General features: G+C 38.1%; 4 protein-coding genes across 4 annotated transcripts; 2 read left to right on the forward strand and 2 right to left on the reverse strand.

Moving 5' to 3' along the window:
* Window positions 1-24,354: 24,354 nt before the first annotated feature.
* LOC138896295 (uncharacterized) lies at window positions 24,355-24,984 on the reverse strand. The gene has a single exon (XM_070181093.1). The coding sequence runs from the start codon at window positions 24,982-24,984 to the stop codon at window positions 24,355-24,357; it is 630 nt and encodes a 209-aa protein (XP_070037194.1).
* A 5,190-nt stretch (window positions 24,985-30,174) lies between these two features.
* LOC138896296 (uncharacterized) lies at window positions 30,175-30,966 on the reverse strand. Its single transcript, XM_070181094.1, has 2 exons — window positions 30,556-30,966; window positions 30,175-30,513 (listed from the first exon to the last, which is right to left on the reverse strand). Exons 1-2 carry the CDS (start codon window positions 30,964-30,966, stop codon window positions 30,175-30,177), a joined length of 750 nt encoding a protein of 249 aa, XP_070037195.1.
* Window positions 30,967-53,661: 22,695 nt separating this feature from the next.
* LOC104094080 (probable 2-oxoglutarate-dependent dioxygenase SLC1) lies at window positions 53,662-57,008 on the forward strand. The gene is made up of 4 exons (XM_009599940.4): window positions 53,662-54,073; window positions 54,710-54,957; window positions 55,621-55,966; window positions 56,466-57,008. Exons 1-4 carry the CDS (start codon window positions 53,783-53,785, stop codon window positions 56,715-56,717), a joined length of 1,137 nt encoding a protein of 378 aa, XP_009598235.1. The 5' UTR covers window positions 53,662-53,782; the 3' UTR covers window positions 56,718-57,008.
* Window positions 57,009-64,542: 7,534 nt separating this feature from the next.
* Window positions 64,543-65,226, forward strand: LOC138896297 (uncharacterized). The gene has a single exon (XM_070181095.1). It carries the CDS (start codon window positions 64,543-64,545, stop codon window positions 65,224-65,226), a length of 684 nt encoding a protein of 227 aa, XP_070037196.1.
* The last annotated feature ends 6,863 nt before the right edge of the window (window positions 65,227-72,089 follow it).

Here is a 72,089-nt window from a genome sequence, read left to right on the forward strand (position 1 = left end):
TAACTTTCTAGAGGTGCTTATCAGCGCAAATGCCAATTTTTCTAAGTGTAGATATCTAGTTTCTGCTTCTCCTAAGGTTCGACTTACATAATAAACGAGAAATTGCGTACATTACTCGTCTCGAACTAGGACACCACTTACCGCGATTTTCGATACTACCAAGTACAAGTAAAGTTTCTCATCTGCCTTTGGAGTTTGAAGTAGTGGTGGGCTCGATAGGTATCACTTCAACTCTTCCAATGCCTGTTGGCATTCCGGGGTCCATGCGAAATCATTCTTCTTTTTGAGTAAAGAGAAAAATCTGTGGCTTCAATTCGATGACCTCGAAATAAATCGGCCTAAGGTAGCTATCCGTCCAGTTAGCCTCTGTACGGCTTTTACACTATCCATGACGGCGATGTCTTCGATGGCCTTGATTTTATCGGGGTTGATCTCGATCCCCCGATTCGAAACCATGAAGCCAAGGAACTTGCCCGAACCAACCCCGAAAGCACATTTCTCGGGGTTGAGCTTCATGCTGTATTTCCTTAAAATCTCGAACGTTTCCTGCAAATGAGCTAAATGGTCCTCTACGCGCAGGGACTTAACTAGCATGTCATCAATATAAACCTCCATTGATTTACCTATTTGTTCTTCGAACATTTTATTCACTAGGCATTGGTAAGTAGCTCCTACATTTTTTAGCCCGAAGGGCATTACATTTAACAATATGTTCCATACTTGGTGATAAATGAAGTCTTTTCTTGGTCTTCCGAGTTCAATTGGATTTGATTATACCCGGAATAGGCATCGAGAAAAGTAAAGATCTCGTGGCCGGCCGTGAGATCGATCATGCGATCAATGTTAGGCAGTGGAAAAGAATCTTTGGGGCACGCCTTGTTTAAGTCCTTATAATCTACACACATTCTAAGTTTATCCCTTTTTTAGGGACTACAACTACATTGGCTAACCATTCGGGATATTTCACCTCCCAAAGGGATCCTATTTTGAGAAGTTTAGTTACCTCGTCCTTTATGAATGAGTACTTTACTTCGGACTGGGGTCTTCTCTTTTCTTCACCGGTTTGAATCTAGGGTCCAGACTTAGCCGATGTGTCATTACCTCCGGTGGAATCCATGTCATATCTAAATGGGTCCAAGCAAAACAATTTATGTTATCAACAAGAAATTGAATAAGTTTTTTCCTGAGTTCGAGGGTTAATCCCGTTCCCAGGTATACCTTTCGATCGAGCAGGTACTCGATCAATATAACCTGTTCCAGCTCTTCGACCGTTGATTTGGTGGCGTCAGTATCTTCGGGAACAACAAAAGTTCGAGGAGTTTGAAAATCCTCCTCTTCTTCTTCTATCTCCCGCATCCCCGATTCGGTCGAGGCTAGTGGATGTGATTGCTATTTGACTTCCTGTTTATCTTTGATGCTTGACCTTTCTGAGGTTGATAGTGTCGATATCGGTGTTACCTCATCGACCATGAATATTTCCTTTACAGCATGCTGCTCCCCGTATACTATTTTTACACCGTCCGACACCAGGAATTTCATCATTTGGTGGAGAGTCGAAGGGACTGCCCTCATATTATGGATCCAAGGCCTTACGAGTAGGGCATTATACCTCATGTCACCCACGATTACGTGGAACTTGGTATCTTGAATGGTTCCAACCACGTTCACTGGTAGAATAATCTCCCCTTTAGTTGTTTCACTGGCCATATTAAAGCCGTTTAAGACTCGAGTTGCGGGTATGATTTGATTTTGTAGGCCGAGTTGCTCCACGAACCTCGATCGGATGATATTTACCGAGCTACCTGGATCCACTAAAACATGCTTAACTTGAACTTTATTTAATAAGATAGAAATTTCCAGAGCATCGTTGTGGGGCTGAGAAATGCCTTCTGCTTCTTCGTTGTTGAATGATAAAGTGCATTCGGGCACATAATCTCGGGTTCATTTTTCCCTAGTGATTGATACCTTAGTGCGTTTGAATATGGGTCCCTGTGGAATGTCGACCCCACCGACGATCATATGAATGACATGTTGGGGTTCCTCCTGTTCATTTTTCTTGTTGGCGTCCCTTTATCTGAAATGATTCTTGGCTCGATCGCTGAGTAACTCTCGAAAGTGGCCCTCACTGAATAGACGGGCTACCTCCTCCCTTAATTCCTGTAATCCTCGGCCTTGTGACCATGCGTGCCATGATACTTGCACATCAAATTTGGGTTTCTTTGGGAAGGATCGGTTTGTATGGGTTTGGGCCACCTAGTATCTCTGATCCTTCCGATTGCCGATACAATGCCCGATGCATCTACGCTAAAGTTATATTCCGATAACCGAGGTGCCTTTGTGGGTTCGGAATACTTGTCAAAACCACCTTTGCTAATAAGTCCCCAAGAATTATGTCATCAATCACTTCTTCGATCGTTCCGGGCAGAATTGCATCCTGAACCATTGTTCTTTCGATCTGCGATATATGGTTGATATCGGTCCCTGTTCAACCTTGGCTCCCTGTCGACGTCCCTCTGGTTTTTAACTGTCGACCTATTTGGATATACTGAACCGGAAGGGGCTCCTAATTAGTCATCCTTAACCCTGATCTTCTACTGATATCGATTGTGCACATCTGCCCAAATGATAGCTGGATACTCAATCAAATTTTGTTTTAACTATCGTGATGCTATCGAACTCCATTCGTTCAACCCTTGGGTGAAAGCTTGAACGGCCCAATCATCTATGACCGGTGGAAACTCCATGCGTTCTATTTAAAATCGGGACACGAACTCCCTCAGCATTTAATTATCCCTTTATCTTACCTTGAAAAGGTCTGATTTCCTCGTTGCGACCTTTATGGCCCCGGCGTGTGCCTTTACGAAAGAATCTGCTAACATGGCAAATGAATCGATAGAATTTGGTGGCAGGTTGTGATACCAAATCATTGCTCCCTTCGAAAGGGTCTCTTCGAATTTTTTCAACAGCACGGATTCAATTTCATTATCCTCTAAATTGTTACCCTTGATGGTGCATGTATATGAAGTAACATGCTCGTTGGGATCGGTAGTCTCATTGTATTTGGGTATGTCTGGCAAAAGAAACTTCTTTGGAATAGGCTTCGGAGCCGTACTTGGAGGAAACGGCTTTTGTACAAACTTCTTCGAATCCATCCCTTTCAAGATTGGCGGTGCCCCTGGTATCTGATCAACTCGAGAGTTGTATGTCTCCACCTTTTTATTATTGGCTTCGATTCTCTTCTCCCATGATTCAATTCTTTTGGTGAGCTCCTCAAGCATTTTCAGTACAGCAGGATTAGTCCCCAATTCGTTACCATTCGACCTTTCCGGTACTGGCTCGGTACGACGAGTAATTTCCGGCTCGACCCTATTCAGAGCTCTATGTTGATTTTTGTAACGACCCGGCCGATCGTTTTGAATATTATAGCCCTATTTTCCCATTTACTGCTCAATTTATGCTTTATATTTGTTATGTGACTTGCCGGGGGTAGTTGGTTCGGGTTCGGAAGGAATTCGAAGTAAAATGAGACACTTAGTCTCATAATTGAAAATTTTAAGTTAGAAAAGTGGCAGGATGTGGACTTATGTGTAAACAACCTCGGATTTGAATTTTGATGATTCCAATAGCTCCGTGTGGTGATTTTGGACTTAGGAGCGTGTCCGGAAAATTATTTGGAGGACTGTAGTGGAATTAGGCTTGAAATGCCGAAAGTTAAAATTTTGAAAAGTTTGATCGGGGGGTTGACTTTCTGATATCGGGGTCGGAATCTGATTCTGAAAATTGGAATACCTCCGTTATGTCATTTATGACTTGTGTGCAAAATTTGAGGTCAATCGGATACGATTTGATAGGTTCCGGAGTCATTTGTAGAAACTTGAAATTTCAAAGTTCATTAGGTTTGAATTGGGGTGTAATCCATGTTTTTTGCGTTGTTTGAAGTGATTTAAGGGTTCGACTAAGTTCGTATGGTATTTTAGGACTTGATGGTATGTTTGGTTAAGGTCCCGGGGGGCTTGGGTGAGTTCCGGGGGGTTAACGGATCATTTTTGGCCTTGATGAGATTGCTGATATCTGCTGCTGCATTTTTCTGATTTTCTCTTTCGCGTTCGCAAGTGGGCCATCGTGTTAGCGAAGGGTGTTTTCTGAGTGTGAGGTTTTGTTCTTCGCGTTCGCGAAGGAGAGGATGCAAATGCGAAGGTATGGTCTGTGTGTGCATCGCGAATGCGTGAGTGGTGTCGCGTTCGCGAAGAGGAGTGAGGCTATTGGGGACCCCAGGTCCTTATTCTACGCGTTCGCGAAGTGGTGGTCGCGTTCGCGAAGGTCTGAGCTGGTAAAAGCTTCGTGTTCGCGAAGCCTCGGTCGCGTTTGCGAAGAGTTAAATTATGGGCAGTCGAGGACCTGTCGCGTTCGCGAAGAAGAGAGGTCTGGACAGAAAGTTTAAGTTCAGAAAATGGGACTTCGTTTATTTTTCATTTTTAACGATTTGGAGCTCAGATTGAGGCGATGTTTAGGAGATTTTCAGAGAAAATAATGGGGTAAGTGTTCTTAACTCAATATTGGTTAAATTACCCGAATCCATGGTTGTTTTTATCATTTAATTGGTGAATTAAGTTGAAAACGTTTCAAAATCCTCTTGCGTAAATTTGAGGATTTGAGGGCCGAATTGTTATCAGAATTTAATAATCTTGGTATGGTTAGACTCGTAATGGAATGGGGGTTCCTATTTTGTAACTTTTGTCGAGTTCCGAGATGTGGGCCCCACGAGCAATGTTTGCAGCTAAATTTCGGATTTGTATGGAAAATTAGTATTTTCTTATGCAATGAATTCCAATATATTTTATTGACTGAAATGAATTATTTGTGACTAGATTCGAGGCTTTCAGAGACCAATTCCCTTGGCAAGGGCATAGAGGAATAAAGAATTACGCGGTTTGAGGTAAGTAAAAGTTATAAATCTGGTCCTGAGGGTATGAAACCCCGGATTTTGGTATCATGTGATTATTTTGGAGGTGACGCACATGCTAGGTGACGGGCGTGTGGGAGTGCACCGAGGGGATTGTGACTTGGTTCATCCCGGAAAACTGTAAAGTTGAATAATTTATTATTAGCTATATGCTCTCTATGTGTTGTGGAAATTTGACTGTACGGCATGTTAGAAACCATGTTTAGGCTATATGTTGGTACTGCTGGGACCCACAGAGGTCGTGTACATGTTGAATTATCTGCTAAATTGTTGTTTGGTACTCAGTCACAGTTTACTTATTTATTTTATCTCAGTCTCTATTATTCATTATTGATGCATCATATCATTGTTGTTTGGGCTGATTTCATGATTATTGAGAGCCCGAGAGACTGAAGAGATTTATGACTGAGTGAGGCCGAGGGACTGATTGTGAGATATTGATACTATAGCACGTGAGTTGTCCGTGCAGCACGTGAGTTGGCAGTGCAGATTTTAGCGCTTGGGCTATAGGAGCCCCTCCGGAGTCTGTACATACCCCCAGTGAGCGTGGGTACCCATTAGGGTGAGTGCTGAGGACTGAGAGCCGAGTGGTTGAACTGTTGTGATGAGTTGAGTGATTGTTGCATGAGAGGCTGTACTTGCTTTGCATTTGTTGTTGCACTTGGTTTCTATCTGTCATTGTTGTGAAATCTCTGAAAGATTTTATACCCAGATTACGTGAAATTGAACCGTATAAAACTGATTTGACTTAAACTGCCGGATTTGAAAGCATGTCTATTCTTTGTTGGAATTATTCAAAGTGAACTAAAACATTGTAGCTTGTCATTATCTTCAGTTCCTTAGTTATTATTGTTACTTGTTGAGTTCGTTGTACTCATACTACACCCTACACTTCGTGTGCAGATCCAAGTGTTCCCGGACATAGCGGGTGTTGATTCTTTCGCATAGTTGATTTTTCATAGATTCAGAGGTAGCTGCCATGTTTCGCAGACCTTGCCTCTCCTTCCTTATCTCCTTGTTTATTGTATTTGGTTTCAGACTATTATAGACCGTATTTTCTAGACTTGTATTCATATTAGATACTCATGTACTCAGTGACATCGGGTTTTGGGAGTATTTATATTTGTACTTGTGATATTTCTTCCGCTGAATTTAATCATTATGTTTTCAAATTTAAAAGATATGTGGTTTATTGAGATTGTCAGCTTACCTAGTATTGAGATAGGTGCCATCACGACGGGTTAGGTTTTGGGTCGTGACAAGTTGGTATCAGAGCCTAGGTTACATAGGTCTCGCGAGTCATGAGCAGGTTTAGTAGAGTCTTGCATATCGGTACGGAGTCCTCTGTACTTATCTTCGAGAGGCTGCAGAACCCTTAGGAAAATTTTACTTTCTTGTATTTTGTCGTGCGAAATTGTTGATTCCGAAAACTAAATTTCTGTTATTCTATTCTCTCACAGATGGTGAGAATACGTACTACCAGATCTGACGGTCAGCCACCAGCACCACCAGTTAGGGCCGCGCAAGGCCGGGGCCGTGGTAGAGGTCGAGGTATAGCTCGTACCACGGTTGGACCCGCACCTGTAATACCACCAATTGCTCCAGGTCAGGAGCAGATTCCAGATATAGCTGAGCCGACAGGACCAGCTCAGGCACCAGTTGTGCCCATTGAGATTCCAGGCCTTCAGGAGACTTTGGCCCAGATATTGGCAGCTTGCACTGGTCTTGCTCAGGTGGTTTCGGCTCAGGCCGCACCTGCCACTTCTCAGGACGGGGGAGGTACTCATACCCCTGTTGCCCGTACTCCAGACCAGGTAGTACAGGGACTTCAAATACCGGGGGCGCTACCAACCTAGCTGGCTGTAGCTGCTCAGGCCCTTGTAGTTCCTGCTATGGCAGATGATGAGCAGAGGAGACTTGAGACATTTGAGAGGCTTCGACCTCCACCATCTAGCGGTACTGAGTCAGAGGATGCTCAGGGTTTTCTGGATAGGTGTCAGTTGATGCTTCAGACAGTGGGTATTCTGGAGACTATTGGGGTCTCCTTCATTAATTTTCAGTTTTCTGGGGCTGCCTTCAGATGGTGGGAGGCTTATGAGAGGCGCAGGCCAGTTGGTGCAGTACCACTTACATGGCAGGAATTCTCTGTTCTCTTTTTGGAGAAGTTCGTGCCGTAGTCTAGCAGAGAGGAGTTGCGCAAACAGTTTGAGCAGTTACGTCAGGATGGTATGTCTGTGATGCAGTATGAGATGAGATTTTCTGAGTTGGCTCGTCATGCAGTCTTGTTGGTTCCCATTGATAGGGAGAGGATTAGGAGGTTCATTGATGGCCTCACATATCAGCTGCGGTTACTTATGACTAGGGAGAGGGTGTTTGGTGCTACTTTTGATGAGGTAGTTTACATTGCTCGGCAGATAGAGATGGTTCATAGCCAGGAACGTGGAGAGATGGAGGCTAAGAGGCCTCGGGGTCCAAATGATTACAGCGGTGTTCCTTCAGGGGGTCAGTTTTACCGCGGTAGGGGTCGTTCTTACAAACACGCTCAGACGGGTCATCCAACTCATTGTGGTGCATCAGCTAGCCACAGTTCTTATAGTGCTCACTCAGGCCAGTCTTCATTCAATGCACTACCAGCGCAAAGTTCTCATCATGCCTCGTCCGCTCAGGCTTCTACAGGTAACTCCTCCGGATATCAGGAGCAGCAGTTCCGTCAGAGGAGGGGTTATTTCGAGTGCGGGGAATTTAGTCATTTCAAGAGAGAGTGTCCTAGGCTATTGAGTGGGGCTCCACAGTAGAGTCCTTGACTGACGGCGCCAACACCAGCAGTTCCATCACCTGCCCAGCCAGCTCGGGTGGGTTTCAGGCAGCTAGGGGTCGCCCAAGAGGGGAAGGGCGATCAGGTAGCGGTCAGGCCCGATTCTATGCTTTTCCTGCCAGGCCAGATGCTGTTACTTCAGATACAGTGATCACAGGTATTGTTTTAGTGTGCCACAGGGAGGCTTTTATATTATTTGACCCTGGTTCCACTTATTCATATGTATCATCTTATTTTGCTCATTATCTAGATATGCCCTGTGAGTCCTTAGTTTCACCTGTTAGTGTATCTACACCGGTGGGCGATATTATTACTGTGGACCGTGTGTATCGGTCGTGTGTGGTAACTATTGGGGAACTGGAAACGAGGGTAGATCATTTATTACTCGGTATGGTTGATTTTGATGTAATCCTGGGTATGGATTGGTTGTCTCCATATCATGTTATTCTGGACTGTCATGCAAAAACCATGACATTGACGATGCCGGGGTTGTCGAAGGTTGAATGGAGGGGTTCTCTAGAGTTTATTCCTAGCAGGGTAATTTCTTATTTGAAGGCCCAACGTATGGTTGGAAAGGGATGTTTGTCATATTTGGCCTTTGTGAGAGATGTTAATGCAGATACTCTTATTATTGATTCAGTACCGGTCGTGCGAGACTTTCCTGATGTATTTCCTGCTGACCTGCCGGGTATGCCACCCGACAGGGTTATTGATTTCGGTATTGACTTGGTGCAGGGCACTTAGCCCATTTCTATTCCTCTGTATCGTATGGCACCAACTGAGTTAAAAGAATTGAAAGAGAAACTTCAGGAACTCCTTGAAAAGGGGTTTATTAGGCCTAGTGTGTCACCTTCGGGTGCACCGGTTCTGTTTGTGAAGAAGAAAGATGGTACTATGCAGATGTGCATTGATTATAGGCAGTTGAACAAGGTTACAATCAAGAATAAATATCATTTGCCGCGTATTGATGACTTATTTGACCAGCTTCAGGGAGCGAGGGTGTTCTCCAAAATTGATTTGAGATCAGGGTATCACCAGTTGAAAATTCGGGATTCGGATATTCTAAAGACGGCATTCAGAAGTCGTTATGGCCACTATGAATTTCTTGTGATGTCGTTTGGGCTAACCAATGCCCCAGCAGCATTTATGCATTTGATGAATAGTGTATTCCAGCCATATCTTGGTTTATTTATCGTAGTATTTATTGATGATATTCTAGTGTACTCACGTAGCCAGGAGGAGCATGCACAACACTTGGGTATTGTATTACAGAGGCTGAGAGAGGAGAGACTTTATGCCAAATTCTCTAAGTGTGAGTTCTGGCTTAATTCAGTGGCATTCTTGGTACCTATAGTGTCCAGTGAAGGAATTAAGATGGATCCGAAGAAAATAGAGGCAGTTCATAATTGGCCCAGGCCATCTTCAGTTACTGAGATTCGGAGTTTTCTCGGCTTGGCCGGTTATTATCGTTGCTTTGTGGAGGGTTTCTTGTCTATCGCATCGCCTATGACTAAATTGACCCAGAAAGGTGCTCCGTTCAGGTGGTCGGATGAGTGTGAAGAGAGCTTTCAGAAGCTCAAAACAGCTTTGACTACAGCTCCAGTTTTGGTGTTGCCTACAGGTTCAGAGTCTTATACTGTGTATTGTGACTCGTCGCGTATTGGTCTCGGCGCAGTGCTGATGCAAGACGGTAGGGTGATTGCCTATGCGTCCAGACAGTTAAAGGTACATGAGAAGAATTATCCAGTCCACGATCTTGAGTTAGCCGCTATTGTTCATGCCCTACAAATTTGGCGGCATTACTTGTACAGTATCCAGTGTGAGGTATATACCAACCGTCAGAATCTAAGACATTTATTTAAATAGAAGGATCTTAATTTGCGGCGGCGGAGGTGGTTAGAGTTGCTTAAGGGTTATGACATTACCATTCTCTATCATCCCGGAAAGGCCAATGTGGTGGCCGATGCCTTGAGTCGTAAGGCGGAGAGTTTGGGCAGCTTAGTATACTTACCGGTAGCAGAGAGACCTTTAGCCTTAGATGTTCAGGCCTTGGCTAACCAGTTTGTTAGATTGGATGTTTTCGAGCCGAATCGAGTTTTGGCTTGTGTGGTTTCTCGGTCTTCTTTATACGATCGCATCAGAGAGCGCTAGTATGATGATCCACATCTGCTTGTCCTTAAGGACAAGGTTCAGCACGGTGATGCCAAGGAAGTCACTATTGGAGATGACGGTGTATTACGGATGCAGGGCAGGCTATGTGTGCCTAATGTAGATGGTTTGCGTGAGTTGATTCTCCAGGAAGCTCACAGTTCGCGGTACTCCATTCATCCAGGTGCCTCGAAGATGTATCAGGATTTGAGACAGCACTATTGGTGGAGGCGAATGAAGAAAGATATAATTGGGTTTGTAGCTCGGTGTCTAAATTGTCAACAGGTAAAGTACGAGCATCAGAGACCGGGCAGATTACTACAGAGACTTGAAATTCCAGAGTGGAAATGGGAGTGTATTACCATGGACTTCGTAGTTGGGCTTCCACGGACATTGAGGAAGTTTGATACGGTCTGGGTGATTGTAGATCGGGTAACCAAATCCGCACATTTTATTCCAGTTGGTACTAATTATTCTTCGGAGCGGTTAGCTGAGATTTATATTCGCGAGATTGTTCACCTACACGGTGTGCCATTGTCCATCATTTCAGATCGGGGCACGCAGTTTACATCACAGTTTTGGAGAGCAGTGCAGCAAACATTGGGCACACAAGTTCAGTTGAGTACAGCATTTTACCCTCAGACAGACGGACAATCCGAGCGCACTATTCAAATATTGGAGGATATGCTACGCGCATGTGTCATTGATTTTGGAGGTTCTTGGGATAAATTTCTGCCACTTGCGGAGTTTGCTTACAATAACAGCTACCAGTCGAATATACAAATGGCTCCGTATGAGGCATTATATGGAAGATGGTGTCGATCTTCAGTTGGTTGGTTTGAGCCGGGTGAGGCTAGGCTATTGGGTACTGACTTGGTTCAGGATGCTTTGGAGAAGGTTAAAGTGATTCAGGAGCAGCTTCGCACGGCGTAGTCTAGACAGAAGAGTTATGCCGACAGGAAGGTCCGTGATGTTGCTTACATGGTTGGGGAGAAGGTTCTGCTCAAAATTTCACCAATGAAGGGTGTGATGAGGTTCGGGAAGAAGGGCAAGTTGAGCCCTCGGTATATTGGGCCTTTTGAGATACTTAAGAAAATTGGAGATGTGGCTTATGAACTTGCTTTGGTTCATCCAGTGTTCTATGTATCCATGCTCCAAAAGCATGTCGGGGATCCGTCTCATATTCTGGATTTTAGTATAGTGCAGCTGGATGGTAACTTGACTTATGATGTGGAGCCGGTAACTATTTTAGACCGGCAGGTTCAAAAACTGAGGTCCAAGAACATAGCATTAGTGAAGGTACATTGGAGAGGCCAGCCAGTTGGAGAAGCTACTTGGGAGATTGAGCAGGAGATGCGGAATAAATACCCACACTTATTTAAGACTCCATGTATTATTCTAAACCCGTTCGAGGACGAACGTTTGTTTAAGAGGGGGAGGATGTAACGACCCGGCCGGTCGTTTTGAATATTATAACCTTGTTTTCCCATTTACTGCTCAATTTATGCTTTATATTTGTTATGTGACTTGCCGGGGGTAGTTGGTTTGGGTCCGGAAGGAATTCGGAGTGAAATGAGACACTTAGTCTCATAATTGAAAATTTTAAGTTAGAAAAGTGACCTGATGTTAACTTATGAGTAAACGACCTCGCATTTGAATTTTGATGATTCCAATAGCTCTGTATGGTGATTTTGGACTTAGGAGTGTGTCCGGAAAATTATTTGGAGGTCCGTAGTGAAATTAGGCTTGAAATGCCGAAAGTTAAAATTTTGAAAAGTTTGACCGGGGGGTTGACTTTCTGATATCGGGGTCGAAATCCGATTCTGAAAATTGGAATACCTCCGTTATGTCATTTATGACTTGTGTGCAAAATTTGAGGTCAATCGGATGTGATTTGATAGGTTTCGGAGTCGTTTGTAGAAACTTGAAATTTCAAAGTTCATTAGGTTTGAATTGGGGTGTAATCCATGGTTTTAGCATTCTTTGAGGTGATTTGAGGGTTCGACTAAGTTCGTATGGTATTTTAGGACTTGATGGTATGTTTGGTTGAGGTCCCGGGGGCTCGGGTGAGTTCCGGAGGGTGGTTAACGGATCATTTTTGGCCTTGGTGAGATTGCTGATATCTGCTGCTGCATTTTTCTGATTTTCTCTTTCGCATTCGCGTTCGCGAAGAGTGTTTTCTGAGTGTGAGGTTTTGTTCTTCGCGTTCGCGAAGGGGAGGATGCGAACGCGATGGTATGGTCTATGTGTGCATCGCGAACGCATGAGTGGTGTCGCATTCGCGAGATGGTGGTCGCGTTCGCAAAAATCTAAGCTGGAAAAAGCTTCGCGTTCGCGAAGCCTCGGTCGCGTTCGTGAAGGGTTATATTGTGGGCAGTCGAGTTATGCTTCGCGAACGCGAGGGACCTGTCGCGTTCGCGAAGAAGAGAGGTCTCAACAGAAAGTTTAAGTTCAGAAAATGGGACTTCGTCCCATTTTTCATTTTTAACGATTTAGAGCTCGGATTGAGGAAATATTTGGGAGAATTTCAGAGGAAAAAATGGGGTAAGTGTTCTTAACTCAATATTGGTTAAATTACCCGAATCCATGGTTGTTTTTTATCATTTAATTGGTGAATTAAGTTGGAAAAGTTTGAAAACCCTCTTGGATAAATTTGAGGGCCGAATTGTTATCGGAATTTAGTAATCTTGGTATGGTTAGACTCGTGGTGGAATGGGGGTTCATATTTTGTAACTTTTGTCGAGTTCCGAGACGTGGGCCCCACGGACGATTTTTGGAGCTAAATTTCGGAGTTTTATGGAAAATTAGTATTTTCTTATGGAATTAATTTCAATAAATTTTATTGACTGAAACGAATTATTTATGACTAGATTCGAGTCATGGCAAGGGCGTAGCGGAATAATGAATTACGCGGTTTGAGGTAAGTAACTGTTATAAATCTGGTCCTGAGGGTATGAAACCCCATATTTTGGTATCATATGATTATTTTGAAGGTGACACACATGCTAGGTGACGGGCGTGTGGGCATGCACCAAGGGGATTATGACTTGGTCCGTCCTAGAAAACTGTAAAGTTGAATAATTTATTGTTAGCTATATGCTCTCTATGTGTTGTGAAAATTTGACTGTAAGGCATGTTAGAAATCATGTTTAGGCTATATGTTGGTACTGCTGGGACCCACAGAGGTCGTGTACATGTTGAATTATCTGCTAAATTGTTGTTTGGTACTCAGTCACAGTTTACTTGTTTATTTTATCTCAGTCTCTATTGTTCATTATTGATGCATCATATCATTGTTGTTTGGGCTGATTTCATGATTATTGAGAGCCCGAGAGACTGGAGAGATTTATAACTGAATGAGGCCGAGGGCCTGATTGTGAGATATTAATACTATGGCACGTGAGTTATCTGTGCATCACGTGAGTTGGCCTTGTAGATTATAGCGCTTGGGTTGTAGGAGCCCCTCTGGAGTCTGTACACACCTCTAGTGAGCGCGGGTACCCATTGAGTGTGAGTGTTGAGGGCTGAGAGCCGAGTGGTTGAGCTATTGTGATGAGTTGAGTGATTGTTGCCTGAAAGGCTGTACTTGCTTTGCATTTGTTGTTGTACTTGGTTGCTATCTGTCATTGTTGTGAAATCTCTGAAAGATTTTATATCCAGATTACATGAAATTGAACTGTATAAAACTGATTTGACTTAAACTGCCGGATTTGAAAGCATGTCTATTCTTTGCTGGAATTACTAAAAGTGAACTATAACTGTGTAGCTCGTCATTATCTTCAGTTCCTTAGTTATTATTGTTACTTGATGAGTTGGTTATACTCATACTACACCCTGCACTTCGTGTGCAGATCCAGATGTTTCCGGACTAGCGGTTGTTGATTCTTTCGCACATTTGATTTTTCGGAGATTCAGAGGTAGGTGTCATATTTCACAAACCTTGCCTCTCCTTCCCTATCTCCTTGTTTACTGTATTTGGTCTCAGAGTGTTATAGACCGTATTTTCCAGACTTGTATTCATATTAGATGCTCATGTACTCAGTGACACCGGGTTTTGGGAGTATTTATATTTGTACTTGTGAGATTTCTTCCGCTGAATTTAATCATTATGTTTTCAAATTTAAAAGATATGTGGTTTATTGATATTGTCGGCTTGCCTAGTATTGAGATAGGTGCCATCACGACGGGTTAGGTTTTGGGTCGTGACAATTTTTCAACTGAGCAATAGCGGCTTGCTGAGCCTGAAGCATCTCGAATATCACTTGGAGACTGACTCATTCGTCTCCTCTGACCTGTGTTCCTTGGCCACTAGATCGGCCTTCTCTGCGTACACTCCCATCGAGATCTGCACCTAGGTCCGCATTTAGAGCAACGTGCGAACTGACATCGACTGGGTTGGCAACCGGTACTTCCCCGAGATTAGCCTATGGCATCTCGACTCCTAGAGCGATCACATTTTCGTTTTCATCGTGGAATCTGAGGCCATTGTCACCGTGTGTGGATGCGTTTTGTGAGTTTGACATGTTTTAACCTGAAAGAAAAGACACTCAACAAGAACAAGCGTAAAATAGTGTGTTTTACCAGAATCAGTACTAAACAATCACTATTATCCTTAGCCCCACGGTGGGCGCCAAATTGTTTACCCTAAAATTCGAGTAACAATTAAACTTATTTAGTGATTTTAAGGATACGTGATTTAATCCAATACCAATTGATAAACAAAGAATTGAATAAATAATCTGAATAGTAAAATAAATCAAACCAGTGTTCTAGCAATGCTTTCGACCTCGATTCGAGATGGTCTCGAGGTTGGGTAACAAGAACAGTAAAGAACAGAAAATAAACAATGATGAACAATAATGGATAGTAAGATAAATAGAGAGCAGTGTTTGTATATATTCTTATCAGTCAAAATCTCCCTTAGAAATGAATGGGGTCCCTCTTTATATAGTAGAGGAATCCTAAATAAGGTACAATTCTAATAACGGAAACATATCCCATGATTGGTGTCAATAACCGCTTGATTCGATCTGTTCCAGAATTTCCGCCGAGATCTTCGGTCGGTTGCTAATATCTCGCCATTCCGTTATTATTCTCGGTCTCGATCTTCATCGAGCACTTCGATCTTCATGCTCCATACTCTGCCATTGAGCTCGAGCCTGGTCTATTACGAGCTTACTCTCGAGACAGCTCCTCGTGCCTATGAAATCGGACATGCCGATTTCGATCGTATACAATTAGTACAGGGGAAGAAAACTGAAGTAGGAAATTGTAAGCCAAAAAGAAAAATGGTTAGTACTTTTGAGGTTATGTACTATTATTAGAAAAAATATATTATTTTCTAGGTTTTCCCTTTATTAACGTCAGCATGAAAACTCAAAAAAAATATACGTTTCTTTTCTTTACTTTCTTTTTAAAAATAATTCATTATTTAAAGAGATAAACAGAAAAGAAAAAGGTTAGGGAATCAAACTCAAGTCAAGTGTGCTGGAAGTTTACAATTTTTAGATATAAAAAAAAGAAGAATTAACCCAAATAACCGCTCACGTAATCTCTTAAACTAAAAATGACCGATTGATGTATCATATATGTACAATTCATGTATAATCTATGTAGAGCTTTGTATAATCAATATATAATTTATGTATAGCGGCTAGAAAAGGTAAACAATGAATATGACCGACTATTTATGTAATAACCCTAAAAAAACCATTGCTTGATTTGTGCCTCTGTTTTGGATGACCCAAGCATGGAGGCCTCAGACCATACCAAATGGGCCAGGTACTGGATGTTTTGGGCCTCTTTCAATTGAATATCAATATTATTTGGGCTGTAGAAGAAAAGGTCAAGCCACACGATTTGGACTTCAAAGATACACATATATATATACACACAAATTAATGGGGGAAGTGCACAGTTTAGCCATTAATTAGAGATGTCTTTACTCTTTAACCACTGTTTAAAATATATTTACTCTTTAGCCAGTGCTTAATAAATTTTTATTTGCTCGGACAAAAATACCCCTGTGCTAGACATGGGTGCTGTGTAAATATTAAGGAGATGGTATCCTTAACTTCACGAATGTTGTGTAAATACTAAGGATAAAGTGTCATGTATTTGCATCTTCCGTTGTTAAATTTTAGGATATCATGTCCTTAACTTCATATGTGCAGTGTAAATGTTAAGGACATAATGTCCTTAACTTGTATTTGCACCTTTTGTTGTTAAACTTTAGGACCTCATGTCCTTAACTTCATATGTGCAGTGTAAATGTTGAGGACATTGTGTCCTTAACTTCATGTGTGCAGTGTAAATGTTAAGGATATAGTGTCTTTAACTTTATGAGTGTTGTGTAAATATTAAGGACATGGTTGTCCTTAACTTCATGAATGTTGTATAAATATTAAGGACAAAGTGTTTTGTATTTGCACCTTCCATTGTTAAACTCTAGGATATCATGTCGTTAACTTCATATGTGCAGTATAAATGTTAAGGACATGGCGTCCTTAACTTCATGTGTGCGGTGTAAATTTTAAGGATACCATATCCTTAATACTTACACATCGCTCATGAAGAAAGGGTAAAAATATCTTTTCGTATTAATTTTAATAAAGTAGTGATTATTTTTGCTCAGACTTAAAAATACTGGATAAAAACTAAATACCATGTTAAAAAGTGGCTATCTCAACGCCATTTCTACCAAATTAATGGGATTTTTGTACGTATAAGCGGCCAGATTTTTTAGATAGTATACATAGATTATATATTAATTATACATAATTATATATATATTTTATAAATGAACTATAGTTGGCTATTTATACATATATGTTGGCTATTTTTAGTTTAAATGATTTGATTGGCGGCTATTTAGATTAACTCAAATTTTTGCATAAATGAAAACTTATTAAATCAGAGTGAAAACTTATGATTCGACGTACAACTTTGATTGATGTACCATTTGATTTGCGTATCGTTATAGATCGTGCCCGAGTCATGGTAGCAACCTTAATGTTTCGTAGGGGCGGACCCACATTGGTTCAAGAGGAACCCGTTTCGTAAATATTTTTTACTATTTTTGTATAAAAATTATCTTTTGAAGAAAACAACTGGTACAAAATCAAAGCAGTTGGACCCACTTAACCAAAGTTGTGCCTTGTTCAGATAGTTTAAGCGGGGTCAATTTCTGCAAATGGTCGCGTGTTTGAACCTACTTCAGCATTATTTGGTTTTTTTTTTTTTTTTTTAATTTTTCAAAATGCCAGAGCTTATGTAGCCCTCCTCGTTATCAGCACTTCTTTTTACAATTTGTTTGGATGGTCGTTACATATTTTATTGTTACTTTAAATATCGTGTTTGTTTTGATTATTACTTAAATTTTAATGCATCGTATCGTTAAATTCGTTGTTACGTAACGACGAAATGTGTCACTTTATGTAACGACCTATTTGGTGTGGTTGCGTCATTATTTTGTCTTTTTCTCTCATCTCACCTTTCACTATTATTAAATAATTTTATTTTATCATTTACCCTACCTTTTATATAATAAATTTATCCCGTATCATAATTTTTCTTTATAATATTACAAATTTATTCTTTATATTGCTCGTGCATGATATCACGAAACAACGGCAAATGATACAATCTATCCAAATATTATATTCATCAAACGATATAGTACAATACAATAAAATACAATACGTTATATTATAAAACGATGTGTAACAACCATCCAAACAAGTTGTTAGGCTTCTTTTATTATTTATTTTAGTTTTGTTTCTTTCCATAGTTATGGAACTTTCTATATGAAATTATTAATTTAGCTTAGTTCTTTTTTAACAGCTAGTTCAAGTTAAATTAAAATTAATAAATAAATAGAGTTTAGTATTATAATATAGAATCAAATTTATATTTGTTACAGTAAAATTTGTAAATTATTTCTGAAGTTATAATAACTTATTAAATTGTAAAGGTGAATTATATATATATAGGAAAATTTTCTTTAAGATTTTGTTAGAATCAAAATAAAGAGCATTAGGTAAAGGTATAATAACTTATTAAATTGTAAAGGTGAATTATATATATATATATATATATATATATATATATATATATATATATATATATATATATATATATAGGGAAATTTTCTTTAAGATTTTGTTAGAATCAAAATAAAGAGCATTAGGTAAACCATATTTGTTTGTTAACTCAATATCCTTTTTACTGTCGATTATTTTTAAGAACTTCCGTATATGTCTGAACCCACTTGTATAAAAATTTGGGTCCGCCACTAACTATGTAATAACAACATACTCATAAATATTTATAGACACCATTTGGCTGAATTAAAAGATCGACTCTAGATAAACTACAAGCTTGGCTTCTTCATTTTAGTTTGTTGCTTTTTGTTATACCATTGGCATTGTACTTAGGAAAAAGGGTCAAATATACCCATCTATTTTGATATATTATTCATATTTATCCTCTATTATATTATTGGGTCAAATCTAGTCTCACCGTTAGCAAAGTTTTCAAATTTGTCCTCTAATCTAACGGAAGGCCCCCAAATCCCAAATTTCTTCTATTTACTACAATTTTTTCTCACAAATTACTTATCTCTGTGTGTGCTCTATCAAATAAGAAAATATCCTTGGCAAGTTGATTTCTTATTCCACTTGATTATTTAGAACAGGAAGACTTAACAAACTCGCCACCGTCAGGCATGATAACACTAGTAAATATTTCTTTGAAAGAATGTTCTGAAGTTAGACATAGTTTAAAGAGATCATTTAATTTAAGATTTCTCAAACAATACTAAAGAATCATATGTCACAAATTTCATGCATAAGTACTTGCGCAAGCAAAATTTGCATCAAATAACATGCTAAATCCAAATTCAAAAGGGAATGCATTTACATGGATACCTACAGCCTTGTTATGCCTGTAGTCCATAAAACATAGTAAATACTAGTAACAACTTCATAAACGAATGCATTTCGACCACCTGAAGAATCAAATAAATTTCTTCCAAATTATCTACGGTATTTCACTCATCCTCATTCCGTTGGAGACATACCCATAAACTGTGAATTTTGCATTTCATTTATGGTTTGAGCATAATCAAAGATAAGGGAAATAATTATGATGTAACTCCACACTCCCATTTCTATAATATGGACCTTTTTTCTTCTTTGGTGGATTACACTAAGGAGATGACTGATTTCAGAGAAGAATTGCAGTAAATAGAAGGAATTTGGGGCTTTTTGTTAGGTTAGAGGACAAATTTAAAAACTTTGCTAACGTTGAGGATAGATTTAATCCGATAGTATAACAATGATAAATATGAACCATATATATATTTGGCCCTTTTCTCTAAAGTTTGGGACACATATACCCTACAAAATAAGAACTTTAATGTTTTCTTACTACTTCTGCCCCCTCTTACTTTTCTCGTTCTTATCGTCTTTTTACTTCAATTTATTTTTAATTACGATGACACTGTCCTTTTACATAATTGGTGGTTTTAACGTTTAAGCATCCACCATCACTTTAGAAAAAAGGCATACGCTCAAATATACCAATTTACTGTGAGAAAATATTTAAATATATTTTTTTGCTATATTTTGGGTTCAAATATATTCCTGTCGTAATACTATTGATTTAAATATACCCTTCTTCTATTAAGTTTTTGGAAGGAGGGAGCCGAGAGCCGATCGGAAACAGTCTCTCTACTCTAGGGTAGAGGTAAGGTCTGCGTACACACTACCCTCCCCAAACCCCACTAGTAAAATTATATTGGGTTGTTGTTGTTCTTCTATTAAGTTTATCCAAAGTAGACATTCAATCTTACGTGAGACTGATATTTGATGAGGTGGATGCCACATGGCATGCCACCTCAGCTCCCTTAATCCATATATAAAAGAATAAAATTTGAAATACAATATTTTTTATGGTAGTGGTAATGGTAGTAATAGTGGTGGAGAGGAATGAAATTTTAGTGATTGAAAAAATAAAAGAGATGGGTAAAATGGGTTAGAGGTGCAGAGGTGGCAAGGCATGTGACATCCACCTCATAAATGTCAGTGTCACATATGATTGAATGTCCACTTTGGACAAACTTAACGAAAAAGAGATATATTTGAACCAATAGTATAACGACATAAGTATATATGGACTCAAAGTATAACGAGTAATATATTTAAATATTTTTTGATAGTACAAGGATATATTTGGCCCTTTTCCGTTAAAAAATATTAACTTTCGCACAACAAATGGAAAATGATAATAATATCTGCAGCTAATTTAAAATAGGAAAAAAAAATGTATATAGACAACGGGTTAAACTCTCTTTATTACAGAACACTACCATATATAGCTGGTAGCCATTAATGTCCATTATTACTATAATTTTCAAAATTTCATCATAATCTGGCACATTATGGGGCCAATGTCTAGGCCCTTAGGCAGAGGCAGACGAAAGTTATTAAGTTAGGATTTAAAATTTATGGATTCGATATTTTAGTCTTGTTTAAAGATTTTAAATTAATAATTTATATATATTAAATAATTTTTTTAAAATAAATACAGAATTTGGACTAGAATTACTGGATTCGTCCGAACCCGTAACTTAATCTCTGACTCCACCCGTGGCTTCAGGTGCTATTCTCTTGACTCCTGTTATCTTCGAAGATTAATTATTCTTAATATTATTAATTTTAATAAGTTGGAAAAAGTAACAAATTCATAGTGGATGAACTAATCTTTATAATTAACTTAAAGCAGTCCTATAAAAGAAAATAAAGAAGTAAATTAACCTAATATATTCTTAATTATTATTCTAACTGTAGCCGTCTAATCAAATAGATATTTAAATGTAAATGATTAAGTCTAACACTTGCTTTGATCTAAACTAAAGTTTGTTTGCCAGTTGCCATGCAATAAGGTGGTTTGACGTCGATGGATGTTTTTATGATGACGTTTAATAAAATAGAATTAAAATTAAATTAAATTAAATTGCAGTGAGATCCTCCTTTTTGGCATTTTATGAGAACGAATCGAATGTGCAATTTCTGAAATTTCCCTAATAAAGTTGTCCATAACAAAGCAACAAACACTCTCAACATTTAGCAATGATAAAGAAAAAAAGAAAACAATTGTAGGGTCCATATTTTTCTTTACCAAAAGGAATTCCTGAATATTTGTTTAGTTTTATCTTATGATCTCTGCTCTTTTATTATCATCTTATCTTTTAAAAAAAAAAGCAAAGAAACATTGAAACCTTATAAACATCATCTCAAGTGAAGTAGAAATTTAACGAATTATTAAATTAGTTAAGAAAAAATGATACGAAATAGATTAAGTAAAGAAGATGCCAATTGAAACTGCTTTAATATATATGTAGTAAACTTAATTTTATATTTTGTGTTCGATACCTATTTGGGGCCGACTAACTCGGATTTGTGCCAAAGGTCGCACTTTGGCACAAATGGATTCATTAAAGAAAATGATTGACAGAATGACACTTAAGATTATATGAATTTAAGTTATATACATTGATCATAGAGTGAATTTTTACATATTATTAATGTAATTTAGCATGTTATTATAATATGTTACTTACTATTTAATCTATGTTACTAATCAATCTCTATTAAACAGAGTTGTGAAATCTCAAAATGCTTCTTCAAAGGAAGCATCATTAGTTGGCAAACTTGCCTTGCTATGAAGTGAATAGGAAATATTCGAAATGGTAAATGCATCTCTTGATATGAATCAACAACTTGGTATAAAGAGTACAATAGTTAGTACTGAGCCTCCGCAAGTTTTAAAAATGACAATAATTTCACAAAATATTGATCTCTTCTTTAACTACAATTTCTTCCTCAAGTATTCATAAATAAAAAGTGTTTTAATTTGTACCATCTTAAAAAGAAAAGTGATGTTTTATACGTCAATACCACACAAGAGGGGTAATTTGTGTGGTGTCTAATTTTTCGCGTGCACAGATTATAGAAGGACATAGTTCTTCTATGTATTCCAACTACTACTGTTGCGGAATAATAAGTACAGAAAATAAAGAACACAGAGATTTTTACGTGAAAAATACCTGGTTCAAAAGGTGAAAAAACCACGACCTACTTCTCAGTAGGATTTTTCCAAAACTCTTTACTAAACCAGTGAGCCAAAACAGCATTTACAAAAACTCTTTTGTAAACCTAGGATTACCTCTAACCCTTTGTAGCAAACTAGCCTCTAGCTATTTGCGACAAACTTCAAGTTAACTCTAACTTGAAACACAACGTACCTATTATAGACACTTCTAGATAAAGCTAAAAAGGCACAAGTTAAAACCACCTACTACAAATAACTATACTAAAAGACAACAGTTGGAACTGGTTCTTCTAGCTGGTTCAAGTAGCGTCAGATTCGCACACTCAAATATCACTCGAACTGCTTGCAAAATTGCCTCGCTATTTTGCTCTCAACTCTTGCTTAACTTCTGCTTTTGTACGTCACTGTACAATAAGAACATTCTGCAATATATAGGAGTTAGCATATAAAGAATTAACTAGAATCCTAATGCTACTATTCCTTGGTGGAAGAGTTCTAGTTAAACTCAACTCCTAAATCCTTCCTTATCTTAGATACTATTCTTACTGAATAAGGAGTCCTTCTCCTTATCGTTTTTGCAATCTTTTCGATCGGGAGATATCTCATTCTACCAGAATACGCTTATCTCCTGCATGTGCACCTCACGTGCCTTGACTCTGCCAGTGATGGACCTAGTTCATATCTGAGTTCCTTTGTCAATCTTCAAAACTATTCTTTTTCTTGGGCCAACAAATTCTCCCTTTTTAATGATGACAAACTTTGTGTGCCCATAAGCTTAGGCTTGTTTCAACTTAATCCAACATTGAAATATATTAGAGTATTAAGCACTTATCATAAAGAACCAGGGTCATTTAGGTTATAAATATCACTTGTTCAGAGCATATCTTCCCCCTTTTGGCATCATCGAAAAGTTGCAAAAAGATGTGTGAGTCCCAAATTTTATAAAAATTACTCATGGCCACTATGGGACCTGCAAATGCATTCATGGATCAATCATCAGCAATCAACTAAGAATTCAAACTATCAAAGAAATAGAGACAGTGCATAAGAACAAAAGCAGCAAATTTCATTGATAGAAAGTACGGTTCTTCCACAATCCACAAAATGAAACAAAAACATTTAAAGCATGAGCAACAAAAAAAAGTCCCAAATCTGGGTCACTGAATTTCTAGGCAGGCTAGGAAACTAAGGCTTGGAAAAACTAGGGGCTTGGGTTTTCGGCTTGGAGAAGATTCAATATATCGTGAAGAATTCCCTCATTCTTCTCCCTTTCCTTTGTAAGCTCAACTCTAAGAACATCCCTCTCAGATTCAACCTCAACCAAACGAGTCTTCAGCCTTGCTATCTCAGCATCATTTGCCCCACTCTCTTATACTATGGCTCTGACCTTGCTGTTTACAGGTGTCCTTTTCGATGAACCAGGTTCATTGGGGACGGCATGGATCTCATAATCACAAGCAAGAAGAGTATTGATCCCAAAATGGTCTTTGCTTGTGGCCATCTCCACCTTCTTCAATAGCACCTTATAATGAGCAAGAACATAAGTGAGGATGAAACCATAAGGAATGGCATGGGCTTTGGAGCCATTGACAACTCTGTCTAAAAGTTGAATGATGAACCCATGCCAGTTTATCTGCCTCCCACTGTCCATACACTTCATCAAGGCCAAGTCCATGTAATTAGCAATATGCCTCCTTTCCTGCCTTGGCAACACGCACTTGTTGATGAATTCAAAGATCACTTTGTTGGGTGGCTTCATTTTTCTCTTATAGACTGCCTTGGGCTCACTCTCTTCTTCATTATCACAAAATTTCCTTGTGATAGCCAGGGCAGTTGGAAGAGAATCTAGGCTGGGCCAGTTCTGCCTAGTATAGTCATCATAGCCTTCAGAGGGTATGCCAAGGATTTCACCCAGTTCTTTAGAATCAAAAGAGATTTGGACCCCTTTCACTAGGCTGGTGACTCTGCCTTCCTTGACCTCAGCATTGGCCATGAATTTTACAACCTCATTCCTAGCCAGTATCCCATCCAACTGAAGTATCATGTTCTTCCACCCCTATATCTCAAGCTTTTCCAGCAGCAAAATCATTCCTTCTTATTCCAAGTCCTTCAACAATCTCCCCTTCAGAATTGTTCTTTTACCAAACTTTGTCAGATTGTCCTTCTCACCATCAGACACATCCTCCTCTTCACCACTCCAATCATCTTCTTTAGTAATTTTCACTTACTTGGCTTTTACAGCAGACTTAGTTCGCTTAGCCAAGATAGAGGGTTCAACAGACTTAGAAACAGATGAAGACTTCTTTGAGGAAGTCTAGGATTTCTTTGACTTAGGGGTCTGAACCTCTACCTCTGCCACTTTTTCACTTTGATGGACCAGGTCCATCTCATCCAACTCAACATCCTCAACAGGCTCAACCACTTTTTCTTTCCCTTTATCCACTCTTTTCTTTTTACTCTCCTCTAAAGCTCTCTGCAACTCCTCCTCACTCTGCTTTAGCTTGCTCCTTGTAGTTCTTCCTCTTGGAAGAGGAATACCAGAGGTCTCAGAAGGAGCAACTTTCCGTTTCTTGTTGTCTCTTGCTGTCCCATAGGTTGTAGCTTTAGGAGTTCTTTTCTTCTTGGGTTGGTAACTGTTACTTAACTTTTTCAAGAGATCAGCTAGGGTTTCCTCAGCAGATGAACCAGGTTCGTTTGCTTTCTTTCCAAGATTTACTAGCCCTTCAACGGCTTCTCCTGATCCACTTCCCCCTATGTGCCTGCCACCTTCTTCCTCCTTCTCTGGCTCAGCTCCACAAATAGCCATTCTAACAGATTTAGAAGTGGGTGAAGAGTCAACCACTTCTTTCCCTTTTCCCCTCTCTTCACTCCGTACTCCCTCTCTCTCTTTTTCTTTTTCAATTTTATTTTTACCACCTCTCCTTCTTGTCTCAGGCATTTCCATATCTATCACAGACCCAACCAGGATGAACCTAGTTTTTAAATTTTTAGCGATATCAGAAATAACCTCAGATGAAGGTTTTGGGATAGAAGTTACCTGTTCAGAATCGGAAGACCCAGTTTCTTCCCCCTCAGTCGCTGATTTAAAGGAATCACTCAAATTTTGTGAGTTTTGGGTTTGGCTTGCTTAAAGCTGGGCATTTAATTTTTGAGATAAAGCACCGTTGGCCACTATTTTTCTAGAAAGCATTTTGACTCTCCTTTTTCTAGGTTGGGGGGTAGAACTAGGTTGAGGGTTTGTAGAGGAAGAGGAAGGAGTAGGGGGTGGAGGAGTACCGGGGTTTTTCCAGGGGTTAGACATTTTGGTTATGGTTTTGTGATGAAGGAAAAATCTTGGATTGAATTCGAAGGCAAGGAGACAAGAAAGGGTTTCGACGGTTTTTCAGAAATAATGAAGAATTTGCAGAGTTGATGATGAGGGATTTAAATGAGAAGTGTAATTAATACAAAATGGCAGCTTTTTGTGGTCAATTAGAAGTCTAATCACTCTGCAATTTTTAGTTTGGAATGACGGTTACAGCTTCCCTAGAATCTAGGTGTTTTAATTTGGTGAGGATTCTTTAGTTGAAACGGAACTGGTTCAAATCTTTATTGGATAGGCTTTGGAAGATTTTGGACTTGGGTAGAGTTCTGCTCATGATTTAAATATTAGTATTTCAAAATGTGCAGAGTGTAGAACACATACCTCATTATTCAGATGAACCAGCACTGATGAACCAGGTTCTTCATGAAGAATCCTCTCATCTATGTCTCAATTTGCAAAAATAGAGAAAGTTTTATTAGAGACCAGTGATTCATATTAAAACATGGCATAGGAGTATACTATTTATAGTATGAGACTGAGCAATAATTAATCTGGTTATTTATACAAATTCCAGATTTTTCTAACCAAAATTTTGTTTTTCATTTTTTTTCCCTTTTTTTTTCATGTACAATCTGAACTGGTTCACTTAGGTGATCTTAATCATCCCTAATTCTAACATGTTCCTTTCAAAGTGCTCTAATACTTAGTGCTTTGGTAAAGATATCAGTAATCTATTTATCAGTAGCATAAAACTCTACAGTGATCAATCCATTCTCATAACTATCCCTTAAAAAATGATGTCTAACATCTATGTTCTTTGTTCTTTTATGATAAACGGGGTTCTTTGTCATACTAATAGAACTAGTGTTATCACAAAAGATAGGGATACATCCAACATCGATTCGAAAATCTCTCAATTGTTGTTTAATCCATAATAGTTGAGCACAACATGAGGCTGCAGCCACATACTCAGCCTCAGCAGTAGATGAGGCCACAGAATTCTGCTTTTTAGTGGCCCAAGTCACAAGGCATGAGCCAAGAAAGTGTGCCATACCTGAGGTGCTCTTTCTATCCCCAAGAAAACCTGCATAATCAGCATCAGCATATCCCACAAGATTGAAATTACTACCTTTTGGATACCAAAGACAAAGATCAGTGGTGACTTTTAGATATCTCAAAATTCTTTTGACAGCAGTCAAGTGAGACTCCTTCGGATTTGCCTGAAATCTTGCACAAAGGCCTACACTGAAAAGAATGTCAGGTCTACTAGCAGTGAGATACAACAATGAGCCAATCATTTCCCCTATACAACTTCTGATCAACAGATGAACCAGGTTCATCCATATCCAACTTTGTAGCTGTTGCAATAGGAGTGTCAATTTCTTTGGAATCTTCTATTTTAAACCTTTTAAGCAACTCTTTTACATACTTCTGCTGATGGATCATAGTTCCATTTGAATTTTGTTTAATTTGTAAGCCTAAAATGAAATTAAGCTCACCCATAATGCTCATTTCAAATTCACTCCCCATTAGTTTAGCAAAATCTTTACTTAACTTATCAGTAGTTGCTCCAAAGATTATATCATCAACATATATATGAACTACCAAGATATATTTACCTTTTTCTTTCAAGAACAAAGTATTATCAATTTTACCTCTCTTGTAGTCATGCTCAAGCAAGAACTTTGATAATCTTTCATACCATGCTCCTGGCGCCTGTTTGAGCCCATAAAGTGCTTTGTCAAGTTTGTACACATGATCAGGACTCTCCTTGCTTTCAAACCCTGGAGGTTGCTTGACAAACACTTCTTCCTTTATATAGCCATTGAGGAAGGCACTCTAGACATCCATCTGGTGGAGGGTGAATTCCATATAAGCAGCAAAGGCTATAAGGAGTCTTATTGCTTCCAATCTTGCAACTGGAGCAAAGGTTTCATCATAGTCTATGCCCTCTTCCTGGATATATCCTTGAACCACTAATCTTGCCTTGTTCCTTGTAACGGTTTCATCTTCATCAAGTTTATTTCTGAAGACCCATTTTGTGCCAATTACTGATCTGTCCAAGGGTCTTGGTACCAGATGCCAAACTTGACTCCTTTCAAATTGGTTAAGTTCATCTTGCATTGTATTGGATTTACCCAGTCTGCATCCTGCAAAGCCTCAGCAACATTTTTAGGTTCAATAAGAGATAAGAAAGCATCAAAAGCACAAAGATTCTTTAATGAAGATCTGGTTTTGATTCCAGAGGTTGGATCAGTAATTATGTTCTCAATGGGATGAGAGCTTTGATAATTGTAAGGTTTCACAACCAACTGGTTTCCCCTTGATATTCCTTCAATGTTTTGTTGCTGTGGAATAGGTTCAGGTACCGGTTCCACTGAAGTTTGAGAATTATTTTGTTCTATTCCCCCTGTCATGTTGCCGAGGATAGATGAACCTGTTCCATCACCTGTTCCTTCCTTCAGAGATGCTTCAGTCTGGGCTGTGGTTTCATTTAAGTGTTTAACCAGCCCAATTGCTTCATCATCATGTTCCTGTCTCTCAGAAAGAATGTTAGTTTCATCAAAAACCACATGTACACTTTCTTCAACACACATAGATATTTTGTTATAAACTTTATAAGCTTTACTATGTGAAGAATATCCCAAGAATACTCCCTCATCACTTCTGGGATCAAATTTACCTAGGGAGTCCTTACCATTGTTGTGCACAAAGCATTTGCATCCAAATTCCCTAAGATGGGATATGTTTGGTTTTCTCCCTTTAATTAACTCATAGGGAGTCTTCTCTACTAGAGGTCTTGTCATGCACCTATTTATGATATAGCATACAGTATTTAAAGCTTTTGCCCAGAAGCTATGGGGAAGCTTACTATAAAGAAGCATAGTCCTAGCCATATCTTCAAGAGTCCTATTCTTTCTTTCAACTACTCCATTTTGTTGTGGAGTTCTAGGGGCAGAAAAATTATGATCTATACCATGCACATCACAAAATTCAGCAAATTTAGCATTTTTAAATTCATTACCATGAGCAGACCTAAATGATGCAAGTTGATTTCCTAATTATTTTTGAGTTTTTCTAACAAAGGAAGTGAACATGTCAAATATTTCATATTTAGATGTTAAAAACAATGTCCAGGTAAACCTAGAATAATCATCAACAAGCACCATCACATATCTCTTACCACCTCTACTTAATATTTTTATTGGACCACAGAGATCCATATGAACCAGTTCCATCGTTCTGGTGGTACTTACCACTTTCTTTCATTTAAAAGAGGATCTTACCTGCTTCCCCCTTGCACAAGCCTCACAAACTTTGTGTTCCTTGAAATTAATATTAGGCAGTCCTATCACCAAGTCCTTGGAGACTAATTTGTTGAGTTGACTTAGACTGCATGTCCAAGCCTCTTATTCCAAAGAAGGGGATCACTATCCAGCACACTTAAGAAAGTTAGTTCATTCTCTGAGAGTGTGGACAGATCTATAATATATATATATATATATATATATATATATATATATATATATATATATATATATATATACTATTTACTCTTTTACCCTGCAAAATAATCTTGTCAGTGATAAGATTTATCATAAAACATTTAGTAGAGGTCAATGCTACCAAGTTACCTCTATCATACAATTGTGACACACTGATTAGGCTATACTGCAAGCCGTCTATCAAGTAGACATTCTCAATGGAATGAGAGTCATCCTTACCTACATTACCAACCCCAATGATTTCACCTTTCTTTCCATTTCCAAAGGAGACATTTCCTCATTTTAGGTCCTCAAGTGAAAGGAACTGGTCCTTGCTTCCTGTCATATTCTTTGAGCAGCCACTGTCCATATACCATATATGGATGTTCCCCTTCACTTGAACCTACAAAAGGAAATCAGGGGTTAGCCTTAGGAACCCAAACTAGTTTGGGTCCCTTTCTATAAGAAAAAGGATGAATTAAATTCTTTTTAGCCCAACTTGGTAACAATTCTTCCCTTGAATAAAATTTTTGTTCTTTTTATTGGCCCTTTCTTTTGCGTTACATTCACTTTTATAGTGACCAGTCTTACCACAGTGAGTACAAATATTGTTCTCAGGAAGAGTGAGGTACTTGCTTTTAGGATCCCACTTAGGTAGCTGATTCCCAAAGCCAAGTCGTCTTCTATTGCTACTATGATGTTCCTGTAGCCATGACAAAGCATCGGAGGACTTGTTCCATTTATTATTTCTGTCTAGTTCATGCTTGACCTTGCCTAGATCCTCCTTTAGCACTCTTACCTGCTCATCCTTCCTATATAACTCATCTTTCAGTTTGCCTACATTTTCTTCTAAAGTGAGTTGTGTGCGATCAACTATCTTCTTACTGGTTCCTAGTTTCAGTTTTAGATTTTCAGATTTTAACTCAAGAGCATTTGCTTCAAATGTATGAACTTGGTTCTTCAGAGCAGTATTTTCACTCACAGTCTCACTAACTCTGAGTTCCAGGTTCTTACACTTTGCTTTTAAAATCACACAATCCATAGACAACTGTTCTTTTTCTTTATTTATTACCTCAGATTCATCAATGAAATCTAGCAATAATTTAGAGAGTTTTTCTTTAGACAAAAACTTAATCTTGTCTTTGAGATGAATTATATTTACCTCAGATTCCTCATGAGATTCCCCATCTGATTCTCCAATTTTCATAAGTGCTTGTTCATCTCCATCTTCATCATCTGATTCCTCATCTGAACTTTCTCCCAAAGCAGCAACCATAGCCTTTGTTGATCCTTTGTTCTTCTTGGGATGAACTTGTTCCTTCTTCCTGTTCCCTCGTTCAGATCTTTACTTCTTCCATTCAATTTCCCATTGAGGGCAGTTCTTGATGTGATGATCTGTCTTCCCACACTTGTAGCAGCCCTCATTGGTCGTTTTTTCAGGAACCCTTGCTTTGTTGTAATTTCCACCTCTTGAAGAACCTTTTCCTCTCATAAGGTATTTCTTGAAGTCCTTGGTGATCATAGCCATTTCATCTTCCTCCAGATTAGCACCTTCAGTGATTCTGAGTGCCAGGCTCCTTTCCTTCTTGGGCACATCCATCTTCATGGTTTGCCTTCTAAGTTCATAAGCAGTGAGATTTCCAATTAGCTCATCCAACCTAAGAGTGGCAATATTTTTTGATTCCTAAATAGCAGTGATTTTGCTTTCTCAAGAAACTGGTAGAACCCTAGTCAGAATCTTCTCAACTTTGTCTTCTTCAAGAAGAGTCCTTCCAAGAGACTTTAGTTCATTAGTCAGTGTGGTGAACCTTGTATACATCTCTTGGATAGTCTCTCCTTCCTTCATAGAAAAATTCTCATATTGAGAATATAGTAAAGTACCTCTGGACCTCTTCACCTGAGCAGTTCCTTCATAAGCCACTTTCAAGGTGTCCCAAATTTCCTTAGCAGTAGTACAACTTTGAATTCTGCTATACTCGTCTGGACCAAGTCCACACACAAGCCATTTCTTGGCCTTATCATTCTTCTCCCATTTTCTCAAGTCGTCAGCAGTGCAGTCAGCTCTTGTTTTTGACACCTCTTCTCCTTCGGCATTTATTTTCATGTAGCCAATGGACCATCTGTGACAATGTCCCATAACTCATAGTCTTTTCCTATGATGTGGTCTCTCATTCTGTTTTTTCACCAGGAGTAGTACCAGTTTCCAAGTGGTGCACTCATCTTGATCTTATCCTAAGGTGTTAGCCTCTTCAAGGATAACCTTCTCTGATACCAATTGATGTTTTATACGTCAATACCACACAAGAAGGGGGTTGCTTTATGAGGTGTCCAATTTTTCGCGTACACAGATTATAGAAGGACCTGGTTCTTCTATGTGTTCCAACTACTACTGTTGCGGAATAATAAGTACAGAAAATAAAGAATACAGAGATTTTTACGTGGAAAATACCTGGCTCAAAAGGTGAAAAAATCACGACCTACTTCCCAGTAGGATTTTCCCAAAACTCTTTACTAAATTATTGAGCCAAAACAGCATTTACAAAAACTCTTTTGTAAACCTAGGATTACCTCTAACCCTTTGTAGCAAACTAGCCTCTAGCAATTTGCGATAAATTTCAAGTTAACTCTAACTTGAAACACAACGTACCTATTACAGACGCTTCTAGAGAAAGCTAAAAAGGTACAAGTTAAAATCACCTACTATAAATAACTAGACTAAAAGACAACAGTTGGAACTGGTTCTTCTAGCTGGTTCAAGTAGCGTCAATTCGCACACTCAAATATCACTCGAACTGCTTGCAAAGTTGCCTCGCTATTTTGCTCTCAACTCTTGCTTAACTTCTGCTTTTGCGCGTCACTGTACAATAAGAACATTCTGCAATCTATAGGAGTTAGCAGATAAAGAATTTACTAGAATTCTAATGCTACTCTTCCTTGGTGGAAGAGTTCTAGTTAAACTCAACTCCTAAATCCTTCCTTATCTTAGATACCGTTCTTACTGAATAAGGAGTCCTTCTCCTTATCGTTTTTGCAATCTTTTCGATCAGGAGATATCTCATTCTACCAGAATACGCTTATCTCTTGCATGTGCACCTCACGTGCCTTGACTCTGCCGGTGTCTATGTCTGCCAGTTATGGACCTGGTTCATATTTGACTTCCTTTGTCAATCTTCAAAACTATTCTCTTTCTTGGGCAAACAAGAAGCGACCGTTCTTTTAGGAGATGCGGTGGGATTGACGGAATTCCTCCGCTCTTAATCATAAGTTTGGTTCAAGCTTTGAAAAATAATTTTTTTTTTAATAAAGAGCGTTTTTTCATCCTTAAATAGATCCTACATAGCGTAAATCTAAATTAATCATACCACTGGATTTCGAACCACAAACGATTAAAACAATAAACATATTCGAACAGACGTGATATTACATATACAAAAGAAGTCCACCGGGGGCCGGGGGGGTAAGACAATCAAAATGTCCTTTACTGCAAGAAATAAAACAAATTAAGCTATAAAAACTAGCCTTTGACATTTTCATTTTCATCTGTTTCTATATTCGCTGTGTATTTGGGGTCCCCTTTTAAACTTAGAAAAAACACAGATGCCAATTGAGAAAAGACATAAAATATTATGTATGCAACTCACATAGAAATATAAACTAAGGCATAAGGTGACATGATCCAAAATCATGCAATGAATCAAGAACAAAGGACAAGACAAAACATGACATTGGAGCAACGTCTTAGTGTAAGGATTGTTCTTCACCAGCTTGGCACAACCCTAACCACACATGCATCATCACTTTTTATTAATTTGAAAAGATGGTTGGATTGACTTTTTCTTTTTAGGGTTCTTTTAAAATATTAATTCGTAGGTCACTCGTGCCTTGTAAAATTATATAAGTTAGCTCCAACTGACCTAAGGCACAAGGCAATAAAAATAATGAAAGAAAAAATTATGTCAACGCACCATTATTAAGATCTTCAAGAACTATAAACCACTTATAGTATTATATATGTGAGTTTTGATTTTGTATATTTAAAGATATTTACACATCACTTATAAAGTAATAAAAAAAATAAGTAAATTTTTATGATAATTTGACAAATAATAACTCTTGTTATCACATATTAAACTGCATTAATATTGTAAAGAATTTTCATACTACAGTGTATATAATTTTACTAATTTATATGTTAGTGTACGTGATTATATATAGTAAGAAGATGAGTTAGTACGAGATTTTATTTCGTTTCTTTTACTTATTTTAAGAAAGTCAGCATGAGGTTTCTAAAAATGGTGAGTCAAACATGGATTGAGTTATATATTGAATTTTTAAAAAAGTCAATCCTATTTGAAAGGAAGAAGTCAATCTTATTAAGGTCATGTGATCGATGATTGTGAGCACCTGTTGAGAGAAGTGAAATATTAACATTAGAAAACGATTATATTTGAGGACTAATTCTAAATCTCAAACAGTTGGAACTTGGAATTGACGATACTTGAGGAGTAACATTTCTCGCGTGCCAATTCAAATCATATGAACTCAATTTACCGAATTCAAGCGGGTCCGAGTAAGGGTTGCACCTTAATAGGTGTAAAGTAGACAACCTACTATAATGCAAGCATTAGTAGCTGTTTCCACGACTCGAACATATAACTTATAGGTCACACGAATACAACTTTACCGTTCCTCCAAAGCTACTTTCTTCTCGTGTCACAAGCAAATGAAATAAATAAGTTTGTATAGTACAGTCAGACCTCTTTATATAACAACATCCTCATATATAAGAGTCATTCACTATAAAAACCATATTTTTCTTCGAACCAATTTTTATATTATGTTATAATATATGTTTTCTATAACAACATTTTACTATAACAGCAAAAACAAATTAAAATAAATAAGACTATTATAGAGAAGTTTGACTTTACTGTCCGAGGCGAAGTTGAGTCGTTAAATTTTTGGAACCGCAGGAGAAATAAATTAAATAGTGGTTATAAGGTAGGAGGGCTCAAAGTCAGACCCTAATTAATTGAGGCAAAAGGTCTAAACCACGAATAGGGCTTCGATATCTAACTAATTATTTTGAGAAGTTTTGTGAATATAATATATAGTGGGGACTTCATATACTAGACTTATTAGATGCTATTATTTTTGCAGGACATGCGTGAAAGAAGTTAATAATTAAAATATCAAGTAAATAGCTGTACTGCATTGTGATTTTTATGGTTAAATTAATTGGTTTGACTATATAAATATCAGGTGTAAGTATTTTTTATTACCGAACTGTACAAAAATAGTCGTAGGTTGTAAAAGATAGGGGTGCACAAAGGCTAAGGTTATGGGGTATTAGTTCAATGTGGATGAGAAACTAGCGGGTAGGAATTATAAGAATGATGTTCTGTACAATTTCAAAGGTTAATTTAACTGATGAAATTTGACATTGTTAGAAAAAGATGAACCCTGAAATTACAAGAGATATGGGATACATCTTCTTTATTTTTTTTTTGTTTTCCACCCAATATTCGATACCCGCATTAGAGCATATTATATCCGAATTCGCACTACGTAGGGCTCTAATCGGAGGGAAGCGTGAGCTGCCCAACAAGAATTTTTCTATACCCAAGATTCAAACCTGAAACCTCTAGTTAAGAAAAGATCAGTCACATCCGCTTCACCACATCCTTTAGCGGTGACATGTGATTAGTTTACATGAAAAATGTTAACTATTACATATTTCGAATGAAGCGAGATAAAAATCATATGAGATTATAATTCAAAAAAATATTAGGTAATTTTTTCTTATCTATCTAAATTATAGTGATAATAATTACCCGATATTTATGCTGAAAATAGGTAGCAATTGTATCTGACGACACAACCGAGGTAAGCATAAACTGACCCAAAATAAAAAATGAATACAACAACAATATACTCGGTGTGATTTCACAAATAGGGTCTGAGGGAGGAGGGGGGAGGAAGGAGGTGAGGTGTACCTTATGAATGTAGAGAAATTATTTCTGATAGACCATCTACTAAAAAATGAACGTTCATGTCAATTATTTAGTTTATGCTCTTCTAAATTTTCTGTTTTCTTTTTCTTTTTTGGGGTTAAAAACAATAGACGTATCTTTTTCTTTTATTCTAAATTTGCTGTTGTCATATCTTTTATTTGGACTTTGCCAGTGTGAACATTGCTAGAAAATTGTAAAACAACCATTTGCATTTTATTTACTTTGTATGTCCATATTTACAAAAAAAATAAGGCACAAAAGATCTTATAGAACTTCCAAATATTTTCCTTCTCTAAAATAAATAAAACAAGGAAATACGTGTAAAAGATTAAAAAGAGAAAAGAAAATACGTGTAAAAGATTTAAAAAGAAAAAGAAAATACGTGTTAAAGAGAGAGGCTTCCTTTTGATTGGTTGGTCGGTTTGTTTGACGTAGTCATAGACCTGCTCTTATTCGTCCAAAAATACACGAGACCAACACACGCTTATAGCCAATAGCATTACTTATATTGTCTTCATTTGTCCTTTTATTTTTTTATTTTTTTTGAGCCGAGAGTCTTTCGAAAATAGTTTCTCTATTCCTTTGGGTAGGGGTAAGGTCTGCGTATACACTACCCTCCCCAGATCTCATTAGTGAGATTTTACTGGGTTGTTGTTGTTGTATATTCATTCCATGTTTTATTTTTTTCCTGTTCATTTCTTTCGTCCCTATAAACAATGCTCTTTTCATTTTTCACGATTTTTTAATATAAATTTATGAGCAATGTGAAATTGTTTTAACTCATGTAATTTGGTCACTATCCTTTCCATACCTTACTTGTGAGAATACACCAGATTTTTTGTTGTTGTTTGTATAGGGTAAAATATAATATGACACATGACTGACTAACAGGAGGACATGTAGAATCCAAGATAGAATGGTTGAGGACCGAACGCAGCCATAGTGCTTGTCACCGGAATGGATAACGTTCATAAAAGTGTACTAAATGTTCTGCGCCCGATAGCATTTACTAAGGAATATTCTACAGTATTAAGAGCGACGGCCCATTACAAAGAATTTGACATTTACACTCAATGTTACATCTTCAGCAATGATCCTCATAATTGGCATTAAAGGAGGGCATGCTCCTAGGACCTTTTTCCCCAAGCATAGTTATAAATAGTGAGCTCAGTTACCATTGTAAATGACACGAATTTTATGGCTAACTTACACTACATTCTATTCAACATTTTAATACAATTTTATTTTCTCACTTTTGATCTCATCATTGTTGCGCCTGAAAACTCTGTTCCCGGACTCATTAGCTCTGTCGTTCCATCTACATTCTAAGGCTAAGTATTTTATATTTCATAAGTTATTTTATTATCTTTTGGATCAAATTAATTCACTTATTTAGAAACTACAAACAAATTCAATTGTACCGTTTTACGGGTAAATAGTTTGGCGCCCACTGTGGGACCTAGACAGTCGTGCGATTAAATTGATCCTTGTCTTTTTTTACTAACATGTTTGATTACTTTGTCTTAGCAAAAATCACAAAAAATGGCAGATAATATTGTTAACGACACACGCAACCCTGAAATTCAAGGGAAGCAGCCTCACATCGAGGATTCAATCAGTGACACTCGCAATGAGGGGAATGACGCCACACCAGTGCATGACGGGCGGTACCCTCGAATGGTTCGGGAGACGACTCTCGATGATGCTGATGAAGAGCATGTGGCGGATGCAATGGGGGTCCTGCAAGAGCAACATGCAATCATTCTAGGCCATTTCACACGGCAGGATCAGGTTATGACGGAACTAAAGCAGGCTCTATCAGGTGCTTCAAATAATGCGAACAGGTGAGATTCAATTCTTCCCGATTTTCCCACAAACTAAACGACGCAGAGAGTCGACAACAACACTCCCAGGGATGAAGTTGGCTCCGACGGGGCCGAGGGGAGTAGATCCAGCCTCAACAACGGTAACGATCCGTTCAAGGAGGTAATTTTGCGGTTCATGAAGGAAGTACACGCCCGCAGGGATCAAATCCCGGGTGCACCACTAGTATTGAAAGGCCCGAACTCGAAGAAGTATATTCAATTACCGTACAAACCGAGTACGGCCCCAGAATTAATCCCGAAGCGGTTCAAAATGCCCGAAGACGTATGACAGAACTTCAGATCCACATGAGCATATTACCACCTACACAACAGCAGTGAAATGACATGATGTGGCTCCTCACGAAATTGAGTCTGTGTTGCTGAAAAATATTAGTGAAACTCTCACGAGGGGAGTTTTAACGTGGTATTTATTATTGCCCGAGCATTCCATAGATTCCTTTGAGATGCTCACAGATTCTTTCATCAAAGCTCATGCCGCTGCTAGAAAGGTAAAAGCCTGAAAGGCCAACATATTCAGGATCGCGCAAGGAGAATCCGAATTATTACGAAAGCTCGTTACTCGGTTCCAAAAGGAAAGGATGTTACTACCGGCAATCCTGGATGAATGGGCGGCTGAAGTGTTCACAAAAGGTTTAAATCCGAGAAGTTCGGATGCTTCCCGGAAGTTAAAAGTAAGTCTGCTCGAGTTTCAAGCGACGATTTAGGCGGATGTCCCCAACCGGTACGAGTCGAAATAAGGATCGAAGACGATCAAGTTGGCTTTCCATTATCAACCAAAGGACAGGAGGAGAATAGAGAAAAAATGAAAGATGATATTGACACGGATAGACGGACTTCGAGGGGGCGGTTTTTTCCCTACGAGCAGACAGAAGGTCATGGCAGGAGCTTCCGGACAGCAGACAAGTTCACCATTGATAGAAGAACTGATCGTAGCCGGAACAACAGATCGCTATTGGATAGAGAAATCTCGGGGTCGCGAGATTCTTCTTACCCAAAGTTGTTAAAGTATAACTTTAACGTCAGTATAGTAGAGTTGGTATCAGCCATGAGAAATATCAAATAGGCACAATTCCCGAGACCTATGAGATGTGATCACAACCAAAGGGATTCCAATTTATGATGTGAATACCATGGCATTATCGGCCACTAGACTGGGGACTGCTGACACCTCTGGAAAGAAGTGGCAGCAATGTTAAAGAATGGTCACCTCAGAGAATTCTTGAGTGAGTGAGCGAGCTAAAAATAATTATGGTCGGAACATGGGCAACGCGGAACCCTCAAAAGCAGGAGAAGAACCCCCACGCCAAATGATCAACATGATCTTCAGAGGGAATGAGATTAATGGGGTCATCTTTTCATCAGCAAAGAAGACAAAAGTATCGATAACTCATAGTAAAAGGCTCCAGGAAGACGATATCACATTTACGAATGAAGATGCAGAAGGATTGTGGCTACTGCACAATGACGCACTGGTAATTTCTTTGAATGAGTTAGATTTTAAAATTAAATGTGTTTTAGTGGATCCAGGAAGTTCTGCTAATATCATACAATGGAGAGTACTGGAGCAAGCTAAACTCACCGGAAGCATTATCCCGGCAACGAAACTCCTCGTTGGATTCAACCTCGTAAACGTGACAACCCGGGGAGAAATTTTGCCGCTCACGAATGTTGAGGGAGTAATGAAGACAACTCTCTTCGAAGTGGTAGATGGAGTCATGGGATATAACATCATCTTGGGAAGACCATGGCTGCACGAGATGAAAGTTGTGCCTTCAGCATATCACCAATTGTTAAAGTTTTTGACACCCGAGGGGATCAAACATATAAGGGGTGATCAACCGGCAGCAAGAGGGATGAATGTAATTTCAGTCTCCAGTAGCAAAGGAAAGGAACATGCAGCATAGCAATTACCGGAACCGAAACCGGCGTCTGCCCCCGAACCAGATGAAGTTAGCCCAAAGACAGAAGAGTGAGAACAATACCAGGTACCAAGGTATTTTCAAGTACCAGAAGAGACAGGCATGGCGAAGTCCACGGCAGAAGACTAGAGCAAGTTGCGTTGTTCGAAGAATTCCTAGAAAGGAAATTCCATTTGGGAACATGACTGCACCCGGAGCTCAGGTCTGCTTTTATCGAATTCCTTAAAATTAATGCTGATTGTTTTGCATGGTCACACGAGGATATGACAGGAATCCCGACGAAGATAGCCATGCACAAGTTAAGCTTGGATCCCAACATACCTCCGGTAAGGCTGAAGAAGCGCCCTATTGTCGAATCAAGGAATAAATTCGTCAAAGAAGAGGTAACCCGTTTACTTAAGATTGGTTCAATCTGAGAGGTAAGATATCCATACTGGCTATCCAATGTAGTAGTAGTTCCTAAGAAAAATAATAAATTTTGCATGTGCGTAGATTATAAGGATCTTAATAAGTCGTGCCCGAAAGACTCATTCCCATTGCCAAATATCGATCAAATGATTGATGCCACGGACATGCACGAGTTAATGAGTTTTCTAGATGCTTATTCTGGGTACAATCAAATCAAAATGAACCCAGAAGATCAGGAAAAGAATTTGTTTATAATGAATTTTGGTACATATTGTTACAATGCGATGCCCTTCGTGTTAAAAAGCGTCGGAGCCACCTATAAACGGCTTGTGAAAAAGATGTTCGAAAAACAATTTGGAAAGACTATGGAAGTATATATAGACGATATGCTCGTTAAGTCTTTGAATGCATGTGACCACCTGAAGCATTTGCAAGAAATATTTGACATCCTGAAGGAGCATAATATGAAGCTTAACCCCAAGAAGTGTGCTTTCGGGGTCAGTTCAGGTAAGTTCCTAGGATTCCTAGTCTCACAAAGGGGAATCGAGGTAAATTCCGACAAAATAAAGGCCATAAAGGACAAATTGGATCAATTGTCTAACGTAAAAGAAGTCTAGAGTCTCACAGGGAGATTGGCAGCTTTGAGTAGGTTCATTTCCCATTCATCAAAAATATGTCATCACTTCTTTGCACTACTCAAAAAGAAAAATAATTTTGAATGGACACCGGAGTGTCAGCAATCCTTGAAGGAGTTAAAGAATATTTGTCAAGCCCTCTATTGCTCTCAAAACCAAAAGAATGAGAAATGTTGCCAGTCTACCTCGCGGTTTCAGAAGTTGCAGTAAGTGTTGTTTTAGTCCGGGAGGACGAAGGTACGCAATCTCTCATTTATTACGGTAGAAAAATTTTAACGGGAGCAGAAACTCGCTACTCACATATGTAAAAGCTGGCCTTAGCTCTCGTAGTCACTGCTCGGAAATTGAGGCCCTACTTCCAATACCACTTGATAGTTGTGGTGACTACTTTCCCTTTGAGGAATATCCTCCATAAACCCAAGCTCTCGAATAGATTGGCCAAATAGGTTGTCGAAATGAGTGAGTTCGATATAGAGTATAAACTGAGGACTGCAATTAAGCCGCAAGTCTTGGCTGACTTTGTGGCCGATTTCGATCCGGGACTATTGCCTCAGGCAACCAAGGAGGCAATAATGGTGTCAGAAATGACATATGGAGTTTGGACCTTATTTACGGATGGAGCTTCAAACTTAAAAGGGTCTGGGCTCGGAATAGTCTTGGTCACGCCTTTGGGGGAAACCTTAAGGCAGGCCATCAGAATGATTCCTTTAACTAACAATGAAGCGGAGTACGAAGCTTTGATTGCAGGGCTTGAATTACCCCGGGGGCTTGATTACAAAGTTATTGAAATCAAATGTGATTCGCAGTTGGTGGTAAATCAGGTCTACGAAATTTTTGACACCAAAGAAGAAAGTATGCAATAATACATGGTAAAGGTTCAGGATATATTGGTGCGATTCCGGGAGTGGTCAATTACTCATATCCCGAGGGAAGATAACGCAGAAGCAGATGCGTTGGCAAATTTGGGCTCATCGACAGAAATCCAGAGATCGAAATCAGGGACGGTAATACAACTGATGAACTCAGTCGTGGACACAGATGGTTACTATGAGGTAAATTAGACTAGTTTGGTATGGGACTGGAGAAACAAAATAATCGATTATCTCGAGCATGAAAAGTTGCCCGAAGACCCCAAAGCATCAAGAGTGTTACGCGCCAAAGCTCCACGATATAGTTTCAAGAAAAGTCAATTGTACAAAAAATCCTTTCGAGGCCCGTTGGCCCGGTGCTTAGGAGCATCAAAAGCTAACTATGTCATGAGAGAAGTTCATGAAGGGGTATGCGGCAACCACTCAGGTGCATATTCTTTGGTGCTGAAATTGGTACGGGGCAGGATATTATTGGCCTCGCATGGAACAAGATGCCAAAGATTTCGTACAAAAATGTGATAAGTGCCAACGCTACGCATCACTAGTACATCAACCGGCAGAACCCTTACATTCGGTTCTGTCCCCGTAGTCATTCGTGAAATGGGGGATGAACATTGTCGAACCGCTGCCACCGGCTCCCAGAAAGGTAAGGTTTCTTTTAATTTTGACTGATTATTTTTCTAAATGGGTGGAAGCAGGTTATTATCAGAAAATTGAAGAACGCGAAGTGGTCAATTTTCTGTGGAAAAATATAATTTGTAGGTTCGGAATACCAAAAGAGATAGCATGCGACAATGGGCCACAATTTATTGGTGCAAAAGTTACAAAGTTCTTCGAAAACCTGAAAATAAAGAGAATCACATCCTCGCCTTATCATCTGAGCGTAAACGGTCAAGCAGAGTCAACAAACAAAGTGATTATTCAAAACCTCAAGAAAAGGTTGGAAGCAGCAAAAGGCAAATGGGCCGAAGAGTTGCCCGAAGTTCTATGGGCCTACTGAAGCCCTAATCTCGGTCGAAGTGGGCGAACCCACTTTGAGATATTATCAGACAAATGAAGAATCGAACGGCGAAGTAATGCTAATCAACTTGGAACTACTCGAGGGACGCAGGGACTTAGCGCATGTAAGAATGGCAGCTCAAAAGCAGAAGATGGAGCGATATTACAATCGAAGAGCCAATTTTCGTTTTTTCAAAGCAAGGGACTTGGTTCTAAGGAAAGTAACACAAAATACCCGAGAGTTCAACACAGGAAAGCTAGGTCCAACGTGGGAAGGTCCCTACCGGATTTTAGCTGTCACTTGGAAAGGTTCATACGAGTTAGAGAACCAGAATGGGGACAAGTTGCCCAACAATTGGAACGTGGCACACCTCAAAAGATATTATTGCTGATGAACAACACTCAAACAGAAAGTATGTATTGCACTTTTTTTTTTCTTCATTCAGTTTTTGTCCCAATTGGGTTTTTCTGGAAAGGTATTTAATGAGGCAGCAACAGAAAGCATACTACGAAGACAACAGCAATAAGAACTTTGATAGCAAGGCAAACGAGCAAGTTTTCACTCGCGGACGATTAGGTAATCTTTGGTTCGATAGCAAATTCCCACCGGGAAGTTAAGTTTGTTATCTGTAAGCACGTAATTTTTGACCCATTGCGTTTTCGAGCTATTTTAGTGTTTAAAATATTTATTTAACTTAACTTTAATTTTTATGGAGTTTCAGTCAATTTTTACTTCAAATTACAATTTTAAAACTCAAAAACCTTTTCATTTTAGTTTAAGGTCAGATAGTATATTTATGTTTATAGTATTTTAATTTTATCATGACTTTAGCCTATTTTCTCTATTTTTACTTTATTATAACATTTAAAAATACAAAAAAATAATTTTACCATGACCTAGAGCTAAGAGAAGCAGCGGCTTCTCATCTTCTTCTCCTCAAGAATCGCCGCCCACCCCAAGACCTTAGATTTGATTCTCTCAAAAATTGAGAGATCACTTTTGGACTCACAGTATAAAGCCAAAACTTCAAGTAAATGATGAGATGAGCAAGAAATATATACTTGGAAATATTGGGAGAAAATGGATGGAACATGACAGATTTGAGCTCACAAAACCGGTGACTCTTCTTGTTTCTGCTACTGTTGAGTTTGGCTAATATGATTGTCCCCCCTGAAATTTCTTTACCTGCAATCTCTTCTCTGTACATTGAAAGTAAACTTTTGCCTATAATTCTTGTTCAAAAGATATTTAGTCAAGCTTTTTCATACATTAATATTCAGCTCTTTAACAAGCTTGGTCGAGCCCGAGTTACTGTAAGCACGTGGCCCGTTCGAGGTTTTTGAGGTTCTGTTAGCCGTTCGAGTTTTATTACCGGTTCTCGGTCCTTGCTCGATTTTGGTCGCTGCTATTTTTTTTTATCTTCCTTTCGAGTTCAATCGTCAAAATTCTCATTAAGTTGTAATCGTCGGGGATTCGAATATATAAAGAAAACTTATCGAGGTCCATTCCTCTACTCTTAACTCTCTTTATCATTTTTATATGTTTCTAATTATGTGATAATGTTGAGCTTGATATTGGCTTTTTGAGTTTTGTTTGAATTTTCTAATCACGCTCCTTAGAGCTGCATCAATATTAGTTTATATCTTGTCTGCTATGTGAGTTTTACAACACGTCTTCGAGAAGATGGATACTAACATGCTTATGACACTTATATGATTCATTAATTGTTTGGTTAAGGTCTTTAGGAGTAGGCTGCTATAGGATCTTATAGTTTAATTAAATTTTTAAGCTTTGGTGTATAAGTTTTCAAATGAAGTAGCAACAACGTGGAGCCTATTCGCTTTAGTCGAAGTCATCTATGTGAATTTTATCATAAGTTTGTCTTTTCTCCGTAAAATTAGCATGCTTTTCTTAACAAATAAGTCAAGTCCATAAGTGAGAGCTCTCGCAACAATCCCAGATTAGCTAAGAATCACAAATTTGAACGCCGTAGTCTGCCTTGGGAGCGATTAGTAAATTATCGTGGCCGTGGGTACAGTTCCCGTGGCATGGTCACGATACATAAATTCTAATTCGGGTGTGCATTTCATGTGACCCGACCATAACTTTAAATATAATAATAAAAGTAACATGTTGTAAATCGCGGGTGCGTTTCACGTGGCGCGATTCACAATGTGTACAAAAACAAACGAGTGCACGACATCGTGACGTGTTCAAATAAATTTCATAAATACTAAAAGCGGTTTAGGGTTTAGGGTTTAAAAGGTAAAAATGTACAATAGGTTTCAAATGTGTCTCAAAATAAGATAGTTAGGTCAATTAATAACAGTTGAGCGATCGTGCTAAAACTACGGAACCCGTAAATGCCTAACACCTTCTCTCGGGTTAACAGAATTACTTACCCGGTCTTCTGATTTTCGCAGACTTTAAACGGAGTTATTTTTTCCTCGATTTGGGATTTAAAATAAATCGGGGACTTGGGACACCATAAATTATTCCTAGTGGTGACTCTGAAATAAAAAAATAATCCCATTTCGATTAATGTCACTTCAATTGAAAAAACACCCCTATCCCTCGGGAAAAAGGAGGTGTGACACTATCGAGCAAAGGTTACCCGACCGTTCACGAGCACAAACCGCCAGAGGACTGTTAGGTATTCTTTTGCTCGATAGCATGGATTCCTAAGGGGAAACAAGATATGTTGCCGAGTGAAGGATTACCTAGAAATTCATTGGTGGAACCTTCGAAGATACAAGACTTCCAGTGTTTCAATTCGCATTCTTCGCATTCAAACACTGGGGGGAATGATATGAGGATACGACAACAATGACTGCCATGTCAACCGGGAACGAAAATTTGGAAACGAAATGCATCATCGGGCCAGGGGACTGCAAAGCTAGCCCCGTAGAAACAAGTTGTACAAGATAGCCATAAATAATGACAATTTCTTTTCTGCATAGCAAAAAGCTTATGTAATTTCTGAAAATAGAAGGAATAAAATGAAACCCTTTTGCTTTTATCTTATTTCTTGTCTGAGTGATGAGCTGATTTTGTCATTTGAAAGTTAAACAAGTACTTCAAATGCTAGTATCGTAATGAACATGAGACGTCCTCTTCAAGAGCACCGTAAACATAAGAGGACCCTCTCTTGTAAAAACCCTCACGTTAAAGGGTTGGTTCCAGAAGAATCAATGTCCGGAATCCAAAATGCCATCAGAAAAAAATACACCCAAAGCCGCATATGAAAAGGATGCAAAAAGAAAACTTGTACAAAAATTCATAAAATCCTCACATTAAAGGGTTGGTTCCGGAAGAATTAATGCCCGAAATCCAAAATGCCATTGGGAAAAAATATACCCGAAGCCGCATATGAAAAGGATGCAAAAAGCAAACTTGCACAAAATTTCATAAAAATCCTCACGTAAAAAGGATAATACTCGGAACCAAAATGGTTCGAAGAAAAGGCATCAGAGACTACACATAATAAAGTGCGAATTGAACAACATGCACGGAATTCTTGAGCAAATGCAAAATTTAAAAGCTTGCATGGATATTCAAACGAAAGTAAGACTCAAACGTTATTTGAACAAAAAGTATGTGTTTATTCACAAGAACGGGCAAAAACATTACAAGTACAAAATGAGAAAAGAAAGGAAAAGCTAAACTGCAGCGACTCCGGGACCAGGAGGAAGAGAAGTATCCGCATTGCCGAAAAGAGTAGGTGGTTCCGCCGATGGCTCAACGCTTTCCCCAGTTTGGTTTTCGGCCTCATCACCTTCCGATCCCTCTTCAATTTCCAAAAATTCGGAACCGGAATTAGAAGAATCTGGAGCATCAGACTGCACCGGGAGTCTATTTTTTGTAGCCAACTCAAGCTCTCGGGCCTTAGCAATTTCGGCATCAACATCAATGATATCAACTTTGGCCTCTTCCAAGGGTTTTCTCCTTATGCTATACATGGAATAAGTTTTTTCAACAATGAGGGAAGCCGCTCGATGCTTAAGTTCTTCTTTGAGTTGAGAGTAACCTCAGCAAAAAGGTTTTTCCGGGCGGATCTAGCAGATTGGAGGCTGTCGTTGATCTCGTGGACAGTTGAACTAAAGAGAATATTATGCTCCATAATTTTCATATACTTCTCTTCTAGCTAAGCATGTTTCACCTCCACGGTAGCAAGCTCTTCACTTTTGGAGTTCAAGGCTGCCTCCAAGTTAATCACTCTTTTAGCGGAGGCAGCCTCACGGTCGGCTGCAGCAATAACAACGTTTTGGACTTCTGCCCATTTGGCCTTGGCCTCATCAAATTTAACCCTCAACGGCCCAATTTATTGGCTAAGGGTTACCACTTCTTGCTCGCTTTGCTGCAGATGAGCCTCCAAAACAATGGCCTCAGTAGATTTGGTTTCCAATTCCGAGAGGCGGTTTGGTCCCATTCCGCCAAAAGCTGATCCCGTTCAAAAGTAATTTTATCCTTCTCACGAATCAACCTTTGAAGGCCCTCAGAAGCAAGAAACTTGGCCTACAAAACAAGAAGAAGTAGAACTTAGAATACATTCATACTGAAGTAGAAGAAGTAACGAAGGAAGGAAAAAACATACCACAGCGGCATTGTACATGGCATTGTTCAACAAATACTCTCCCGAGAGTGTCTGAATCTTTTCCCAGTCCTTCTATGAAGCCAAAGGCTTAAGATAATTAGCAAGCTCTACCGGCTGGGATAGCAAGTTACATCCGGTAGAGATCGAAAGAGTAACGTTCCTCCTCCTTTGTGGATATTCAGAAGGGGCAACATAATTTTGCCCCAAATGCCCATGAACTGGGGACTGTGGAAGAGGAACACCTTCTTCACGGTCAAGTGCGACTGATGGAGGTGACGTAGAAACTGCTGGTGGAAGAGTGGATGAAGATGGAAGCAATGTAGCATTTGCTGGTGCCGGTGAAGGCGGAGATGAAACTGATGGAGTTGAAGAATGAGAGGCAACTGCATCAAATGCAGTGCCGGTTGTTGAATGCTCGCCAACCAAAGATGGTAAGGACCCGGTACTCAGCCCCGCGACACCGATTACAGCAAATGGGGCTCGAAAACGGGAGTTGGCATATTCTTCTAAATTAGTTTCTCCCCAAAGTGCTGAGACGTCGCCTTCAATTGGTGCAATTATCTCAACAGGTCGAGTATCCTGTTGAGATGATGAGGATCGTCACCTTCTATGTAAAGAAGCTCCCTCATCACCAGCTTCTTCATTATCATTGATCATCGCAGTGTCTATGAACGGACCGTAAGGAGGACCAGTCATCATTGCCATCAGAGATGACTCGGGGGCAGCAATCTTTGCCCTTTTATTCTTTTCCCCAGCCGCGGAGGAACGTCTTCACTTTGTTTGTTTATCCTCTGGGCGGGGACTCTATAAGGAAATATTTGCACCCGAAATAGGCCCGGAGATACTTGTTCGAGTAAGTGCTTTTTGAAGCAGCCTCGCTGCATCAGCAAGATCAGCTAGAACGTCCTCCTCGGGGGCATCAACAGAGCCCGTAGGTAGACCTAATTCCATGAACAAAGTCAGAAGGGTTCAACCAAGTTCTTCATATACAAAAATTAAAGCAAGGTAAATTAGAGTTACCATGATTTTTCACCTTCCACCCGTATTTAAGGGTCAGTTCTTTCCACGAATGAGTTTCGGGCGTTGTGACGTCCAAAATCTTCTGAACCCATCGGTTCAAACCTTCCACCGTTGATGGGAGCCATCGAGTTGCTGAAACATGCGAAGGGTGAAGAGATGATACAACCATAGAAGAATATCTAGTAAGAGGAATATTATACAAATAACTTACGAGTGCGGTTCCAAGCAACCGAAAAGGATGAAGTCGTTGTCGGAATGATGTCGTTGGTGGCAACTACAACGAATCGTTCCATCCACACATGATAATTGTCATCATCCATGCTAGACAACAAAGCATAGTGGCCACGCTTGCAAAGGTTTATCATTCCCCCGCGGAAGATTTTGGAGGAATAAAGATTCATCATATGAGCTAAGGTTAGCTCCTCCCCAGTTTCTTGGCACAAGCGTCGGAGGCAGGCGATCGTCCTCCACACTGAAGGACTTACCTGTGCCAAACATACCTGGTAGCGAAGGCAAAACTCCGCAATCACGGAATCAAGCTCTCCGCTAAAAGAAAACGCACCCAAAGTAAAGGGATACGTGAAAAAATATGTAAAACCTTCCTTGGGAAGGGTCACTCGCTCTGATAGATCAGGAGCGATAATTTCCAACTCATTACAGTGGCAGTCTTTCTTCATAGCAGGAATACTGGAAGGACGAATGGAAGAAGGGTACCTACTAATAGCACGTGTACGAGGGTTAGCAGTAGAAAATTTCTCTTCAAAATCCTTCGAAGTACTAAGCCTTCTTGGGATGACGGAATCCAATGTTGGAGGAACAGAATCCTCGGTTTTGTTCTTAGTCTTTGTAGAACCACCACGTTTGGAGGAAGAAGACATTGGAAAAGAAGAAGGTACGAAGTTTGTGTTTGAAGAAAATTAGAAAAAGGATGGAAAACAAGGACGCAAATTAGAAGCTCGAACAATTGTGAAACGCAAAGGAAACTAAAGTTGTGTATAAGTAAAATTCTGGCGGCTAAATTCATGACCATGATTACCTCGATAATCGGTAAAAACTATGCTGAATCATGGGATGACACGTATTCGGGGTATTAAATACAGAGAGACATGTGTCTAATCAACTGTCAGAGACCTTCAGAGGGAATTATAGTAATTCCAGCCAAAAAGATATTTCTACCAACTTTTCGGTAATACAGTTATGTCACCGGAAAGCTGGGGGACTATCTGTATATGGTAAAATATGATATGACACATGGATGACTAAAAGGAGGGCATGTAGAATCCAAGATAGAATGGCTGAGGACCGAACGCAGCCGCAGTGCTTGTCACCGGAATGGATAACGTTCATAAAAGTGTATTAAATGCTCTGCGCCCGGTAGCATTTACTAAGGAATATTCTATAGCATTAAGAGCAACAGTATGTTACAAAGAATTTGGGATTTACGCTCAACATTATATCTTCATCAATGATCCTCATAATTGGCATTAAAGGAGGGCATGATCCTAGAACCTTTTTCCATAGGCATAACTAGAAATAGTGAGCTCGGTTACCATTGTAAATGACACAAATTTTTTGGCTAACTTACATTATATTCTATATAGCATTCTAATACAATTTTATTTTCTCGCTTTTGATCTCATTATTGTTGTGCCCGAAAACCCTGTTCCCGGACTCATCAACTCTGTCGTTCCATCTACATTCTAAGGCTAAGTATTTTATATTTTATCAGTTATTTCATTATCTTTTGGATCAAACTAATTTACTTATTTAGAAACTACGAACAAATTCAACTGTACCGTTTTACGAGTAAACATTATTGTTGTTGTTGTTGCTGTTTTAATTTGGTCCGTCGCAACAAATTCGCGACCTTCCTTTCAAGTTACTAAACTCATTTTGTGTCATGATTGTTTAAATAGTTTTTACACTATTGTTGGATAATCGTAAACTCTCAAAATATTGTAGGAAAAGGAAAGAATTTAGAAAAGAACTTATTGGTAATATTATTATCTCTTAGATAACATGATAATGCAATAAGAATTAACCCACTATACAAGAGGATAACTTATTTGGATAAGAATGAGACGATGCTTTTTCACCATGGTAAGTAATAGTATCATGGTAGTTCTCATTATTTTACAAGCGATAATAAGTGCCTTTAAATGATATTTAGGGCTTTTTCTTTTACTAGTAAAAGGCAAAGATCATCAGCTTTTGGTCATTTATCTCGTTACCTACGTTTATGCAAAAAAGACATACATTAATATTTAATTTTATTCAATTTATCATTTGATTATGATAAATTAATATGATTTGATACGTGTACCGTATTGAGTCAATTTAACCTCAATGCAGACAGAGGCAGAGCCAGAATTTAAAACTTATGGGTTCAGAATTCTAAATCTTTTAAGTTACTGGGTTTTAAATTAATAATTTATACATGTTCAATGAATTTCTTAAGACAAATACATGGTTTGAACGAAAGCTACTGATTTCGGTCAAACCCGTAAGTTATACTCTTGTTCCGCCCCCGAATGCAGATGATATAAAATATTGGCATATACAATTATGGTTGTCCAACGGGACGGGACGGGACGGACGACATTTAGCCAGGACGGTGGCGGGACAGGACGAAATGGGACGGAATAAACGGGACAAAACGGTAGGCCCATCCCTTCCCGCTAACAAACGGGACGGGACGGGACGAACGGTAGGCCCATCCCCTCCCGCTAACAAACGAGATGGGACGGGACGGGACGGGACGGGACGGGTTCGCGGGCCTTAAGTACTATTTTAAAAAAAATTATTTAAGCATTGAGTTTGACAACGGATATTCTTTTGGCAATGACTAAATTTTTAAAGTTTGCAACATCTAGTTTTTTGACTTATTCAATAAATTTAAAAATTAAACAAAAATTAGGAAACTAGCACAAACATCTTTTGGAACTTTTCTATATGGAAGGTTAGCACTAGCACATTGTTGAGCAAATTCACGAATTCTACTCGCTTTATTAGCCCGAAAAATATAGCCGCAAGCATGTTGTACTTTACTACAAGCATCAGAAAATAAATTAATACCATCTTTTACAACCAAGTTAAAAGTATGACATGCACATCTAACATGAAAAATTGCCGGATTAATTGGACAAAATTTAGTTCTTAAGCTAGTTGCTGCAGTTGTGTTAGCAGAAGCATTATCTAAGGTGATAGTTAAAACTTTATCAATGAGTCCATAAAAATCAAGTATTTGTAGAACAATAGTTGCAATATATGCTCCAGTGTGTTTTGAATCAATAAATTTATAACCAATAATACGTTTTTGCATGTTCAAGTGATGATCAACCCAATGACATGTAACAGTTAAATAATCACAACCATTAGGACTACGACCTATATCAGATGTGATAGATACTTTACAATCTAAGTAAAAAAAATACACAACGAATATACTGAAGATATTCAGTTTGAAATTTAAAAACATCATTTCTAACTGTAGTCTTAGGAAAACCTTGAAAAGAAGGATTATAAGTTTCTTGTATATAATGAACAAAAGCAGGGTGAGAAGGAAAAGTAAAAGGTAAGCCACATACATCTATCATTTTTGCTAAGTTCTCACGATCTCTATCTTTGTTATATGGGCGTAAAATCGTACCAGAAGCAGGGTCAAGCTGTTGTTGTAAAAAATTAGAACCCCCGCCAGATATACTAGGAGTGCTAGTACAAGTGCTAGGATCCGGTATTTGCCCGGCTTCTATTTTAGCTTGTATCCATAAAGCTTTGTGGTCCCTACCTAAATGCCTAGATAAACCTCCCGTCCCACCACTTTTGGTGTGCACAAATCGTTGCTTACATATTTCACATGTAGCACGTTGATTGATTTTATCATGCTTAAAAAATTTCCATACAAGTGATGTTTTGGGACGTTCACCCTTAGGCTTACCCCTTACAGGAGGTACAGGGGGTAAAGCTCCAGATCGAGATTGACTCTGAGTTGGAGCTTGTGTTGCAGGACTAGTGGGTGTTTCATCTAATTCTTCTTCCTCATTTTTTTCATCCTCATTTTCTTCGTCCTCAATAAAAATATCCTTGCCAAATTGTCTTTGTAAAGTTTCATGATCTAGTTGTTCTCCGAAATTAATATTATAACATGCGGGGGTTGGGAAAATGAAGTTTCATCAACATGAGTTATTTCATCTATATATTTTCTAATTATAGGAGAAGGGCTAGGATTAGGACTAGGATTAGGATTACTACTACTTTCACCTTTACTACTTTTTTACTAGTTTTTTTAAATACGCCAAATATATTTTTAGGTGCCATAATTTAAATACGAAATTAAATTTAAAAAGTTAACACAAAAATTAAAAACACAAATGAAATACGAAAATAGAACACGTAAAGTAAACACAAAAATTAAGCACTAAAATAATGCGCAAAAAATATATATTAAAATTAGGAGATGGAACGAGTGCACCGTGATTAAATATTGAAACTTGAAGAAATTACCCAAACTATTGCTCCAAATACTTGATAAATTAATTTGAAGCTTGAAAGTTACTCCAAATATTTGTCCAAATACTTGAAACTTATCACTTGATTGCGAGAAAATTGAGAGAATAATATAGATAGAATGAAAGGGATTTGAGAGAGAATAATTTATTTTTGTGGGAAGAAATGAAGAAGGATTGGAGTATTTATAGTAGAAAATAGGGCCAAAGTGTAATTTAATAAACTTAGGGATTATATTAAAAGTTTGGGGGTAGGGGGTATTTTGGTGGGAGTGGGGGCCAAATATGACCTTTTTGGCCGTTGGGAACGGCTATTTTTGCAATTATAGCCGTTGCCCAACGGCTATAATTATTAAAAAAGGGACGCGGGACGGGACGGGACAGGTGGGAAGGGACGGACGGAACGGGCAGGACGGGACATACGGGATGAGCGGGACGGGGCAAAACGAAACGGGACAAAATGGGACGGGATAAACGGGACGAAATGACCATCCCGTATCCCGTTTAACATGGGACCATCCCGTTTAAAATTAAGTGGGACGGGACGGGACTGGACGGGACGCCCATCCCGTTGGACAGCCATATATACAATGCAACATTTTTAGCAATCTTGTTACCAAAATAAATTAAGGAACGTCTTTTTGAAAACGTGCTAATAGTAATACAGTAAACTATTACTAGACGGACCGAGTCTTGTGTATTTTTCAAGGCTTTGAACCAATCATAGTAAAGGCCAGTCAGAAATGGCGTGACAATTCAAAATTAGGCTAAAAGAGTGATTCTACTTTATCTCAATGCCCTTAGACCATTGAAAGACAAAGAACTAATCAAGTTTCCAACAAATAGTACAAACAAGAATATCAAATTATTGTGATGACCCAAAATGCAGAAAGACCCCACTCCAATTGATGATGCCTATTACTAAAAGTCAGCCACTACAGAAAGAACCAATCCCCTCCATTCCCCACATCCCCAACATAAACCAACTCCTGGTTTTTGGTTGGCCAGGAAAGAGGGAGGGGTTGGGGTTTGTAGGTCTAGGAACGTCTACGAATATTATCTAATATTGTTGTATATCTAAAATAACTTCCCTATTTTCACAAGTTAGAATAAGGTCCGCGTGTATACTATCATCAAAATTATACTGCAAATATTGTTGTTGATTTCTGTTTAACAAGAATTCGCCCCCACCCCCTCGCACAGCTCATTCAGATTCGTGCAGCAGGTCCATTAGGAATTACTCCTTTTGTGTCAAATATCTAATGTAGTTCGAGTTTCGAAAGTCATATTAGTAACTAATTTTAACCGTGAATTTAGACATTAAATTTTTAAAGTTTTAAAAATAAAATTTACGTATTTGAAAACTACATAAAAAATATTATAAGTCACAGTAATTAATAGTTGAAGATATTTAAAAGGTATATGAAAAAATCGTGGTTAAAGAAAAACTCATTTGACTCTTAAAACCAAAATACATAACATAATTTGGAACAAAAAGAATAGTAATTTTTCAATTCTAGGGATCCGAGGCAGATGTAGTGTATTACCGACGAGTTCAATTGAACTAATATCTTTTGATGCGGAGTAAAAATGTATATGTAAAAATTTATTAAATTATAAAAATAGTAGATATTAACCTATAATTTTAAACTATAATGGGTTCAATACTAAAATCTTTTAAAAGTTAAACTCATAGGGTTTAAACCTACTATCAATCCCGAACCCTCCAATTAAAAGTGAAAGATCTATCTATCCCATCATAATATTTTTAAAAGATTTTATAGACTTGAATTTAGCAATGTTAGCAATTTTGTGGAGGGTGTCCATGCCATGAACCTATCACCTATGGGGTCCGTCAACGGTTTTGTTTTATCAAATCAAAAACCAGCACTTGGAATTCAAGAGCTGGTTTTGGAAACTAGCTACTATTTCTTTTCTTGATTTTTCCCCCTCCTCTCTATATAAGTAGAGCTTTTACTTTTCTTAATTCCCACCACCTCCTTTATATTTCCCTCTCACTTTCTTTTCAAGTTCATAACATATATATATAGATTGATACAAACTCAGCTATATATATATTTCTCTTTTCAACTTTTGAGTAAAATGTCTCCTGCATTGGCAAAACCATTTGAAAGATTGAAGAATGAAGCTGAAGATTATCATAAAGGAGTGAAGTATTTGCATGAAAATGGCATTAAAAGAGTTCCAAAGAAATACATCCTCCCTATTTCAGAACGTCCAAATTATTATGCTATAAATGGAAAGCCACAATTAGCTAGTAAAGAACTCAATCTTAAGCTGCCAATCATAGATTTTGCTCAACTCCGTGGCCCTAATCGAGCTCAAGTTCTTAATTCACTATCCTATGCTTGTGAAAACTATGGATTTTTCCAGGTAAACTAAGGTTCCTGCGAAAGGAATTTTGTGCTCCCTGTGACACACTTTCCTCTTTTATTTGTCCCAAAAAAAATAACATTTTTCTATATTTAGAAATATATAATTTTAACTATTTTATTTTACTTTTAGTGACATGATATTATAGTCAGAGAAATGTCTGTCATGTTTTGGACAATAAAATTTTCGAAACAAAAAAAGAGAATTAATCTATACTCAATGTCATTTAATAGCATCACAGAAGGAGGGAGTATATCGTTTTAGGATGTATCGAACGTATACAATTTTTACAGTACAATAGTTGGCTATTCCTACCTTAGTTGTACCTGATGTCTTTTTCTTTCTTTTTTTTTTTTTTGAGGGAGGGGAGCTAGCACGTAGAATGTGAGGTCGGCCGAGTTCAATAGCTTTCAACCAAATCCTGTATTGTCTTAATAAATCTAAAATATATGTACAAATTATGAAATTAGAACTATTAACTTAAATATACCATAATTCTGAATTCATAAATTTTAAATCATGACTTCACATGTGGAGTTGTAGGGAGGATAACACAATTCTTGAATTGATGATAGTTAATAGTTAGATTGTTAAAATATAGCATTTTGAAGATGTTATTTTTATGTTTTCATCCAGTTGGTAAACCATGGAATTCCAGATGAGGTTATAAGAAGCATGGTTGATGTTGGGGGAAGGTTTTTTAATCTTCCATTAACAGAAAGAGAGAAGTACATGACAACAGACATGACTACACCAGTTAGATATGGAACAAGTTTTAATCAAACTAAAGATGGTGTTTTTTGTTGGAGAGACTTTCTCAAGTTGGTTTGTGATCCTCTTCCTGATGTTCTTCCTCATTGGCCTTCTTCTCCCTCCGATTTTCGGTAAGAAGCTACATTTTCACATTAAAATATACTGATAGTATAAAAAGTTTTTTACATTATCAGTATATTCAACTTAAACTTCTCTTTTTGATAACACTTACACTTTCCTGTTTATTTTTCCATTGAATTCATATTATATACATAGTCAATATTAGAAATTTTTACAACATCAGGTGGGCGAAGCTACTTGTCTTAAAAGGCGGTCAATTTGACCATTGTTCGTCATAAAATTACATTGCATATATAGGTTAACATATTATATTTTAGAGGTATACAATGTATATTGAACATCCTTTGTTGAAAATTTTTTTTAAAATTTTTTTAAGTTTGAACACCCAGAAAATTGCATCACTTCCTTTACATATAGTAATTGGTAAACCTTCTTATTTTAATTGAGATTACAAATCCGATATTTTGAGGAGGTTACCTGATCTGATAGGATAAAAGAAAAAATTATACTAACTATGTATATAAGTTAAAAATCTTTTACATTATGGTTTCTTCATGCATGGTTATAAGCAAAGGGCTACAATCCCTAAACTTAACAACAAAACATGTACGGGATCATTTGTTCATGATGTAGATTATTAATGTGAATAGTAAGGGTCATAATCATTATTATTAAACATTGTTACAAATTCATTTACTTTTGTATTTAAACAGGGAACAAGCAATTGGATACGCGAAAGAGACCAAATTCTTGTTTTTAAAGTTAGTGGAAGCCATCCTAGAAAGCCTAGGTATAACAACAAAAGACAAGACACAAGATGATGTTGAAGAAATGTTAAAAGAATTTGAAGATGGAAGCCAGCTAATGGCAGTCAATTTCTATCCTCCTTGTCCTAATCCTGATTTGACATTAGGAATGCCACCCCATTCTGATTATGGATTCCTTACCCTTCTTCTTCAAGATGAAGTTGAAGGTTTGCAAGTACAGTGCAATGGAAAATGGGTCACTGTTCAACCTATCCCTGGAGCTTTTGTGGTCAATGTTGGTGATCACCTCGAGGTACGAGAGTTTAACTTTTATATATTGACAATTATAAATTATGATTTCAGCTAATAAATAATCGGATTCATGACTTAAATTTTATAAGTTCAATCTTTAAGTTCTCACTAGTCGAATTTAGACGTTTGAAAGTATGGGCTCAAGATTTAATGATATATTTTTTAAATTTGTATGTTTTCCTACATATAATTTGGTGGTTCCTGTGGTTTTAGTTGAGTCGATTATTTATATGCCCCATTTGTCACTGACTAGTAGCCGTCCATAAAAATTGAAATTACGAAAGTTACTAGCTTGAAAAGGTTACAATATACTGATAATATAAAAAATAAATTGTGTCGTTAATGTGTGTTATACATACAATCACATATATGTTAAATTTAAATATTTATAATGTCACAAACACTAAAGTATTAACTTAAACACAAACTCTTTTGCTTTTTATTGTCACGTTCGAAGTTAATAATTTGACGTGATTTTTTCTTGGTGTGTTTTGTGACAGATATTTAGCAATGGGAGGTACAAGAGTGTGCTACATAGAGTTCTTGTGAACTCCTTGATGTCAAGAATTTCAGTGGCTTCTTTACATAGTCTTCCATTTAATAGTGTAGTCAGACCATGGCCTAAACTAATTAGTGAAACAAATCCAAGACGTTACAAAGATACGAATTTTGCGGCATTTCTTGAGTACATAAAATCTTGTGATTCCACCAACAAAAGTTTCCTTGAGACCAGGAAGTTAACTTTGAGCTAAATGAGAGAATTAAACTCCAGAAAATTTTGGAGAAGTTTTGTGTATTTTGACTTTTTCATTAGTATTATTTTAATTTTTTTGATTGGTTGGATCAATTATTTAGAAATTATTGGTTTGGTATATAGTTTACATCACTTGACGACATATTTGTATTGAGCTTATAAATGTATATATAAATACAACAGCTCTAGCTTCTTCCAATCATTTACGAGGAATCTACCCTCTTCTTTCCTCTTGTAATTTGTAATCTTGTTTTGAATAATGAAAGATTGCTTATTTATTTCTTTCAAATTCTTTATTTCAATTTGAAGTTTATTAATGAAAGGAAAAAACGATGGGTACTTATTCGTAATCTTGACACTGAAACCACGGTAACATCAAAATAGCACCTGGAAGTACAAAACATAAAACTAAAAAAAGGTTCGAGTGCCGGGAGAAGATGTTGGAAAAAAGATTGAACAATTGAATTCAAAGAGAATTTGAACCTAACTCAACCTCGAAATCTAATTCATGGGACGAAGATTGTCTAAAATATACATTGAGATAACGAACTCATTCAGGCAACTAATGTGCACCATGCACACTAGGCAGGGGCTAGATTCAATTGGACGCAATAACTTTCAACGCGAAGTAAAAATATATATATAAAAATTTATTAAAATTGCAAAAGTAATATATATGAACCCATAACTTTAAAAATATAATGGGTTTAATGCTAAAAACCGTAAAAATTGAACTCATAAAATTTAAATTCTGGATGCGCCTCTTACACTAGTGTTAACATATGAAGCATGAACTATAGAACATGCCAACATGGTAGGCGTAAAGTGAGAATAAGGATATGTTGGGATATATTACTATGATAAGAAAACGATATTTGATGTGTTTAATTTGGTATACGAAGGAATTTCTAATTTTATAATGTTTGGTTGGTCTAAATATTTTAAAAAATATTTTTCTTATACTTATTTTATTCCTATTGGAGGAAAATGACTTCCCTACAAAAATAATAAAAAATATTTTTCAAAACTCTATTCTTTCAGCTTCTCCACCCCAACCCCTACGCTCAACCCCCAATTCACACCCTTACCACCCTAATCTAGGACCCCGACCTCACCCCAACCATCCCGACCCACACCCCCATTCCACCATCTAACTATCTCCTCCCTAGCAAGCCTTCCCTACCCCAACCAACCTCAGCCCTCGGAGCACCACCCACTCCTCTCCCGGCCCCCATCCCTTGCCCCGATCCCACCCCTATCTTCCTGCCCCTCCTCTAGCCTTTAACATTTCGTCTTCTATAGTATTTGCCTAGAGTGTATATGTTTCATAAAATAATATTTGCTAACTAACCAAACATCAGAAAATAAGAAAATCACTTATTTTTTTAAGAAAATATTTTTTAGCAAAATAGTTTTTGGGAAAAATATTTTTTTTATACCAAACACACCCCTAATTTAACGTTAAAATGTAACATGCGAGGTGGGGATAACCCAAGACCATATAATAAGGTAATAACTCGCTCTTTCAAACAATGTGAAACATTCTAACATCAACCTAAAACGAACTAAATATGGTAGTATTAGCATTAGTATTATTAATAATAATAATATTATTGTTATTTTTGTTGTTGTTTAGTTTCTCATGGCCAAAAGAAGCCTCGAGAGAAACAAGGAAAAAAAACAAGAAGAAATACTCCACCATTTAGCATATCCCATAGAATTATGAAATGACTTGCACTAGTTTTGGGTCCCCCCCAACCCCCCCACAACCCAAGTTTGTTGGCAGTCCAAAATGGAAAGTTGACTTTTGTGTATTGTTTTGCTTTCTCATTGTAACAAGATTTGGCCCTTCCTATCACTCGTAATCCTATCACCTATATAACAATTTTATTTCCGACCATATAACATTTCCACAAATTCCATAAGATGATACGTGTGATCTCATATAATGTTGAAATTTACCAGCACTACCTTTGTTTGGAAAATTAAAATTAGCCAACGATTTCATCTTCTTTTTTTTTTAATTCTACTCTTTGTTTGTTTGCTTGCTTTTGTCTTGCGTTCATGTAGCAAAATAGGTGCAGGCCTATGGTTCCCGTGAACTCAGTAACTTTTGTCCAAATCCTTTATTTGTATTAAGAAATTTACACTACTAGAAATTCGGTCAAAACCAACCGCGGCTGATCGACCGATTTCGGTCGGACAAAATATTTTGAAAAGTCGATGGTTTTTCAAAATATTTTATTTTTCAATTTTTTTTTACAAAACTACCAACTTCGGTCGGTTTCTTTTTGCGCAAAAAATGCGAGAAACTATTTTGGCGTCCCGTGAAATTTATTTTTTAAGAAACCGACCAACTTTGTTCGATTTTTCATGTAAAATAAATTAAAATTAATATTCAAAAAAGTTATTTTTAAAAACCAATCGACTTCGATCGGTAATTTTATATTTTTAATAAATTGACCGAAATCGGTCGGTTATTTTCGCGCGAAAAGTGCAATGAAAGTATACAAATAAAATAAAACAAAAAGTCTTAAATCAAAATGTATCAATTGTCAAGTGGTAGAATAGTATCCTGTCACAGTACAGACCCGGTTTGATTCCCAGACGGTGTATTTTTTAATTACATAATTAAGTCGGTCGGTTTTTTCGGCATATTTTTTCTTTTTTTGGTCGTTTGTGAAATTAATTGACCGACCCAAATCGGTCGATAATTTCATCAAGTATTACTTGAACCCATAATTTTAACGGTGTAATAAGTTCAATGCTAAAAATCTTAAAAGCCGAACACATTAAATTTAAATTCTGGATTCGTCTCTGTATTTATAAATATTTGACGATACACCCAGTTACTATTATATATATAATTCGAGATTGTTGTAACAATCCATAAACTCCAGATTCTGATTTAGAAGCCTATGCAGCAAAAACCTGACCAAATGTCTGATCAGTTTCTTGCAGTACAAAATAATTGGTGAGAGGTGAGAGGATCTTCAAATAGAATTCTCCATTTTAACCAAGAAACATATTATAGTGATTACATTTTTTCCTTGGTTTAAGATAATTGTTTGAAAGCCATCACACTTTTGCTTATTTGGAACCGATTCAGTTCGATCAAAATGAATATCTGAAAGCCATCACACATGTTCGTTGCATTTTGTTTAGTTAGTTTGATACCTTCTTCTTCCTTTATATATGTATTTTTTGGCTTTTAAGATGAAGTCTAAGTCAATTTAGTCATATATTTTAGTTGGCTTTTTAAGAAAGAAAAAAAAGAACACACTATTGACAATATAATGGCTAAATAAACTGAACTAACAAATTAATATTAAGCATGAGTTTACCCACATGTGATGTTCGTTTCACTTAGAAGATTCCAGTCTCTTGATATGACTTGGTGAGTCATGTGAATGTAAGAACACGACCAAGTACTTGCCCTTATTTTTCCTAGTCAAACAATGGAATTATTTCTTTCTTTTGTTGTTTTAGGTCAGAAGCGGAACCAATATTTAAAGTTAATGAGTTCGAAATTCTATTCTTTCTAAATTAATAATTTGTACATAGATGAATTTTAAAGGCAAATATAGAGTTAGGTACTAGATTCGGCCGAACCCGCATTCGAAACTCTATCTCCACCATGTTTTAGGTCTCTTTTGTTTTATCGTCAAGTGTCCTTTCCGCTAAGAACCAAGGTGCACCGCTACCAGAGGTGGAGTTAAGATTTTAACTTTATGAGTTTTGAATTTTAGAATAAGAATTTTAAGTAGGTATACATATTTAATAATTTTTTTTAATACAAATACGTTGTTTAAGTAAAATTTACTGGGTGGAGCGAATCCACATATATGGGCCTCTAGCTTCTATGATTGAGAATTTGAGATTCCTTCCCTCTTAACACATATCTTAGAATTTTTAGGTGAGAAGCGCTTTGTTCTTTTTAGAAATGAATATATTTAGAGAAAATCTAAATTAGTCATACAAGTAAATTTAGGATATTAAATGGTTAATTAAATGAAAAAAAAAATCTCTTTTCTCCTCAGTAAGTAGAAGTCTTTAGTCACAAAAGGAAGCTAATGGCTTTTCCTCCACTGAGAAGAGGATTTTGGCCGCCCCAAAAGATGGATCATTGTTTTTATTTCGTGCCAAACCTTATATATAGATCAGATAAATTGATACTAAAATAAATATAACATTTAATTTTGCACATTTAAATTGTTCATAGTTACCTAACGTGGTACTCAGGAATTTATACTGCAGTCAACTTTAGTAAGTTGGTCAACGAGTATGAAGTAGTATCATATTTCATGTAACTTTTTGAAAATACTTTCGCTTAGTCTTAGTTCCAACGTGTCATGACGTAGGAAACTATAAAAGCTACTTTATCCGTTCTAGTATATATGAAATATTTTTCATATTAGTCTGATATAAATAATTAAATATTTATATATTTTAAAAAAATTAACTTATAAATTTTATTTTATCCATTTTGTTCTTAATGAGAAACTTTTATGATTATATTAATGTTATAAAATATTTAAGATTACAAATTATAAATTTCAAATTTCTTACGGTCATGTAAATATTATATAAATATAGGAACTCATTTGTGACGATTATTTTCACAAGTTCCAAAGGCTTGATTGTCTACCGTTGAATTATATCCCTTCCGCGCCTCATTGAAAAATAGACCGGACTACTATTTGTGAAGATTATATTATATTTTCATCGGCTATTTTTAGTTTAAATGATTGAGTGTGTAACTATTTTAGTTAATTCTTCAATAAATTATGAACCACGAAGATCATGTATCCTCAAGACATATATATATATATATCTTAAAAATTAACATCGCAGCGTAGTCATTGAGTACTTCTAGATCTCGTTAATTCATGTGTAACTGTTATGCATGTGAAATTGATGAATTTAAATAAAATTTAATTTCTAATTTTAATATTTACCTTGATAATTTTTGGGAAATGGCTTTGGCACAAAGATAATCTTATCATTTTACTTGTTTTATTCTGGAATACCTCATTGGATATGGTGTAAAATTATAATAAAATTATAGTATATAATTATACTGATATTATTTATACCCAAAAGATAATTAAATGAACAATAAAATAATACCTTATTTTATATCAAAATTATTTTTATATTCTCGATAATCAGAGATCCCTAAAGGGAATTAGGATGTGAGAGAGGAACCATGATAACCATTCAATCACAGAAAAATGACACTGTATAACTGTTATAAAAATAATAGCCGAAAAATATATAAAATTTATATATTTTTTGTATATATATACATTTTGTATGTTATATACAAATATTATATAAATTTATATACTTTTTCGGATAACAAATATAAATAATTTCTGGCGCACGCTAAAATTGATAATACCCCTTCAATCACTCCATAGGGTCCACTTACTTGGAGTTGGTAAATGGGCTTTTTTCAGAAGGAAATGGGCTTACTGAGGCACTTGTTTTGGGTAGAAATGACACTAGCTAGACATTTTAAAAAGCTGCTATTTAGGAATTAGCCAATGCATCTTGAATTTTAGTTTTTCAGTTTAATTATTCACGACAAAAATGTCCCGAGTTGTCCTGAAGTTAAAAGTTTTAGTTTAAAATTTCAAAAAAAATTAAGTACTGCTAATCTCTAAATAGTATCGCTGAGAATGACTATCTGTGCACTTGCCCCAAAGAATCTATTATTTCTTCAAGAAAACCCACAGAATAAGGTTTGAAGATGTGATCATAAATCCTGTACTCATGTTCCTAAGATAAAGTATACTTTTAGCGTGTTATCCAACTATATATGAGTAGAAACAACAAATACTTACTTTCTTTAAGACACTAACATTCATAGCAACTAAGAATTATCTCAATCCTAACTTATTAGAAAATATTGACCCATAATCCTATTAATTAGTCATCCACTAAATCCTACTTATAATTTATAAATACATCATCATGGGTGTAGATAAAGAGATTTTTTCTAACGTTTCTTATAGGAAATAAACGACGGCTAGGGTTCGATACTCTATATCTTAGATAAGGGTAGTAGGCTTCGAACAAAGGGAATTCATCCGTCTTGTGGGAATTTTTAGCTACTGGTAACACAAGTCATGGTTGCTATAAGTTAGCTTCCCTTTAGAAATATCCATAAGTCTCCCAATCTAATAATTATGGTGAATTATAACTTGTTACTTGATCGTCAGCAGACCATTTAATAAGAAGCAAAGTTGTACTTGAACAGAGCAACGCACCGACATCAAGTGCTAGTCGAGAAAGAGGGGGGGAAATTATCCACACTTGATTTTTACGTAATAGTGTCGTGCGCTTTTCGCATACATGTGTCACTTGAAAATAATAAAATTGTGCAACTCAAGTCAATTGTATACGGTCGAAATCGGGCTCGACTATTGCACGACAGATCGGGCTTGGAACGCGAAGAGTTGAAGATTGACCCCGAGTCTCATCGAACCAGAACACAAGGTCAGAATGTCCGTCCTCGAGAACATTGGGCCAATAATCCCGAAATCGACCCTGGCCCCGAATAAGCTCGAGAAAACATTGCCGGTATAACCAACAGAAGACCGAAATAACGGAAGGCCTAAATATCCGTAACCGGACGGATATTTCGGCGGGAATCTCGGCACAAATCAATAAAGAACCGACAAATCAGCAAATCAGGAGATTCTTACCTTTTATAGAATTGTACCTAGAGTAGGACTCCCATACTATATAAAGGGGGTATGATTACTTGTAAAACAGACAGTAACTCGCATCCCAAAGTAATATATTATTATTTTTAGTTCTTATTACTCTCTTATCATTTTATTCAGATATCGATAAAAGCACTTTTGGCTCGAGCACGAATAACCTTCTATGGCTAAGACGGTTCTACTTGTGTGGTTTACATTTACTTTTCCATTGTTTATTTTAATTTCAATATGCTTTATCGCTTTGTATCAAATTGGACCACGTATCCTTAAAAATCACGTACAAATTTAATTGTTATCCGATTTTGAGGATAAACATTTTAGCGTCTACCGTGGGGCTAAGGATAATAGTGATTATTTGATATAAATTTTTATAACACATACTACTTTACACTTGTTCTTTGAAGTGTCTTTGATTCCAAGTTAAAATACAAAAATGTCAAACTCTCAATCAACAACCTTACATAATGACAACGAATCCGGTCATCAAGGTGAAAATAACAACATAGCTCACGGTAATGAGGTACCGCATGTCGATCCCATCAAAATTTCGGTCGCAGACCCAATTGATGCTAATTCACATGTGGTTATCGACGCAAACCTACCAACCGATCCCGAAAATAGCATCCGTTGTGGTGCCCGATCAACGGCTCAAAATACGCAAAACATTGGTGGAGACTGGATCAGTTTAAGGGTGATCTTATAAATGTTGCAAGCTCAACAAGTGACGATAGCCCAGTTGCAAAACCAGGGCCGCGCACCGAGAAGAGCCGAGCCTGACCCGCCTCGGAAAGTCACCCGCATGGATGAACCGGTCGTAGAAAGCTCAAATGAACATGAATCGGGGGTTAACCCCGAGATCATAAAGATGCTCGAGGAGCTGACAAAACGGATAGAATCAGGGGAGAAGAAAATCGAAGCTAATGACAAAAAGATGGAAACCTACAATTCAAGGGTAGACTCCCAGGAGTGCCGCCAATCTCAAAAGGCCTGGATTCCAAGATGTTTGTGCAAAAATATTTTCCTCCAAGCGCGGCTCCGAAGCCGATCCCTAAGAAATTCCGCATGCCCGAGATTGCTAAGTATAACTGAATGACCAACCCAAATGAGCATGTAACCTCTTACACATGTGCCATCAAAGGGAATGACTTGAAGGATGATGAGATCGAGTCTGTCCTATTGAAGAAGTTCGGAGAAACCATATCAAAAGGGACTATGATATGGTATCATAACTTACCTTCTAATTCTATTGATTCGTTTGCTATGCTTGTTGATTCTTTAATGAAAGCACACGTCGGGGCCATCAAGGTCGAGATCAGGAAATCATACATTTTCAAAGCTAAACAAAAGGATAACGAGATGCTCAGAGATTTCGTGTCCCGTTTTCAAATGGAACATATGGATCTGCCGCTAGTCGCTGATAATTGGGATGTTCAGGCTTTCAATCAAGGGCTCAATGTTCGAAGCTCGGTGGCTTCGCAGCAGTTGAAACAAAACCTGATAGAATATTCGATCGTTACTTGGGCTGACGTGCATAATCAGTATCAATGGAAGATCAAAGTGGAGGATGATCAACTCGGGGATCCTTCGGGGTCTGTTTATCCCGTCAGAACCTTCGACAGAGTCAAGAAGGATATCCACCGTGAACCGAGACCAAACAGGGATCAATATCAACCATATAATAGAGATCAAAAAAGTAGTGGGTCCGGGTGGATACCCATGAGAAACGAAAGGAGAAATGACCGAAGTCAGAGAAACCGGGGACTCATGACCTAAAACAGCATCCATCGGTCCTAAAGATGCACCAAGGCTATCGGAATACAATTTTAATGTCGATGTCGCCGCCATTGTATCAGCTATCGGGCACATCAAAGATACCAAATGGCCTCGACATATACAATCTGATCCAGCCTAAAGGGATCCTAACCAGATGTGCAAATATCATGCACTCACGGTCACAGAATGGAAGATTCTGGACAGCTGAGAGAGGAAGTAGTCCAACTATTCAATAACGGGCATCTTCGCGAATTCTTGAGTGATCGAGCCAAGAATCATTTTAGGAACAAGGATTCTAACAAATAGACAGAACAAGAAGAACCTCAACACGTCATTAACATGATCATCGGTGGGGTTGATATACCTCAGGAGCCAATGTTGAAACGCACCAAGGTATACATCACTAGAGAGAAATGAACTCGAGACTACATACCGGAAGGAATTTTATCTTTCAATGACGAGGACGCGAAACGGATTATACATCCCCACAATGATGCACTGGTAATATCTGTACTCGTAAATAAAATTCGAGTTAAACGTGTGTTGATCCAGGTAGCTCGGCCAACATCATTCGATCGAGGGTCGTAGAGCAGCTCGGTCTACAAGACCAAATCGTACATGTAGTCCGAGTTCTAAACGGATTCAACATGGCATGTGAAATCACTAAGGGTGAGATAATATTACCGGTAAACACTGCCGGGACCATACAAGAAGCTAAGTTTTATGAAATCGAAGGAGACATGAGGTACAACGCTTTGTTCGGAAGGCCATGGATCTACAACATGAGGGCAGTACCCTCAACTCTGTACCAAGTGTTAAAATTCCCAATACCATATAGAATTAAAATGGTTTACGGAGAACAGCCTGCCGCAAAGGATATATTTGCGGTCAAAGAGGCAATTCCGGTATTCACACTTACAATGACAAAGGGGTCGAGTTCGATTACAAAGCTAGAAACCAAATAGCAATTACTGACACTAGCTCCAACCCAACCGAAAAATAGGGGACTGATGAAGACGATGATTACGGGGTACCCAAGTCTTTTATAGCCCCCAATGACTCCGACACCACCAAATCGACGGTCGAGGAGCTGGAACAGGTTATATTGGTCGAGCATATACCCGGTTGACATGTATACCTGGGCACGTGGCTAAATCCTGAGCTCAGGAAAAAACTCATTCAATTTCTCATGGCTAACATAGATTGTTTCGCTTAGTCCCATCTTGATATGACACGGATCCCACCAGAGATAACCACTCACAAGCTGAGCCAGGAACCAAAGTTCCATCCGATCAAGCAAAAGAGGAGACCGTAGTCCGAGGTCAAACATTCTTTCATCAAGGATGAGTATCTAAACTCCTTAAAATAGGGTCCATTCGGGAGGTTAAATTCTAGGATTGGTTAGTAAATGAAGTAGTAGTCCCTAAAAAAGGGAATAAATTAAGAATGTATGTAGACGATAAGGATTTGAATAAGGCATGCCTCAAGTATTCTTTCCCTTTGCCCAACATCGATCGAATGATCGATGCAACGACCAGCCACGAGATCCTCAGTTTTCTCGATGCCTACTCCGATTACAACTAAATACGGATGGACCCGGGTGATCAGGAAAAAACCTCCTTCATCACTAAATACGACACATATTGCTACAACGTGATGTCATCCAGTTTAAAGAACGCTGATGCCACTTACCAATGCCTAGTAAATAGGATGTTCAAGGAATGAATATGAAAATCAATGGAGGTTTACATTGACGACATGTTGGTTAAGTACCTGGGAGCAGAGGACCATTTAAAACATTTATAGGAAACCTTCAACATATTAAAGAAATACAATATGAAGCTGAACCCAGAGAAATGCGCATTTGGAGTTGGATCAGGTAATTCCTCGGGTTCATGGTATCCAACTGAGGAATCAAGAACAACCCCAACAAAATCAAATCCATTGAAGACATCACGGTTGTGGACAATGTGAAGGTCGTGCAAAGATTGTCCGGGTGCATAGCAACCCTGGGGAGATTAATTTGAGGTCATCCGACAAGAGCCACCGATTCTTCTCACTATTAAAGAAGAGGAATAACTTCTCATGGACCCCAAAATGCCAATAGGATTTGGAGGAACTCAAGTGGTATCTATCGAGCCCACTGCTGCTTCAAAGGCCAAAGACAAACGAACAACTATATTTGTACTTAGTAGTATCGGAAATAGCGGTAAGTGGAGTCCTGGTCCGGGAAGAAGAAGGTACGCAATTTCCAATTTACTATGTTAGTAAGACCCTAGGTGAGGCCGAAACTAGGTACCCTCACCTAGAAAAGATGGCGCTCGCGTTGCTAAGCGCCTCTAGAAAGCTAAAACCATACTTTCAGTGTCACACCATATGCATCGTGACCACTTACCCATTAAGGAATGTTATGCATAAACTTGAGCTCTCGGGCCGGTTGGCCAAATGGGCTGTGAAAATCAGTGGATACGATATTGAATATCGAGACCGCCATTAAGTCTCAAATTTTGGCGGACTTTGTAGCCGACTTTATGCCGACCCTAATACCCTAGGTCGAAAGAGAGTTGTTAATCAACTCAGGGACCTCCTCTAGAATTTGGACCCTGCTTACGGACAACGCCTCGAATGCAAAAAGGTCCAGTCTTGGCATCGTATTGAAGCCACCAACATGCAATGTAGTTAGGTAATCTATTAGGACTATGAAATTGACTAACAATGAGGAGGAATATGAGGCCATGATCGCAGGTATCAAACTAGCCAAAAGCTTGGGGGCAGAGATAATTAAAGCTAAGTACGACCCCCTTTTTGTGGTAAACCAAGTTAATGGGACGTTCGAGGTCAGAGAAGAACTAATACGAATGTACCTAGATAAATTACATGTAACATTATATGGATTCAAGGAATGGACTTTAAAAAACATTCCTCGGGATCAAAATTGTGAGGCCGATGCCCTCACTACCCTAGGGTCATCGGTCAAGGACGACGAATTCAACTCGGGGTCAATCGTACAACTCATGAGATAGGTAGTGGAGGAAGGCCTTGCCGAGATTAACTCAATGAGCCTAACTTGGGACTGGAGAAATAAATATATAGAGTACCTAAAAATTGGAAAACTGCCATCGGATCCAACTGAATCGAGGGTCCCTACGTACAAAGGCATCTCGATTTAGCCTATCCGGAGACAGAACCCTGTTCAGAAGGGAGTTCGATGGCCCACTCGCCATATGTCTAGGACTAGGGGACATCGAATATGTTTTGAGGGAAATCCATGAATGCACCTGTGGAAATCATTCATGCGCCGAATCACTGGTTTGAAAAGTTACCAGGGTCAGCTATTACTGGATCGATATGGAAAAGGACACAAAGGAGTTCGTACGAAAATGTGATGAATGTCAAAGACACGCTCTGATGATTCATTAGCCCGTGGAACTGTTGCATTCGGTCTTGTCACCATGGCCATTCATGAAGTGGGTCCAAACTAGGAAGGACCGTACTAGATTATCGAGATCACCGGAAAGGGATCCTACAGACTCGGAACAATGAACAACGAGCAACTACCGAAAAATTGGATATAACTCACTTGAAACGATATTATTGCTAAGGTACAACCCCATTCTTTCTCTTATTTACATTTTTAACTGATGCTTGCAGGTAACCAAAAAGGAACGATACAACATTTTAGGTCTGGAAGCACGTGTTGCACTCTTTTTCCCTTGAACCGATATTGTCCCAAATGGGTTTTCCGGCAAGGTTTTTAACGAGGAAACACTAAATCGTGCTAACTTAGAATTGAAGGTCGTCTATGAGCCAGTGATGAAGATCACAATAGCATTTGAGGCCTATCTTCGATCAACCCCGAACACTGGGGGGCATTACCCTTAGATATCGACTTTATCAAGGAAAGAAACTTCGTGACCGAAGGTTCTCGATCGATAGGATTTATTGTAAGATTGTAAGGGCCAAACAGTCAAATTAACCTTACCTGCATAGACTATTCGAGCCCTGGCACAAAGAATGTACGAATGTATAACTATTATGCACAACATTAAAAGGAAATCTTTTCCTTGCGCGTAAACATCTTGTCCTTTAAAATTATTTTTTACATTCCTCAAGGAATTTCCTACATCCGATTCCCTAAAGGTATCAAGCCCAAGGGCCACCTTAATCCAAATTTGAACAATCACTCTCACTCGAGAACTGCTGTCCGAAAATAAGCTCGAACGGTCCAAGTTATCGGACATCGATGGCATAAGATCTATTAGGCAACGCCATAATTTTAAATGCGACGGCCACCCCCACACCCGAACTAAAAAGGCTACATCCATATTAACACGACTCGGAGATGTCCGAGACCCGTAAAAAAAATAATAGGGCTTTAAAAGTATTTAAACCGGTTCTAAAGACTACCCTCGACAAACTATAAGCTGAAAATTAGGTTATAGTTTTTCGGTCACACCGAACCCCCACAATGCCCAGAAACAAGATAAATGTTAAAGGCAAGGTTTGTTCGGACCTCTAAACGTAACCTAATTATTTCATGCTGAGGCATTTCAATTCTTACAAATGTAAGTAATAAAGTAGAGGGAAAATTCAGAAGACGTTGAAGGAAAAAGCCTTATATACATATCAAAAAAAATTTACAAGGGCCAAAAAGCCCTCATACAAATTTTTACAAAGGCCAAACAGCGTCGACAACAGGATAATATGAAAAGCAAAAGACAAAAATATCTGAAAATAGCCTAAGTGCCCTAATCTTCGCCAGAAACCGCATCATCACCTTATGTAACGACCCGGCCGGTTATTTTGAGAGTTAGAGCCCCAAACCCCTATTAACGGCTTTCCCAATATCTATTTCTGCTATTGTGACTCGCCGGGATGATTGATTTTGAGTTTCGGAGTATTTTGGGACACTTAGTCCCTAAATGAGAGCTTAAGTCTTAGAATTTGGAACGTAGTCGGAACTGTGTGAAGACGGATCTGTTAGCTCCGTTGAGTGATTTTGAGCTTAGGAGCGCGTCCGGAATGTGTTTTGGAGGTCTGTAGTATATTTAGGCTTGAATTGGCGAAAGTTAGATTTTCGGCGATTTCGCCCAATAGTGAAAATTTAGATATCGAGCTCGAAATGGATTTACGAAAGTGGATGTAGGTTCATAGTGTCATTTGTGACCTATGTGTAAAATTTGAGGTAATTCGGACTAGATTTGACGTGGTTCGGTGTCTTTTGTAGAATTTGGAAAATTCTAAGTTCTTAGGCTTTAATTCGTGCTTAATTCATGATTTTTGGTGTTATTCGATGTGGTTTGAAGGCTCGACTAAGTTCTTATGGTGTTATAGGATTGGTTGGTAAGTTTGGTTGAGGTCCCGGGGGCCTCGGGTGTGTTTTGGATGCTTAACGGAATGAAATTGGACTTAGGAAAATCTTGTGCTTTTGTTGTAATCGCACCTGCGCAAGGCTGCTCGCAGGTGCGAGCAAATTGGTGCAGAAGCAAAAAAAATGGAAGAGTGCCAGGGGTCGCAGGTGCTAGGTGATTTCCGCATCTGCGATGCCCGCAAATGCGTTAGGGGTCTTCGCAGGTGCGCAAGGTCCGCAGTAGCGAAAGGGAATTCCGCAGGCGCGCACGCGCAGATGCAGCCCTTTCATCGCAGGTGCGAAGGCAGATGGGTTAAGTGATTTGCGTAGATGCGCAAATTTTGCCGCACAAGCACACCCGCAGGTGCAAGCCTAGGCTCCGTAGGTGCGGAAATACCTGGGCAGTGGTTAAAACCGAAGGGCTTCGCGATTTTTGTCATTTTTGGACTTTGCAACTCGGTTTAGGGCGATGTTTGAGAGCAATTTCGAGGGATTTCTTGAGGTAAGTTCCTTGTGCTTATGTTTTATTAATAATCATGCTTCCCCATGTATTTTCCCACCTAGTTAGTGTGTATTGGAGGCTAGGGATTTGGGAGTTTGAATTGTGGATTTGGAGGACCATTTGGTGTCGGATTTAGTAAAATTGATATGGTTAGACTCGTGAGTGAATAGGCTTTCGGATTTTGTGACTTTTATCCGATTCCGAGACGTGGGCCCGTGTCGACATTTTAGGGCGAATTTAAGAAATTTTGTTATAGTATTGATTTAATTAATTAGATGAGTTTATTATGGTTGTAATTATGATGTGTAATTGCTTTTGGCTAGATTTGGGCCATTCAGAGCTGGATAGTCATAGAAAGGGCATTCTTACGGATTGATTGCGCTTGATTCGAGGTAAGTGGCTTGCTTAACTTTGTGTGGGGGAAATCTCCTTAAGATTTGGAACTATTGTGCTATGTGAGCACCGTGTACGTGAGGTGACGAGTACGTACACAGGCTAGTTATGGAAAACCTGATTTTCTTACTGAGCAGCAACATGTTTTTCCTGTTATTTTGAGTTATACCATTTTTATGTGTACTAATCTATTTTCATTCTTAATTGAGTTATTCCAATATGTGTAGCTATCATATTTAGTCTAATACAACATGTCTATGTGTCTTAATTGTTTATGTGAATTATGTGTAGGATGCTTAATGAATTTCCTGCTTCTTCCCTAACTGGAACTTAGTCTAAATTGTAAGAATTTCGTGATGTAGTTGTATTTCTATCATTCGCGCTACATATTTACTTTGGGACTACGGAACGGTATTCCGGGAGATCCCCCTGCATATTTATTTTGGGACTACAGAACGGTATTCCGTGAGATCCCCCTGCACATTTATTTTGGTACTATGGAATGGTATTCCAGGAGATCCCCCTACATATTTATTTTGGGACTACGAATGGTATTCCGGGAGATCCCCCTACACATTTACGTTTGGGACTACGGGGACGGTATCTTGGGAGATCCCC

The sequence above is a fragment of the Nicotiana tomentosiformis genome, chromosome 7 (assembly GCF_000390325.3).
Source record: "Nicotiana tomentosiformis chromosome 7, ASM39032v3, whole genome shotgun sequence".
Classification (NCBI taxonomy): domain Eukaryota; kingdom Viridiplantae; phylum Streptophyta; class Magnoliopsida; order Solanales; family Solanaceae; genus Nicotiana; species Nicotiana tomentosiformis.

Bases quoted from the DNA above. Each gene is read 5' to 3' on its own strand.
- LOC138896295 (XM_070181093.1), bottom strand. From the start codon at position 24,984: ATGGAAATGCCTGAGACAAGAAGGAGAGGTGGTAAAAATAAAATTGAA.
- LOC138896296 (XM_070181094.1), bottom strand. From the start codon at position 30,966: ATGGGACATTGTCACAGATGGTCCATTGGCTACATGAAAATAAATGCC. The intron at 30,514-30,555 runs GTTCTACCAGTT...ACTGCTATTTAG, and splicing joins TTGAGAAGATTCTGACTAGG to GAATCAAAAAATATTGCCAC.
- LOC104094080 (XM_009599940.4), top strand. From the start codon at position 53,783: ATGTCTCCTGCATTGGCAAAACCATTTGAAAGATTGAAGAATGAAGCT. The intron at 54,074-54,709 runs GTAAACTAAGGT...GTTTTCATCCAG, and splicing joins AAAACTATGGATTTTTCCAG to TTGGTAAACCATGGAATTCC. The intron at 54,958-55,620 runs GTAAGAAGCTAC...GTATTTAAACAG, and splicing joins TCTTCTCCCTCCGATTTTCG to GGAACAAGCAATTGGATACG.
- LOC138896297 (XM_070181095.1), top strand. From the start codon at position 64,543: ATGACCAACCCAAATGAGCATGTAACCTCTTACACATGTGCCATCAAA.